Here is a 72,089-nt window from a genome sequence, read left to right as displayed (position 1 = left end):
ACAATACCCACGCATTGAATCTCAGATCCTGAAGAGGTAGGTCTTAGTTTAAAGTACAACTTGCAGCCCTCCTTGAAGTTCCGGAATATCCTACGGTCTCCTGAGAAGCGGTCTGGCAAGTTGAGGCGTGGTTCTACAGGAATGTCCCTGAGGATTCGGGGGTTTTCGGGTGATGTCCTCCCTGGTAGTGACCCGAATGGAAAGCTCCTGTAGGGATTGAGTCAAATTTTGGATCTGGGTATTAAAATACTGGGCCGTAGCCTGATGTCATGGATCCATTATATTTTCCTAGGTACGGTCTGGGTATGAGGTTTTTGGCCGGTAATAATGTTAGGAACCCCTCCAGCCAGTACAGCAAAACCCGGAGTCTGCTCCGAACGCCTAGTGTTCTCTGTTGCCCCTAGTGGTGGGAAACAGAGGGTCGTGTGATGTGCACTGGCTAGGGAGAACCCAGGAATAGAGTTACAGAGGCCGTAGAGTAGGAAGTGCAGGTGGGAGTCAAGAGCACCACCGAGTGGATGGTGTCAAGACTGATATATCACTCGTGACCACTGGAATAAATAAAGGAACAGTTGATGGAGAAGTCAGCTTCTGTACCGGTGCTTGTCCGGAACTTGCAGTGATAGGTAAAGATGATGAAACCGAACGTAGGCAGTTGCCAGGGGTAACTACAACCCACAGTACCGGTGAGAGTCCAGAGATTTAAGGGAAACAGTTCTTAGGCGGTTGCCAGGGATAACTACAACCCACAGTACCAGTTAGAGTCCAGAGATTTGAGGGAAACAGTTCCTAGGCGGTTGCCAGGGGTAACTACAACTACAGGCACACAGTGATATATGTAAACAGTCAAAAGCACCTGTGGAAAGGTTGAGTCCAGAGCCAGAGGGAGATTTTAGAAATCTGAGCGCAGTGATGCTGCAGGGGCTGCGTCTCCGTATACAAGTTAGGATGAGCAGAGGAGCTGATGATGACGCCGAAGCCATGCCTGGGAGCACGGCATTTACCGGGGTCCAGAAGATAGCTGACTGGAACTGGTGAATAGATAGTAGAATAGTCAAGGGAAAAGCAAGGTCCATGCACGGGGAATCCAATGGAGAATAGTCAGGAACCGAATTAGGTCTGACACACGGGATATCGACACAGGAGAAGAGTCATAGCAGAGCTGAGTCGGTACACAGGTAAATCCAATGAAGAGTAGACAGGAACGGAACCAGTCTGGTACACGGGGATACAACTAGCCAGCAGGAGACAACAGGAACAGGTAACAGAGAAAACACAAGGGAGCGGAACACTATGGTAAACGTATTACCGGCAAGGATTAGCCGGCTATTTAAGGAGAGCAGAACTAATAGGCTAATTGACTATTTGCCAAGATGGAGCCAGTTCAGAGTGAGCTTCATGGGACACATCATTTCAGCACAGGGCATAGAAATGGAACCAGAGAACCATTACGCTGAGCTTGATTGGCCGGTGCACAGAGGTATCAAGGCAATCCAGAGGTTAGTATCTATGATAGATATTTTTTCTGCAATTTCTTAAGAGTTGCTAGCCCTATTACTGCCTTAACCAAACAGAGGGCTCACGGGACAAAAGAATCACAATGAGCCTTCACGAATAGCATAGCGGGCCGTAACACCTTGTACCTCTGTGTCTACCTAAGGCTGAAGACTATACTTATTGAACTACTGCTGTGCTTTGTTCCTGCATTGGCTATAGCTGGTTCCATATGCACTATTGATGTGCTCCAGTCCTGTATTGTTCGTGTCCGGTTATCTAAAACTGCTGAACTTTGAGGATAGATAGTATTAAAGAGTCATAAGTGCCGGACCTGTCTTCACTCAATGGTGGTCACTGTGCATCATAGTACATTATCGATGTTCTACTGCATTACGGCTCACCAGCTTCTCCCTTTGTGTTTGCTGTTCTTGAGTCCAGCTCACGATAGATGTTTAGTTAAATTGGAAGGAAGAGACATCGAAAGATGAAATAGTCATTCTAGAAATCTTAAGATAATCAAATGCTGGCAACCATGACTGTACTTCACCATTTATATTAACTAAACCTCCTTCCGGTTCTGGAGATGGCTTTCACTCTTGTGCTGCACAGGCCCCTCTGTGGCCATCCACCAGCTTGGTGTAGCTGCGTTTCCTGTATATTTATTTAGCATCATGCTCACTGCCGGCCACAGCCAGGAAAATTGATCCCCATGTAAACAGAAGTTGTGGAAGCAGCTGCAGCCAGCAAGTAGGCCTCACAGATCACTAGAGGACGAGCAATAATAGCAACAGCAATGTTCTTGAATTTTCTGGATCCAACGGTTGAGCTGAGATACTATTGCACTAAACCTTTCAAACAACCCTGTCTTTGGGGTGATCACACTTCTCGGCACCACCTTGTAATTCCCACTGTCATCATTTACAGGTGAGTGATCGTTATACAGGAACGTCAAGATTGGTCAAAATACTTTCTACATTGATGTTCCAGCAAATTCAGCGGAGGGCATTGAAGCTGTTTTATTCTAAGATCCCTGCAACGCCCCATTGCAGTGTAATAGTGTGTGATGTCCAGAGTGGTAGGAGTTGAGAGATTCCCAAATGAGGGAGTGTAATCAGTGATGTGCGAGTTCGGGAGAGAGTTTGGTACAAAAGTGCCAAGAGATAGCTAGAGGAACATGTGAGGTTTCTGAGTTTCAGTTAGATGCAGAAAGAGTCTTAGGGGTATATTTACTAAACTTCGGGTTTGAAAAAGTTGAGATGTTGCCTATAGCAACCAATCAGATACTAGTTATCATTTGTTTAGTACATTCTACAAAATGAGTTAGAATATTATTGGTTGCTATAGGCATCATCTCCACTTTTGAAACCCGCAGTTTAGTAAATATACTCCTTAAAGTGTTATGGCAGAGCATGTGTCAACCATGAGATACGGACAACTAAGAGTGCAGATGAACTAAGTGAGTATAAGATGCTGTGAGTGTGGGTGCCAGCTAGGAAGAATTCATGTGAGATCTTAAGACTGTAACTACTTATCCTTTAGTTGTAGTTGACTTTGATCTATAAAGAAGTAGGATATCGACAGCATGGATGCACGTTATGAGAGGTAAGTGTTAGAAGTATAAACCCAAGCATCATTACCCATATCATTGTCCATACTTGCCAACTCTCCTGGAATGTCTGGGAGACGAATTCCGGGTGGGTCTCCCGGGAGAGTATGGCACTCTGCCGCATCTGCCCACTTCCTAGTGAAGTGGGCAAAATTCTGTCCAAAATGCAGAGATTCTCAAGGATTTGCAGTAGTTGGCCTCGCCCCCGCTGTAAAATGATGCATTTGCGTCATTACGTCACAGGGGGCGCGTGCAAAATTACTAAATTTTTGGAGAGCTGACCCCCCCCCCTCGCACACCCACCTCCCCCATCAGTTCCAGGGCTCCAACTAGAAGTTGGCAAGTATAACGTTGTCTGGTCATTACATGAGACATTCGTACAGATGCCGTTCCAGTAGGGTTAGAGGAAACGTTCAGGAGAGAAACAAAGTTAGAACACTATGCTGCAGGTAAATGTTATTTCTTGAAAAAAGTGAATATGTTATCGCCCAACAAGTCTGAAAAGGATTCTGATCATAAATTAAGACAAATTCCAGATTACATATTCTCATCAGAAAATGGACTTGGTTGGGCAGATTAACTCATTCTCTTAATGGCATGGGGGGAGGGGTCTTGCACAGATCAAAGCAGGGCTTATTTATTTGGGTAAATGTTGGGAAGTATGGATAAAGATCTATTTTGCAAATACACTACATGTTCTGGTCTCTTTGGAACAGGATATGTACATGGAAGCAGGGGAGTGTAGATTAAAAGCTGATGACAGTCACATTACTCGAGGAAAATGCACTTCGAAAAACTGAACCCTTAGCTACACATTGCACTTCAATGTTGTAGAACTATAAATCCCAGCATGACCAGCTAGAGATATAACATGGCTAAGCCTGCACAAGGCAATGTTTCAAACCACGGGCACTGGATGCTATGAGAAACTAACGTATCCAACTTGCTGTGGTCCCCCTGCACCATTCTCTCCTCACAATCTAGAGCACAGTAACCTAGTGACGTCACTGATTGGCAACTATTCCCGCTCGACTGAGAATTCCACTTTAGATTCCAATAGTAAATGACGTGCCAACCACGATATGGCGACCGAACGTGGCAGCTTGTCATACCTACGTGCCAACGTCTCTGGTGCGCCTGTCTAAACCATTCCTCCTCACCGTGTGGACGTCACTTCCTAGTGGAGACCGTCCTAACCTCTCACAGCCTGTCGTGTGTGAGCTATCAGGTGCGTTTTGTGTTTACAAGCAGATGAGGACGGTGATTTTCCCGTCTCTCCGTCACGCCCGTGTACTGGTGCTGGGAGGATGGTGCGTCCCCATGAGGGCGGGAAGCAGCTCCGGGGCTCGTGCAGCCGCCTCCTCTCCTCGTGGCTTATGGCGGGAAAGACTCCCCGTATAGTCCTATATACATCCATATATATATATATATATATCACACAGGCACCCTGACCACATAACGTACTGGGAGGGAATTAGCGAGATAAAATGGCGACAGTCAGGAGGACGGATGAGGAGTATTGTGTGACGCACAGATCCCGGCTCATCCATCCTGCTGTTATTACAGGAGATGTCACCACAGCACATATTTTACACCCTGGTGCTTCTGGTACATGCACAGCACATGTATAACACGAGTGTATTGTCTAACGTTTTATATGCAGCAGATATAATGGATGAGGTCTTTTCAGATATTTAATGTGAGGGGGGGGGGTCTTTTTGGATATTTACCATATAATGTGAGGGGGGGTTCTTTTCAGATATTTACCATATAATGTGAGGGGGGTTCTTTTCAGATATTTACCATATAACGTGAGGGGGGGGGGGGTCTTTTCAGATATTTACCATATAACGTGAGGGGGGGGGGTCTTTTCAGATATTTACCATATAACGTGAGGGGGGGGGTCTTTTCAGATATTTACCATATAACGTGAGGGGGGGGGGTCTTTTCAGATATTTACCATATAACGTGAGGGGGGGGGGTCTTTTCAGATATTTACCATATAACGTGAGGGGGGGGGGTCTTTTCAGATATTTACCATATAACGTGAGGGGGGGTCTTTTCAGATATTTACCATATAATGTGAGGGGGGGGGGTCTTTTCAGATATTTACCATATAACGTGAGGGGGGGGGGTCTTTTCAGATATTTACCATATAATGTGAGGGGGGGGTCTTTTCAGATATTTACCATATAATGTGAGGGGGGTTCTTTTCAGATATTTACCATATAACGTGAGGGGGGGGGGGTCTTTTCAGATATTTACCATATAACGTGAGGGGGGGGGGTCTTTTCAGATATTTACCATATAACGTGAGGGGGGGGGGGGTCTTTTCAGATATTTACCATATAACGTGAGGGGGGGGGGTCTTTTCAGATATTTACCATATAACGTGAGGGGGGGGGGGTCTTTTCAGATATTTACCATATAACGTGAGGGGGGGGTCTTTTCAGATATTTACCATATAACGTGAGGGGGGGGGGTCTTTTCAGATATTTACCATATAACGTGAGGGGGGGGGGTCTTTTCAGATATTTACCATATAACGTGAGGGGGGGTCTTTTCAGATATTTACCATATAACGTGAGGGGGGGTCTTTTCAGATATTTACCATATAACGTGAGGGGGGGGTCTTTTCAGATATTTACCATATAACGTGAGGGGGGGTCTTTTCAGATATTTACCATATAACGTGAGGGGGGGTCTTTTCAGATATTTACCATATAACGTGAGGGGGGGTCTTTTCAGATATTTACCATATAACGTGAGGGGGGGGGGTCTTTTCAGATATTTACCATATAACGTGAGGGGGGGGGTCTTTTCAGATATTTACCATATAACGTGAGGGGGGGGTCTTTTCAGATATTTACCATATAATGTGAGGGGGGGGTCTTTTCAGATATTTACCATATAACGTGAGGGGGGGGGGTCTTTTCAGATATTTACCATATAACGTGAGGGGGGGGGGTCTTTTCAGATATTTACAATATAACGTTAGGTTTTTTTTTTCCCAGATATTTACCATATAACGTGAGGGGGAGGTGTCTTCTCAGATATTTACCATATAACGCGAGGGCTTTTTTCCCCACATATTTACCATATATAACGTGAGGGTTTTTCTTTTCAGATATTTACCATATAACATGAGGGGTTCTCAGATATTTACCATATAACGTGAGGTTTTTTTTTTTTCACATATTTACCATATAACGTGAGGGGGGGGGGTGTCTTCTCAGATATTTACCATGTAACGTGAGGGGGTTCTCAGATATTTACCATATATCGTGACGGGGGTGGCTTTTCGGACCTTTACCATATATAACGTGGTGGGGGGGTTATTTTCAGATATTTTAATGTTCCATGTAACGTCCTATGGGTCATCCAAGTACATAAACCACAGTGTTGAACCAAATGTGTAAATATATAATGGTCAGGTGATTAGTTAGTTAAGCATATGCAGCACTTTTATCATGTGAAGTGATCTAATAAAATATATGCATTTTATATATGATGTCCAAAAATGCTACAAAGCCAATGTCCTTAACTTCCAAGGTGCAGGAGAATTTTCCTACCGGAGTCGAAGTGCTGTACTCACTATACCACTTACAGCAACAAGTAAACCAACTCCTCCCAGTTTGACAGTGTAATGCTGTGCTTTACACATTTTGTGTAGTATGTGTATATAATATCCTGTGTCTGAAAAATACATGACCTGGCCTTTGTTCATCTTTGAAGATGGGATGCAAGGGAATATCAGCAGAGCTTTCAGTAAAAACTCTCACCTGTTGCAGAGACAAAAAACTGTATCGTGCCAAATTGATTCCCCCTATGTGTTTATTGGAGATGGTGTCTGTTCACAAATGTGGCCTTGAGCAGCTGGTTCTGTTCACCTCTAGTTTAAGTTTTCAAAAATATATTTTGTCATGTTAAGGCAGCTTAAAACTCACAGTTCCTGTAGAATTCAATTTCATTCAACCCAAGTTGTTAATCAAACATGATCATTTGCTTGATAAAAGGATGTATATCCTACTTTTAAGTTTCATTCTTCAAGCACCTTTTCCTGTGAGAGCCATGATTGAATAAAGACCTTTAAATTAATTCAACATGTCTGCTGCCAGAGTTTATCTACACAGGGTAACTGAATATCATCCTCCTCCGACATGGCAGAGAGATACTCCTTACATTAGTTCCACAGGTGAGGATAGTCTCTCAGGAATATGGCAGCCTCCAATTAAATGGTCTCCTAAGCACCCTGCCACATAGTGTAAAACACTTCAATTGCCTTTAATTGCAAAATACATTCAAGGTTTGTTTTTGTTATGTTTTGTTTTTTTTTTTTAGTTTAGGTGTCGAATATGTGGTTTTTTTTTTAAAAATAAAAAATTCTCTCGTGCTGCCTTGGGCGATTTTGGTCTGAACAAGTTTGTGAAACCTGTTAGGATTATTACAAAGTAAAACTAATCTCTGTAAATGAAGAGTAGAGTAAATGCATGTTCATTTAGTCTTTAGTTCATTTAGTTTAGTCTTTAGTTCATTTAGACTTTATCTTCTCTTTTGCAGAATGCCTAAATCAAAGGAGATCCTTTCTTCAAGCACATCTGGAAGTGATTCAGATGACGAGGTTGACGAAAAGGTGAGCTTTTTGAGTTGTAATCTTTTTTTTATTTATTTAGTGACGTCCACTCAATTAAGAACTGGTTGAAACATGAATAAAGTTGACCATATCCATGGTTTGTATCTGGCGTAGAGATTTGTATTTGAAAATATTACAATTTTATCTGTGGTGACTGAATAAAAAAAAAAATATTTGCATGTGCTGTAAGAAACTCTATCCTGAGTTGTGCAGCTGTATCCTGTTTCAGACACTGAAATAAAAGTTCACGCATGTTCAATTTAGGCATGTTCTATTAATGTGAGTGTACAGGGCAGCAGCACTGCCGTTTTGTTTACTTTTCCCACTGATACTGCATGAATTTTCTTTTCTTCTTAACATTATCTTAAGGCTGCACATTTTTTGTGTTCTTGTATGACTGATCTAAAAATTTCCGGACTTCTTAGGTGTGAGATTGTTGACCTGCTAGATGTGGTGCAATAAAACAAATGTTAGTTTTCCGCTTTTCTAAGTATACTTTAGCGATCACAGTTGTATGGCAATAAGTACTGCTTCTGGATCAATTCTATGGATCTTTAATGTCTACTCTAATAGGATTGACTGCATCTGTTTGTGTAACAATATTTTTTCCACTTGTCAGTGATGGCTGCTTGTTTGTTTTCAAAGAGCACATTCATGCTTTTCTATTGGCCTTTGACTTGTATGGTCGTTTTGATGGCCTTTCATGTGGATATTTTTTTTTTTAATGGATCTGGATTATGTGTGCCTTTTTAAATGATTCCAATTTTAGGGTGGAAAGATTATGCCACCACCTCTTGTTACAAACTACCTTAATTGTGGATGTCCTTCTGTGACCCTCATCTACTTTGAACTGTAGGAGTCTGTAAAAAAAATCGGGCTCTCACAATGGTGAGCCTGTATAGGAGTAGGCTGCAAATAGAGCCATGTGTTGTTCTGTCTACACCAATGTTCAACACCATTTGTAATCTTGCTGGGAAAATTAAAACGGCAAGAGGGACTTTGATGGGTACAGGAGGTAGTTTGCAGCATTTTCTTAATTCGGCTCTCCTTAATGGTGTGTATTCTTCATGCACCTGCACGGCACAGAGAATATGGGTACCAGAAAAGATACCCCCCCATAGCTAATGTAAGGGACAGCATGAAGTTTTGCTTTGCACTTTCTTACTGCTTATCTTAGGAGACTTTTCAAATGCTCTCTTTCTCCCCTCTCTGTTTTAAGCCAAAGAGAAAAAAGCAACCTCCACCAGAGAAAGAGAAACCAACAAAGAAACAGAAAACAGGGGGGGAGAGTTCTAAAGGATCCGCAGCCTCCAAACAAAGCGGTAACAATTCAGATGATAACATGTTCCAGGTATGTTGTTTGTCAATCCCCCATGAAATGACTGACAGTAAATATTTGGTTTGAGGTTTGTTGCTACAGAGCAACTTGACTTTTCAAGAACTTTGCTATGTCTCTTAACAGATTGGAAAAATGAGGTACGTTAGTGTTCGGGACTTCAAAGGAAAAGTGCTCATTGACGTTAGGGAATATTTTATGGACAATTCTGGAGACATGAAACCTGGAAGGAAAGGTAATAATGACATTAAGTAACTTGTCATATATTTTAACAAATATTGGATAATGTATATACATTTAATGAAATGCTCTATTTCCTGTTTTGTTTTGTAACATAGAAATGTCAAGTATTAAAGCAATATAAACTTGGCATTTTAAAAGCACCCATATTTCACGGTGCACAGTAGTATTTGATGAACACATTCACTTTGAACTGTAGGAGTCTAAAAAAAAAATAAAAAAAAAAATATCGGGCTCTCAAAATGGTGAGCCTGTATAGGAGTAGGCTGCAAATCGAGCTCTGTGTTGGATGTGTCGTTCTGTCTGCACCAACGTTGATGGTCCCAACACCATTTGTTATGTTTTGGATTGTGGGAGGAAACTGGAGCGCCCAGAGGAAACCCACGCAAACATTGGGAGAACATACAAACTCCACACAGATAAAGCCATGGTCGGGAATTGAACTCATGACCCCAGTGCTGTGAGGCAGAAGTGCTAACCACTAAGGCACCGTGCTGCCCCAGCTATCGATCTAATTTAGAGTAGAAGCAAAGTTTTTTTATATTTTAAAAACAAAAAAAACAAAACAAATTTGCACGTTGGTGAAACCATGTTGCACTGTGAGGGTGTGGGCTAAGGAATGCGTGGAAAGATTTAGTGTTGGGAGGGTAGGTGAGAGGTGGCCAGAAGTTAATTTCCTATTATGGACTTTTTACCTCTACTGCTTACTGACTGCTCACTGTTGCAAAACTGTGTGCACGTTTCCAACAGCAGTTTCACCACTAATCCCTGCTGTCTTTGATACCTGTGGGTACAAAGAGGGTGTCTCCCTCTGTTCCTGGCATCCCAAACGCAGCACATAATGTACAAAATGAATGCTTCTTTATTTGACACAAGGACGTGCAGCAGATGGCAATGCAGGAGAGCCCTATGTAAGGTCTCCTGCCAGAAGTACTGTTGGATTCATTTAAACTGCACCTAAAAGAATTTGCTCTATTAGTTCAGTATCATGAGAAAGGGACGATCCAGGAAGCAAACCATGGTCTCCCGAAGTTAAAAATGGTATACTAAAGTGGTAAAAATAAGTGCAGCAAATATTATCAAATACAGGCGCGATGGCTTAATATCCAGCACTTTAGAGGCCAATTGTATTTCCAGTTCGAGTCAATTAGAATATATTGCGGATTAATTATCTTGCTTCGCCCCAGTCCATATCTAGTGCCTTCACCAGCTCTTTCCCCTTTTTATTTTTTCTCTCTTTACTTGTATTTGGTATTGCTATGGGAATATAGCCATCTACAAATAGTCATGTTATAACTATATTATAATCTTGCATATGTCTTGATACTTTGAATTCTTGTGTTGTACTTAATCAGGTATTGTACCATAAACAATGCATCTATTACATTATAAATAGCTGATGATTCTAAAAATAAAATTAGCGCTATGGACAGACATAAGTGAACTTTAATTTATATTTGTTTTATTAGTTTATATCTTTCCTTCCTGTAGTTGTATCTGTTAATTTTGTTTTGAACGTGTGTGTTCTGTTCTAGGTATTTCATTAAATCCTGAGCAGTGGAATCAACTGAAGGAACAGATGTCTGACATTGATGATGCAATAAGAAAACTGTAATATCCATCCATTGGGAAAGAAACCTCATGTTTTACTGTTAAGCACTCTTTTTACATTAGCTATTTTGTTTTCTACTTTTTTTGTTTGTTTTACAAGCTGTTGTATTTTTGGATTGCAAAACAATTTGTAAGATGAAGCATTTTTTTATGTGCATTAAAACTGGGCAGATTTGAAATTCAGTTTGAGCCTCCATTTTCCATTGGATACAAAAATATCCTTTGCTGGCCCCGAATTGGCTGATTTTTAAGGCCAGTCTGTTTCTGAATGTTATAGACTTATGAATGTGTTCACATTTCATTAGGAAATTGCACAAAACATGCAAGTGCTTTGGTGGAAATGGTTGTCCTATAGTAGTCACATATGGGTCTTTCTAAAGTATTTCTTTATCCGGAAGCAATACTTCTATTTTTAAGATTAAAGTTTGCTGCCTTTTTGTGGTGCATCCATAGAAAGTTATACCACCAGAGAGCTGCCTCTTAGCTGCATTCAATTTCCAGCAATATATGAACGGTCTCTTGTCTGTTCTGTGGTTGTGTGCGCTGCGCCCACACCGTCCACTGTGACTAAGGAATAAATATACATAGCATATAGTTTGCTTTTTTTTCAAAGCCATTGTTCCTTTATCTGATATACAATGCACATATTAAAGTATCTCTCTACATGTTTGTACCTTTTTTTTTGTTTAAAGGCTGTGTTTATTGTTAGCTGCCCTGTGCTTAGGTCAATAACACTTTATTTTAGTTTTATTATCATTATTTTTATTTTTTGCTTTTGTATGAACTCCCTTTACCACCCACCCCCAATCTAACATTAGTTTAGAAACTTACCTTGGTGTACAATGAGTCAGTTTAGATTCCCAAGCAATACTGATATAGCAAACTTTGTCTGAATTCTCATTTTATACATAATACAATAATGTGTTAATTATAATAACTGTTCAGAAAAGTGTGATAGAAGCTGTTGTTGTGAATAGTCTCTTTAGGATTCCCCTTCATTTAGTGTGAAATGAGTGTGGGGGGGATTTGTCCAGATTAAAGGTGTATTCTCTCCAGGAACAAGGTGTGCTTATCTTTACTAAGACCTATGATGTAAGGTTCTGTTGCTTCTATTGCTGCTCACTGTCAGCAAGTCTCAGACAAAACCGTGTATGTATGCGTGAGGGAAGTGGTCACCCTCATTACTACTGTCATTAAGTAGATTACATAGTAAAAGGAGTTTTGGTGTAAAGTATGCCATATCATTTCTAAGAACTCTTCCTCTACTATGCCCCTCCTATGGGAGCCATCTCCAGTTTTCCTTAAGTGCCCTTTTTTAGTAGGAAGTTTTGCAATAGAGCTCTTGCCCTGTGTTTTTTCTTTCTTTTTTTTTTTTATTTGATTGTTTTTCATTGTTTTAATGTTTGTTTTTTTATCTGTGTTCACTGATCTCGAACACATTCCCAGGGAGTGAAGTTTCTATCGGCCACCTTCAATCTGGGTGGCTGATCAAGGGAGGAGAGCCATCATCAGGCTTCCCTCTCTCCCAGCAGGTTGCTAGCTCCTTACAGGCTATATTAGCAGTGCGTGCTATTAACTAGCCACTGCACGGCTCACACAGAGCTCTGTGTCGTCCCCTAATAAAATATTGCAGTGAGTAGCCGCTGGGCTTCCTTCACTCCAGTCTGTTTGGTGCGGCTTGAACAATAGCTCAGTTCTTCTTAGAAGAGTACCGCTCAACCAGTGAACACGCCGCCGGAGAAGGTCTCCTGAATGGCAAGAGCAGTCTGGGCGGCCAAGTCGACAGACCACAATGAGTAACATCGGCAGTGGCGGGGAAACAGATGGAAGAGGCTATCCAGGAGCGTGATTGTGAGAGGGGGATGTTTCATCCCTCTGCTTGGGCTTTGTATGGTTTTTTTTCGCAGAGGAGCCACCATTTGCTATATGTCTTTGCTGCAGTTTTAGACTTCTACAGTTTGTGCTCCTTTCATCCTGTGCCGTTTTTCTGTACACTTAAAATTACTGCTGATAGCTCACTCTTTATATTTGTGTAGTGACTAGTGTTCGGTATACAAACTGACTATTTTATATACCAGAATGGTTCACTGTTACACTCTCGGTGTAGTAGAATCCTTTATAGACCAAAAATAACTTGGGCTCCCGTGGTGGTGTTATAATAAGTGCGGTATTATATTACTTTTTATTTTCTGGTGTGTCTGTGTATTCATATTTCACCACTGTTTGACAATTTACCTGGTGAGTGAAGAGCCTTTTGGCTTCCTTCACTCAGAGTCTCTGTGCAAAAAGGGACTTCCATGACTAAAGGATCCGCTGGAAAGTCTGTGCTATACTAGTGTGCTGTTCTCTGTTGGAAACAAATTCTCTGTATACAGTGTCATGAATTGCAACACTTACGTTGTCAACGCAAGATCAGGTTAGTGGTAATAGGCCGTACTTCCTATGCATCAGCAAGACAATATTATGCCAGTTCAGTGCCTTGGTTCAAGTAGCCGAAGCTAGCTTTATTTAGCAGCTCCAAAAGTAAACAAACAGATCCTAGCCTGCCTGCTGCAAATGATGCAATAAAGAATAGTCACACTCTAAAGTGGATGGTCCTAGTATCCCACATGCAGAAAATAATAGAACTCACAGGTAAAAATGGCAGAAAGAGCCTCCCTGCTTGTTTTTTTTTTTTTTTTTTTTTAAACAGCACCTTACAGGTGCAATTTCTGATTAGCCAACAACTGGTTAGCAGGTTGGAAGACTTGAAATGAGCCATATCAATGGAGCCTGCCTTTTTATATTCATAACCACAGGGACCCTTACACCAGGTTACTGGAGCCAGACTGGTGTCTGGAAATGTATATATGTGACAGTTGCTGGACTAGTGATTGATGACAATTATGTTTCACCTAGGTTCCTAAACTACTTGTCTTAAAACCCCAGGAATATGTTATTGTCTGTGAGCTACTGAAGAATTATAGGCCTGTTGAAAAGCAGAAAAGGGTCCTGGGGTTTATGGATGAAGAGAGACAGGTTCCTGCCAGTAGACTCATGAAGCGGTTCTTCCAAGTTAACACTGATACTGCTGGTAATCAGGAGTTATACCTGAGTGGCGCTAGTAAGAGGCTGCAAGGCAGTCACTGTGAGGAAAATAAAGCCTGATATCTGCCTGTAAGTTAGTGTGCTAAAACTTTGTGTTTTTTTAGTTTTGGGTTAGTTTGTCACTCAGGATTGAACCGTTGGAGCCAGAGGGCAAGGTGTTTGTTTTGGAGTTTTGTTACTGAATAAAACTGGCTGAGGCCAGTTGCAGGAAACCTGTGGAATCTCTCGGCTGCTGTAAAAACCATCTACCCCCAGTAGATTGTACTGGGCCGCCCTACTTGTTCACAACTTGGTGGAGAAAAAGCATGATAGAAAAGATCTGCACATGATTAAAACAGCAACAGACCTGTGTCAGCTTAAAAAATAAGATTACAGGAGTGATACTCTGCAGAGACTGTACAGTGTGATCCATGTCCTGGGTAACAGTGGCTACAAAGTTGCAGAAAAACCCAGGGAACATGGAGGACATGGTTAAAGCCTTGCTACAGCAGCTCAGCAGGGAGCTACCAGGATGCGGCAAGAGGCCATCAAGGAGAAGTGCAGCCAACAGCGTCAAGACCACATAACCTTGACTGAGGTTGTGCAACAGCTAACGAGTGGTTAAAAATGTGTCCTCCAGCTCAGCGTCTAGCTCCAGTACCACAAGAGCTATTCACTTTCTGCAAAAAATCACTGATGAGATGGAGTTATCTTACTACCTTTGAAAGAACCACGGAGCATGAGGACTGGGCTAAAGATTAGTGGGCTGGTCTGCCTCAAAAAGCCTATTTTGATCTGAATGCTGCAGACGCCCAGGACTATTAAAAATGAAAAATATTGACTTGCTTGGGAGTTACACTGTCTGTTCGATCGCAATGAGTGCACCGCTGGACAAGCCGCCTCACTCACAGATGCATGACCTTATTCACCTGACCAAGAAGTGGTTACAGCCGAGACATTAACAGATGGAGGAAAGAGTCATCATGGACTGCTATTCAATGTCTCTTAACTGTGGTTTTGCGCAAGTGGGTGAGCCACGGAGACCCTCATATTGCTGAGAAGTTGGTGGAGGTGGTGTTATTTTGCGGTAGAGGAACTGTCGATTGCATCACATCGCCCCCATGACCCACAACAATGCACTTCAGCATTAACTTGTAAGCCTGTTCCAGGAGAAGAGGGTGCCAGGCGGTTAAAAGACTATAAAAGGAAAGAGATTGTTGGCACTGGGGCTAGAGACTGGTCAGTGAGGCCAGGAAGGTCTCCGTCACACTAAAGACTTAACAGTTATGTGCTTAAATGTTTTAGGTTTGGTATGCCAGGACATGTTGTGGCTAGTTGTCCGATCATACAAGAACCCATTGGATGCTGCTTTTGAATGTGGTAGAATGTCTTTCTTTGAACGGTTTGCCTGTACTGTTTTACCTCTGGTGCAGCCAGAAAAGCAAATATGTGTAATTCAAATGGAGGGCAACCAGATAGAGGCTGTGTTAGGCTCAGGAAGTGTAATTACCCTTGTGAAAGCAGGATTAATAAACTTTTTAAAACGGCAGTGAACAACTGTTGGGGTAACTTGTATACATGTGACACCCGGCACTATGTCACTGCTGAGGTGAATATTGAGACCTCTTGTGGTTTGTCTCATTGCTCCTTTCCTTGATGCATAATGCTATAATAGGGATAGATTTTCACCCTTTTTGGAAGTTATGGGAATCTCATATGGTCTCAGGTGTGAAGGTTATAGAGCCGATTTGACTGCACTGATGGTCCGCTGAAAGTGGGTTTGTCCTGTGAACTAACGGAGTCCTTTCTGTTTGCTGGTATGGCTGAGGAAATAATGAATGAGGACCAAAATGAGGCCCCTTCTATTGTGGCAGGAGAAGCTATAGACAGCTGAAAGTATGCCTAACCTTGAGGTGAGGAAAGGACTGATTGCATTCTAGTGAAAGCCAGAAAAAATATGAAAGCCATTAATTTGAAGCCAGTAAGCCCTGATGAAAGGCTTGCATACCCACAGATGGCCATTCATAATGAGCTTCTGTACCAAATGACAAAAAGGGTTGAGTGTATGATAGAACTGGTAGTTTCCTGCTCATATAGGAGAACTGTGTTAGATCTAGCACTTAGGGGCAGAAAAAAAACACTGAAAAGATCGTACAGTGGCCAGGGGTGCATAAAGAGGTATAAGATTATTGTTTTTGTCCCCAGGGCCAGGATCATGCTCCCAGACTCCATTTCAGAAGTCCACTTGTGCTCATGCCTATTATAGAGTATAACCGGATAACCATTAACCTTGTTGGTCTCTTGTTAAAGTCTGCTTGGGGGCATCAGTATATCCTGGTAATAATGGATTATGCGACCCGTTATCCCGAAACAAAATATCCCTTGCAAAATATTTCAACCTAGAGGACTGCTGCATGTTTTCAGCCGGTTAGGAATGCCTAAAGAAATTCTGACTGAGTAAGGCATCCCCTTTATGTCTAGACTCCTGAAAGAAATGTGTAAATTTTTTTTTTTTTTTAAATCGGGTAAAATTTTATTGCATTTTTTATTTTTTTTTATACACTTTAACAACAAAAAAGCCCATAACATTAGGCTAAACCCCCAACTATAACCCACACAGTGATACAGGTATTGTCAGGTGTTCATACACAGTAGGATCAAAACAGAAAAAACATTTACATTCAGATTTTCAAGCCAAGGTAAGTACATATTACACCATTTCAAGATAATGTGTAAATTATTTAAAGTCGCTCACCTCAGGGCATCAGTTTATCATCCCCAGCCTGATGGTTTCATGGAAAGATTCAACAAAACCTTAAAACCCATGCTTAAGAAAGTTGTAGACAGTTGGAAAAAAACTGGGACTATTGGTTGTCATATTTGTTACTGGCCATTAGTGAAGTTCCTCTACAGCGTCCCCTCTCTTTGATCTATTATATGGGAGACGCCCTAGAGGATTGCTGGATCTGGCAGAAGAAACGGGGGAAGGGCAACCCCCTCCGTATAATAGTGTTATTGAACATGTGTCTCAGATGCAGGACTGGATTGCTGCAGTTGTACCCATTGTCAGGGAGCACATGGAACGTGCTCAACAGAGGGTGTATAATAGGAACGTCTGTGTACGTACCTTTAGCCTGGGGACATAGTTCTGGTGCTCCCATTAGAAAGCAAGTTTTTGGCCAAATGGCAGGGCCCGTTTGAGATCAGGGAAAAAGTGAGGTTAACTATAAAGTGCATCAATCAGGGATAAGGTAGCCCAACCAAATTTAAAATGTTAACCTAATAAAACCCTGGAAGGATATGTTAGCCCTGGTAGCTGAACCTGGGCCACAACTAACACAATGTCATTTAATTCCTGAAGTAAATGTATCAAAGACACTGTCAACAGCCCAGAAGAACGAGGCTAAGGAGTTCATCATTAAAAACAGGGATGTATTTTCAGAGCTACCCTGCTGAACCACCGTAATAAAACATGACATTGTTACAGGGCCAGTGGTCAAGGTCAACATAAAACCTTTTTAAGATACCCGAAGCCCAGTGAGAGGCTATTTCCATGTAATAGAAGAGTCTAACAGTGAGTGGTCCAGCTCCGTAATGCTAATCCTGAAACCAGATGGCAGTCTATGCTTCTGTAACAGTTTTCATAAGCTGAATGCCTTGTTCTAGTTAGATGCCTACCCCATGACCCGTGTGAATGAGCTAATAGAAGGGTTAGGAACAGTCAGATATCTCACCACACTTAATTTGAGGAAAGGTTATTGGCAGGTTCAATTGACAGACAATGCAAAAGATAAAACAGCCTTCTCTGCTCCAGAAGGGCTCTATCAATATAAGGTGTTGACGTTTGGATTACATGGGACCCCAGCAGCCTTCCAGCGTGTCATGTATAAGTTGTTGAAGCCCCACAGACATATGTAGTGACCTATCTGGATGTTGTTGTGATTCACAGCCCATACTGGGAATCTCACTTAGATAGAGTTCAAGCAGTGTTAGGCTTTACCATAGGTAAAGGTTTGGTTAAGCCCCCAGTTGAATAAAATTGAGGCTATCCAAACTGGCCCATCCTCTGAATAAAAAACAAGTGAGAGCCTTTTTGAGGATCTCAGGTTATTACCAGCGGTTCATCCCTAATTTTGCCACCACAACGTTTCCATTATCAAACATTACAGAGGGAAAGCAATCTAATATGGTGAAGTGGAACTCTGAGGGAGAGGTAGCCTTTCTGGCGTTAAAAGTGGAGTTATGTACGAAGCCTGTATTAATAACTCCATATTTTTGAAGAGTTTGTTGTACACTCAGATGTAGGGGTAAGTGCCATGTTGTCCAAAATCCGAGATGGCCTATAATATAATTATCTGAGTAGAAAGCTCAATGAGCATGAGTGGAGGTATGCTATTGTAGAAAATGAAGTATTGACTGTTAAGTGGGCACTAGACACTTTGAGGTATTACCTCTTGGGTATACAGTTTAAGCTTGTGACAGCCCATTAAAGAGAATGTCTGCAAATAAAAGCCAAAATTCCAGGGATACAAGATGGTTTCTAGTCTTACAGGATTTAAGGCTCGCAGCAGAACATAGACCCGGTAAACAGCCAACGCCCCTAGGTCAAAACGGGACGGGGATGTGTGACAAAGTCACTGGATTAGTGTATGATGGCAGGTTTATTTCACCTAGGTTCCTAGGAAAATTTTATTGTTTGTGAGCTGCTGAGGGAATATAGGCCTGTTGAAAAGCCGGGAAAGGGCTCCATCTATTAGACCCATGAACCAGGTTTTCCAAGTTACCAATGACTCTGCTGGTAATCAGGAGTTGCACCTGCGTGGTGCTGGTAAAAGGCTGCAAAGCAGCTCAGTTAGTCTCTCACTGCCTGGAGACCGGGGCTGAAGAGTCTCTGTGAGCGAGAGAGCCTGATATCTGCCTCTAAGTTACTGTGCTGAAACTTCTTTTTATGTTTTTTTGGCAAGGTGTTTCGTCTGATGTATGTTATTCTTTCTCTTTGTTTTACATTTCACCAATATGTTTGAGAAGGGGACTTCCAAGAGTAAAGGGTTCACTGGAAATTCTGTGCATCACTATACATGTGCCAAAGGCAAATTATACATCTCCTGGGCAGACAACCAAATGCCGCTGCAGCAGATCCCCTTTATTGGAGAGAACAGCTTGTGCGGCCACAGCGACAGAACTGTCAGTAATGTTTCATACACAGAGTAACATACTGTGGATGAAAAGGGATGTTGTCTCCCACTATTTGTCAGGCTTCCTCAGCCGTTTTCCCTGCACTTGTTTCTCTCCTGCTGGCCTCCCTCATGTGGTATCATTTGCTCACTGGATGGGCTGTAACACTATACTTGCTGCTTCACACTAACCGCCTTGCTTTGCTTGAGTGGTCTATGTTAATCTGTTCCTATAGTGATCAGATTGTCTCCTTAGCTCCCCCCAGAGGAAGACAGCCAAGAACCTTTTCCTGAAACATTACAACACTTGTTTGTCACTGATTTCTCTTCTGAGGGGGATTGGGAATTAGTTCACTAGTCTAAAGGGAAGGACATGTGGTGGATGCTTCCATTGTGTACAGTGTGGCTGCTTTAGTCCTGAGAGTTAAGCCTAAAGTCTACTTGACGGCATCAGAGGTTTCAGATTCTTCTGAACTTCCTCTTTTTAAAAGACGAAAGAAACTGATATACTGTTTTATGCCATCTCCTCAACCCAGCAACAAGTTAACAATTGCTGGGAATGTTTATTTTACCCCCCCCTGTAGCATCAGAGGAGCCTAATAAATAGGGGACTTCTGTCATGGTAGATTCTCCCATTGCCCATCTATCTACAACCACTATTATACCAGAGCTGGAAACAGCCTTGCTCCCAATCAGTATGGACAAATAAAGAAGCTGTGGCCACAGCAATACATAATACCCCTCTACACCCAGGATTACCAATTTGGATTTCAAGAACATTAGACTTATCCGGGGATTAAGAGGAACATCCCGTTCTATTATATTCGGTGCACAATCCGGCCAATACATCCGATCATGGTCAGAATCTACATATACGCTAACTTCACTTAACATATACAAGGTATGAGCAGGTATTATCCTAAAACATTGTCACCATTTATGTCTAAATATTTTGGATGAACCACACACTTATCTCTGATATATATTTTCCTAGTACCGGCAGCTTACGGTTAGGTGATACTGCGCAACCATTAGCTCCCATCTATGCACTAGACCTGTGATGTGCAGGTATTTCTTTATATTTTAAATCACTGTGAGAGTATCAATAAGGTGGTTGGTGCACGTTGCACATAGTGTTTGACTAAATCATATTTGTATATTTTAGATCAGTTGGTCAAGAACTAAACAGTCGGCTTATATCAAGACCAAGCTCCGTTTTTGTTCAGGGTATTTAGTCCATTTTAATTTAAATGATTTGTTTATTAAATTACATCGTAACTAATATGTTTTGAATGCTTAGTTTATTTGAGAGACATTCAAGTTAACTGCATTAATCAGTCACACAGCTGTGCGCTGGGAATTACTTTATTGTTTGGATAGGAGAATACTCTGGCTTAGGTCCTGGGACCTGGATGTGGAACCAAAAAAGGCCCTGGAAGCCTTGATTTATTCCAGTTCGGTTCTTTTTGGACCTGAGTTGGATACCATGATCAGTCAGGCCACGGGAGGAAGAAGTACTTCCCTACCAGTGAATGTGTCTAGAGGACGAGCTCCTAGGTCTAGTTCGTTTCGGCATTCCTTTTGGGAAATCCCGGTTCACTGGGGTCAGTCTACCAGTAGAAGCAGAACCCAGGGTTCTTGGGGACAGGCTGTCAGAGACAGGGGGTCTTCTACTAAGAGGCGCCCAGTTCAGACAAATCCTCAGCATGATGGGCTTCCCCCTCTCCTCGCGGTGGGGGTTGCCAACATTTGTTTCAGGATCAGTGGGTGGCGACCTCTCGAGACAATTGGGTCTTAGGAATTATGTCCATAGGCTACATCTTGATTCTTTTTAGGACCCACTCCCCACTCCTCATTGGTTTTTTTCACATGCCTCTTCAGCGAAATTGGGAAAGAAGGCAGACGATTATCAGTTCGGTCACCTCTCTTCTTTCCACGGGAGTTATATGTCATGTTCCGGAGTCTCAAAAGGAACAATGTTTTTATTCCAAACTGTTTTTTGTTCCAAACCCAGATGGCTCATTTCGCCCAATTCTCCAACTAAAAGGCCTGAATCAGTACCTCCGTGGGAGCAAGTTCCGGATGTAATCTGTTCGTTCAGTCATCCAGGGGTTTGAACCTTGGGAGTTTTTAGCATCTATAGATATCAAAGACGCTTATCTCCATGTTCCAATTTGGGAGGGATATCAGACTCTTCTGTGCTTCGCTATGGGAAACTCCCACTTCTAACACCAGACTCTGCCCTTCGGGCTTTCAACAGCACCCAGAGTATTCACAAAGATTATGGCGGTGTCAGGATCTGCCTGCAAGCCCCTTGCAGTACATACTGCTTTGCATGGCAGCTCCTGCCCTTTTGTCCTATTATTGTATTGTATTGGCAGTTCCTCCACTCACCAGAGGAGCTGCTATTGTGCTTTATTGTGTGCATTAGGGGTTAACCTTCCTGTTCACTAATCATTCCATGCACCTGGGTGTGGTCCATTTAAACCTGTTTCCCCCCAGCACACATGGCTGGTTATTGTTGTCCCATCCTGTGATGTCATATCCTTGTGCAATCTGAGGATTCTTCCTCCTGCCTTGCTCCTCTGGTTCATGCCTGTTTGGAACCTGTTCATACTTCCCTGCATTAGCTGCTTACCTGCTGGTTTCTGAACATTGGTATAATTTCCTGCATCTGCTTACACCTGGTATTTACTACTGCTCTCAATTACCTGCTATTTATACCTTTCTGCAAATAAACAGAGTGTTTTCACCATATTCGTGACTCCTAGCTGTACTCCTGTTTGTGACCGTGACAGGCGGTAATGGCTGCTCACTTGAGAAATCTGGGTGTGAATATCATTCCCTATTTAGATAACCTGCTTCTCAAGGCCCCGTCTCGGCTAGCCTTGGAACAGCAATTGAGTCTTACCATTCGAACCTTGGAACAACATGGTTGGATTATAAACTATCCAAAGTCTCAGTTCCTTCTCAGAGAATGATATTTCTGGGACTTCACATGGAAACCAGGGGGTAAATGTATCAAGCTGAGTTTTCCAGCGGGTTTGAAAAACCAATTAGATTCTAGCTATCATTTATTTAGTACATTCTACAAAATAACAGCTAGAATCTGATTGGTTGCTATAGGCAACATCTCCACTTTTCAAACCCGCCGGAAAATTCTCAGCTTGATACATTTGCCCCAGGTGTCAGAGTTTTCCTTCCGGAATCCAAGGCTTGCACACTAAAGGAGTCGGTCAGGAGTCTCCTGCATCATTCTCAACCATCCTTTCTTTTAGGCATGAAGCTCCTGGGAGATATGGTGTCCACGTTCGAGACCCTTCCGTACGGTCAATTCCACTCTCGCAGATTCAGATTCCAATGGGACCTCCTGAGGCAGTGGTCAGGGTCTCCTCTTTATCACGATACTCAACGAATTACCCTTTCAGCGGAAGCTCGTCTCTCCCTCTTTTGGTGAATGAATGTGAGCCATTTAACAGCAGGCTGATCCTTTTTCCTTGGTCCTGGACTCTGGTGACTACAGATGCCAGTCTTCAGGGTTGGGGAGCCGTGGTTCTCAATCTCCACCTGCAGGGTCTGTGGAGTAGGGACCTCCTCCGGCAGATCAACATTCTTGAATGAAAGGCGATGCTTCTGGCCCTTCGGGGACCGCAGTCTCTGTAACAGGGCAGGCCGGTACGTCTGCAATCAGACAACGCGACTCTCTAGCGTATATAAACCGAAAGGGAGGAACAAAGAGTGCAGGTACATGAAGGTGACAAACCAAATCTTCACCTGGGCCGAAGCCTTTGTGCCAGCCATCTTGGTGGTGTTCATTCTGAAGGTCGAAAATTGGAGGCTTCTGGGGTACCTCCTGGTAAGTTGGCTCTCAATTTAAAAACATGTATGGCCTAAATATATAGGACTCTCACTGTTTAGAGTTAGGACCACCCTATTAGCAAAAGCGCTGTGGAGTGGCGGGTGGCTTAACATACATTAGCAAATGTGTGCAACTGAGACTTTTGCATTTTTATTTACAGTAGAAATGGAATCTCCTTTGCTGGTTATAGCAGTATGCTGGGGGATTTTTCTCTGTCAGTATTGTTTGCATGGACCCATATTGTTTGCATGGACCCATATTGTTTGCATGTCCTATAGAGGTGCGCAGAAAAATGAACGGAGATTTCTTACCGTACTAGCCGGGAATACACGCATCTGAACATCAAGGTGATAATGTGGAGCACCTTGCACTGAACTGAATCTGCCCCTTGGTCTACTTTCACTAAATGATAAGTGATTTATCCCTTAGGCCAGTGTTTCCCAAACCCTCAGGTATCCCTCACAGTGCTTGTTTTTCATATCTCTTTGCTGGAGCGCAGGTACAGTCATTACTGACTGACACATTTTGAAAGATCCACAGGTGGTATTATTATTTCACTTGTGACCTGGAAAACCTGCACTGTTAGGGGTACTTGAGGACTCGGATTGGAAAACACTGCCTTAGGGGAATATCTGAGGTACAGTGGTATGAAAGTTTTTTCCCCCTTCCAGATTTCTTCTATTTTTGCATATTTGTCACACCTAATAGTTTCAGATTTCCAAACAAAACTGAATATAAGACAAAGACAGCCTGAGTAAACACAAAATAAAGTTTTTCAATGGTCATTTCATTTATTTAAGTTATCCATCACCTATATCACCCATGAGAAAAATGAATTGCCCCCTGAACTTAATAACTGATTGTGCCATCTTTTATTAGCAACTGCAACCAAACACTTCCGATAACTGGAGATCAATATTTTACATCGCTGTGGAGGAATTTTGGTCCACTCTTCTTTGCAGAACTGCTTTAATTCAGCCACATTGGAGGATTTTCAATCAAGAACTGACTGTCACAGCATCTCAATTGCATTCAAGTCAGGACTCAGGGCAGCACGGTGGCGTAGTGGTTAGCACTTCTGCCTTACAGCACTGGGGTCATGAGTTCAATTCCCGACCATGGCCTTATCTGTGTGGAGTTTGTATGTTCTCCCCGTGTTTGCGTGGGTTTCCTCCGGGAGCTCCGGTTTCCTCCCACATTCCAAAAACATACTAGTAGGTTAATTGGCTGCTAGCAAATTGACCCTAGTCCTTCTGTGTGTGTGTGTGTGTGTATGTATGTGTGTGTTAGAGAATTTAGACTGTAAGCCCCAATGGGGCAGGGACTGATATGAATGAATTCTCTGTAGAGCGCTGCGGAATTAGTGGCGCTATATAAATAAATGGTGATGATGACTCCATTTCAAAACATTCATTTTGTTTCTTTTGAGCCTTTCAGAGGTGGATTTGCTCTTGTGCTGTGGATCATTATCGCTGTAGATTCGTAAGTTCAGTGGCATATAGAAAATCCCCACTCATATAAAAAAAAAAATAATTTTTTTTTTTACAAGTATAAGACACAAATCAGTGATATGTAATGATAATTATATCCAATACATAGTACTTACCAGTAATCTATGCAAATAATAATCAAGTCAAGAACTGTATTGGTAGGTCTGAACAACAAATAAACCATATTGAGTTTATAACATTGATTGATTGTTGCGATGTTGTCACACACCAGGCTCTCAGGTCCTGTGACTTACATCTCCGCTGTCTTTCCAAGTGGTCCTCAGGCTCTGCTGGTTTCAGATCTCTCAGAAAGATGCTGCCCAGTCTGTCTCCACTCCAGAGATCCCTCCAGAATCAGGGTATGGAGGCTGCCATCTTGGATTCGGTCACGTGATTCCTCCCAGCCAATCGGGATTGCAGCCTCCACTCCAGGTTTCCCTCCAAAACCAGTTCCTGCGAGCTGCCATTTTGGATATGGTCACCAGATCCATCTCAACAACTCAGAGTGCTGCTTCTGCCCAGCTGACCGCAGTCTCAAATAAGAAATCATCAACTACTATAAAAGGACTTTCTGTTACCAGTCAATCGCCAACCTGTTTTCCAGCAGTCTGCAATCCTTTTTGTTCTAGTTCAGACAGTCTGCATTCTGGCTCTAGTCCGGTTCCAGCAATCCGGTTCCTCCATTCCGGTTTCGTTCCGGTTCCAGCATTACCAGTTCCATTCCGGTTTCTCTGCTCTGGTTCCAGTATTCCGGTTCCAGCAATCCGGCTCCTCCATTCCGGTTCCAGCATTCTGGTTCCTCCATTCCAGTTCCAGCAATCCAGTTCCTGCCTGGTTTCACCTGCTAGTTTATCACCAGCCTACCTCCAGAGACACAACCCAGTCTGGGTACGGACAGATCTTGAGACGTGACAGGTGTGCTGTACACTAATACTCATAAATAACTTTTTAACAAAGTTGCAGTAACAGTAAAAAAAATAAAGGCCATCTTATAAAGGAGTGCTCCCTAATATTTCCAAGTTATGCTGTCAAAGTCAAATAAGTGGATGAAGTCGGCTAAATTGATTGGTTTACCATGTGATTGTGATTAGTACGCTACGTCTAATAACACAATTCCACGGGTCAGCAACACACACACTTACATTTGTAAATAGTACACATTTACTAAAGTTCCAACTCACATTATTTTATTATTAAGACATAGGGGTAGATTTACTAAACTGCGGGTTTGAAAAAGTGGAGATGTTGCCTATAGCAACCAATCAGATTCTAGCTTTCATTTATTTAGTACATTCTACAAAATAACAGATATAATCTGATTGGTTGCTATAGGCAACATCTCCACTTTTTCAAACCCGCAGTTTAGTAAATATATCTCCTAAAGTTTATTTATACAAAGATAAATTTACATTAAAGGTATTTATGGTTCAGGTCCTAGAAATGTATGGTGTTTGATATATTAATCCACCTTTTATCAGCTGGAATCTGGTACCATCGGAGAAGCGATCGCACATAGCAATCGCTAGTTATGATTAGTATTATACTCAATAATACTTTGTAAAAAGAGTTAACCAGCTTGAGTCGGTTGCCTCAGGCAAGACGTGTGCTCAGCATTTGGAATCACTTGCCCCCACCTTTGGAGAGGAATCCTTTGAACTGACCTATGATCTGCATTGTACTGGACTATCTTATACCCTGAACCAATGAAGAAAGACTAGTTTATCTTTGTGTACATTGTGACATTATCACTGTTTTTTTTTAACTCAAACTGAATAAAAAGTCACTGGACAGTATCATTCACTCTCTTTGCTAACACAGACTTCAGGGCTGATTACTGGATCCAGTGCGCTGCGTAATGTATTTGGTTATGCTTTCTTATATTTTGTTATACCTTTTTATACTTCATCATAGATTGCTGTAATTCTGCTATATTTTGCTATTAAATCTTTGTGCATTGGAACAACATTAATCGCATCAGACAATATTTATTGATGAGATAGTACTGGACAGAACAATACCATGAGGTGAGTTGAAAATATTTATTTATATATCTGCTAATTTTTCTATATCTGGTGTATCTGATAGAATCCATTGTCCCCTCCCCCCCCCCACCCCCCTTAAATGGCTGCTATCATCAGTAGCGATCTTTTGAACCCTGCTGGTAGTTGTTGGTTCATCAATTTTGTTTCAATGTTCCAGATACCCAGTCACATGTTATGGTGAATTAAATTTGAAGAGATGATGTAATATAGTCTTGCATTGCTTTCCAATATTCATGTATCTTAGGGCATGACCATAGACAGTGTTGTAGGTCTGCTTCAGGCACTCAACATTTATAACAGATGGTATCTGTTGCGTTGCCAATAGTGAATCTTAGCTTTGGTGTGAGGTAAGCTGTGCATAGTATTTTTAAGTTACTTTCTTTGTATGAACTTGACATCAATTGCTTTTCTAAGGGTTTTAGATACTGTAGGACTTTTTTCACATAGCTTATTACCTGAAGATATGAGAATAGCCGTATAATTTCCATTATTATTCTTAAGTGTAAAGTAATTTTGGTAGTAGCAATTACACATGAATGTTACTTAAAGATTTAAAAGTAACCCTGATATGGAATAATTTGGTTTATCCATCAGGAACAGGGGTAGGTGTCATGGTGTCAGATGGGTCCTTGACACTACTTGGAATTCTGAGGCGCAGTTGTCTGTCTACCGTAAGGGACTTTCTGCGACCATTAAAGATAAATTAGCAGGAGCAGAGGCACCAACCGAACTTGAACTTTTCATCAAACATTGCATTCGCACTGATGCATGATTGATTGATAGATGACAAGAAAGGAGGGCTTTAGCCTGGACGTACTCCAGTTATCGTGAACCCACAACTTCAAACTATTATGGGAATTCTGAGGTCAAATCCACCAAGGAATGTGAGTCTGAACCCATGCAAGTAGACACACTTCACAAATGTAGTTTCAATGAGAGAAGAGAACGACTTCAAGAAAATGTTTGTCTTTATTGTGGCAAACCAGGAAATTATGTCTCAAATTGTCCTAGAAGACCTCAGAAGACAGTGGCCACCATAGCAGAGGCAGACTCTTCAGATCAGGAGTCTGTGATTTCCGATATTCCTCAGCATTTAAGTGCAATAATTCCTTGTCTCTCCTCCTCAGCATCAACTTAGAAGAATAAGGGGAATAATAATTTGCATTACTCAATTCCTATTCAATTTCAGATCGATGCACACTGGATTTCGAGTACAGCAATGGTGGACTCTGGTGCGAATGGCAATTTTATGGACATTATGTTTGCTAAGAGAAACAAGATTGAATTCAGAGACAAACCCCTGGACCTCGTAATTGAGCCAAATCACCATGAGACTCTGACTTTCTTATTGATCTCTTTTTCCCAGTTCCCTATTGTGACTGGATCACATATAAATAACTTATGGTATCAATTTATTTAAGGAAAATAGCGCAGGGCGCTTATTTATATGATTTGCCAATGCACTTATTTTTAATATTGTATATATTTTGAGATAGGAAATCATTATTTCTGAGGCCAGGGTAGAAACTCGTTTTTCCTGTTTTAACCTTACTAAAGGATATGCCTTATTTCTTATGTATATATCTGATACAAAAGGCCTTTGTGGATAGAGGTCTTTTGTGTATTGTAATGTGGGAAACTGGCTTGTTTTTGTTGTTCTGTGTGAATATGTATTCCGAACGGTCTGAAGAAAGGCCCCATGCTAATTAGATCTTTTGATGTGTGAAGGTCCCACATTGAAGGCAGGAACCTTTGATTAAGACTGGCTCCTGGATTCTCTGCATCTGAAAACCAGATGCAGGACATCACAGCGTTTCTAGAATTTCACATATAAGTGTAAAGATTGTTAGCTTTCCAATGCATGTAAATCCATGTTTGTGTAAATAGAGTACATCCTGAAGCGAAAAATAGCCTGTGTCTGAACTGTATAAAATGCATTAGCTTGTACTTGAAACTTGTTCTTCTTATTTCAACATCTGACCTGATCACTGGTACCTCTAACCAGTGTGAGCAAATAAACATCTTGCTTCAAAGACCTGCTTGGAAACATCTTCAGTGTCGCTGTATTCCTGTGACCTGCAGATTAGACCCTAAAACTAATTTTAGGTTTGAGGTTTGGACCCAAGCTTTACAGTACCACCGCACTGCCTGCTACCCATGCAGCCCTGGTCAGTGTGATAGGCCAGGGGGGGATCCATCCACAGCAACCCTGATCTATAGTGAGAGGTCAGGAGTGCCAGCCCAGGTACACTAGCAATGAGGTACACTAGCAGCGTCAGTTACCCAGAAGAAACTAGGTATAGGAGTCCAGTGATCGCATGGTCCCGAGATTAAGCCTAAACCTTGTGTTGAAGAGGTGAGCGAGTTATATAATTCCCTTCCACATGTTTTGGACCAGCTACCTCCACAATATAAAGACTTTTCTGATGTCTGTAATAAGAAGAATGCTGACAAATTACCACCTCACAGACAGTATGATTCCCCGGTTGACTTGTGACCTGGGGCTGCCATACCCTTTGGGCCCTTTTAGCCATTAGCCAAACCTGAGGATTATAAAGATGAAAGTTTAGAAAGGGTTTTAATATTCCCTTCACATCTGCAGCAGGTGCACCTTTATTTTTTGTGAAAAAGGAGGATAGTTCATTACAACCATGTATGGATTATAGAGCACTGAATAAAGTGACAATCAAGAACCATTACCTGCTCCCACTTATTAACCAGCACTCATAGACGGCATCTCTGAGCATCCCAGCACAAGTAACAGTGTCACATTATCGGCATTAATCCACCCACACACTGAGTCTGATGCAGGATCCCTGTCCCGGACAACTCCTTGCCCAACAAAACCACCCTCTTCCTGGTCCATCCTGGTATTAGTTGACTGCCCTGCTGGTTAAAATACTTACTTATGCCTGGCCTTACTGGAGACAACCATAACAACGGAGGTCCCCGACTCCCCCTTATCCTATAGCTGGTTTAATTCCAGGGGAGAACCTATGAACAGATCTCAGCTGCTGCAACTCAATACACAGTGAGTAACCTCTAACTGCACAAAGTGCAACCGTCTCCTCTCAATCATATTCTTAGGAACTGATATAAGTTTACATATTTTCAACTCAGGAGCTCTATTACAAAACTAATCATCCTCTATCTGATACTACTAACAATTACAGTAAATTCATGTTGCTCCATATACATATTTTCTTAACTACTTGTACAACACTGCCACCTGCTGGGGGAAAGTTATAATCTTCACAATTAATACAGTAACAAGAAAGCAACTATCTAATCTTTGTAAGATACCTTTGCTGCAAGGAGGGAATACAGTAAATTCCTATACGATTTCTGATTACTAGGACTGAGAGCTGTTGCTAACATTGTCTCTGTCAGGCGCCGTCCGCACGGCCGCCTGACTGCCTGACCGCGCGTCTGGTTGCTAGGCAACCAGACGCATCACTTCCGGATTCCCCCTGCCTGACCCCTTACTGTATGACGCGCCCCGTTGCTAGGCAACGGGACGCTATGTAGGATTCCCGGCGGCAGGTATGACAGCGCTGCAGCGCTGATGCTGATTGGACCTCCACACTATTTAAACCTCTTCCTGCCCTATAATCAGTGCCAGAGTATCAGGTCTTCCTGTCTCCAGCGTTTGTGTGTTCCAGTTGCTGTATTTGTCCCTGACATTCCTCGTGCTGCTTGTGACCCTTTTGACCCGGACCGTTTGACCACCCCTATCTGGATTCTGCCTTTGTACTGCACTCCCTGAACGTTACCGACCCGGCTTGCCTCACCATTCTTCTGGATTTCCCTTTGTACCTCCTCTACCTGAACGTTGCTGAACCGGCCTGTCTGACTACCCCTTGTATCTCGCTGTGGACTCTAGGAAGGACCGCGACCTGCGTGTCCCTGCAGCGGAGTCCATACTTCCTTGCGGGGGTTCCTGGTGAATACCAGGGGCACGTTAGACTCCGCGCCTTCCTCTGAGTTGCGCCAACAACAGCAGGTACTTTCTACCAGTCATACACCCACTATCAGTCGTGACAGTATACTCTGGCCATGACAACGGAGGGGTCTGGTGAACCGTCTGCTCGTGACCTACTCCTGCATTTGGCTCAACGAGTGGAGCAACAAGAAGCAGCCCAAGCGCATCTTCTACAATGTGTCCAAGGGATTGCTTCCCGCTTCGATACATTTCAGAATGCTGCACCCGCTACACCAGCCATAACCTCTGCGGCATCCACAGCATCCAGTGTGGTTACGGTCTCTACAGCGGCCTCCGGTGTACGCATCCCGACACCCGAAAAGTTTGACGGTAATCCCAAGAAGTGCAGGGGCTTTTTGAACCAATGTGCCATTCAATTTGAGTGCAACCCAGGGGCCTTTTCTTCAGAACGCACCAAAGTAGCCTTTCTCATCTCCCTCCTCAGTGGTCAAGCCCTTGCCTGGGCCTCACCTTTATGGGAACAAGGGGGTCCACTTCTTAATAACTCCAACTCTTTCACTGAAGCTTTAAGGAAAGTCTTCGATGATCCCGGAAGAGTTGCTTCTGCAGCTACCAGCTTGTTAAACCTCCGCCAAGGTGACCTGTCCGTGGGGCAATACGCAGTTCAATTTCGAACCCTGGCTTCCGAGTTAAAATGGAATAACGAAGCACTGGTGGCAACCTTTTGGCAAGGTCTGGTGGACCGGATTAAGGATGAGCTAATTTCCAGAGAACTCCCGGCTGAGTTAGATTCTCTCATCTCCATGTGCATCAAGGTGGATTTGCGCTACCAAGAGCGCACGCAAGAACGCTCTCCCGGCAAACGGTTCATACCACGGCTAGCACCCCAGTTCCAAAATCCCATCCTGCCAGTGGACGAGCCAATGCAAGTAGGCCGCTCTAAATTATCCCTTGAAGAGAGGGAGAGACGCTTCAAACAACGCCTGTGTCTGTATTGCGGAGATCCGGGACACCTGCTAAGAGTTTGTCCCAAGAAACCGGGAAACTCTTCCTCCTAAACGGTGGCGGGGAGGCCGTTTTAGGAGAATCCACAGTTGCTCCCTATCCTAAAGAAAATTCCCCAGAATTTCAGATGGCTGTCATCCTGAGCACCCCCAAGGGTACCTTTTCCACCACGGCCTTTGTGGACTCCGGCTCCTCCGGGAACTTCATTTCGGCAGATCTAGCTTCGCAGCTCCAAATACCTCTAAACCCATTGCCCCAACCGTTATCTCTGACGGCAGTCGACGGTAGTCGTGTCACTCACGGCTCCATCTCCTCCGTGACGTCTCCTGTTCGGTTGAGGGTAGGAGTACTTCATAGCGAAATGATCCAACTTTTGGTGTTGCCGAGGTCCATTAATCCCCTCATCTTGGGGCTACCGTGGCTGAGAAAACATTCTCCTCAGATGGATTGGAACCACGCTCAAGTCATGTCGTGGGGTTCAGGATGTCGCTTTGAATGTCTGTCTAGAGTCTTGCCTCCAAAATGTCAAGTAATGGCTCATTCCGAGCTAACCCACCTTCCTGAGGCCTATATAGAATTCCAAGATGTATTCAGTAAAGTGGAAGCGGAGATCTTGCCTCCTCATCGTCCCTGGGATTGTGCTATTGTTTTATCTCCTGACCAACCCATCCCCAAAGGAAGGACCTACCCTTTATCTCGTCCTGAGACGTCAGCCATGTCTCAATATATTTCAGAAAACCTGAGACGGGGATTTATCCGCAAATCCACTTCCCCAGCGGGTGCAGAGGTTTTTTTTGTTAAGAAGAAGGATGGGTCTCTTCGGCCTTGTATTGATTATCGTCCTCTCAACCGCATCACTGTCAAGAATCGATATCCACTACCCCTCATCTCCGACCTCTTTGACAAACTCAGTGGATCTCAAATCTTTTCCAAACTAGATCTCCGTGGGGCCTATAATTTGATTCGCATCAAAGAAGGAGACGAATGGAAAACGGCCTTTAACACCAGAGATGGACATTTCGAGTACCTGGTGATGCCCTTCGGCCTCTGCAACGCCCCAGCCATCTTCCAAACCTTTGTTAACGATATCTTCCATGACCTGTTGTACACTTCTGTGGTAGTGTATTTAGACGATATATTAATATTTTCTAAAGATCTGAAGACTCATCGGGAACAAGTAAAGGAGGTCTTACGTAGACTCCGGAAACATCACCTCTACTGCAAGCTGGAGAAATGTGTGTTTGAGATTAGCCAGGTACCTTTTCTTGGTTTCATTGTGTCGGGTCAAGGTCTTTGTATGGATCCCACCAAGGTGTCAGCTATTCTGGACTGGCCTCAGCCACAAGGCCTTAAAGCTATTCAAAGGTTCATCGGCTTTGCAAACTATTATCGCCAATTTATTCAGGGATTCTCCACCATTATAGCCCCCATTACAGCTTTAACCAGGAAGACTGCCAACCCCAGGGTTTGGTCCTCGGAAGCCATGTCTGCCTTCATAATGTTAAAGAAAGCATTTTCTTCAGCCCCAGTTCTGTCCCAGCCAGATCAAGAACGACCTTTCTTCTTAGAGGTAGATGCATCCTCGGTAGGCATTGGGGCGGTGCTTTTTCAAGAGTCTCCGGCTGGCTCACACAACCCGTGTGGGTTTTTCTCCAGACGATTTCTTCCTAGTGAATGTAATTATGGAATAGGGGACAAGGAGTTACTGGCCATCAAGGCGGCTCTGGAGGAATGGCGACATCTGTTGGAGGGGGCTATATTTCCTGTTACTGTGTTTACCGACCATCGGAACCTAGTGTTCATTCAAGAAGCTCGTTGCCTTAATCCTCGGCAAGCCCGCTGGGCATCCTTCTTCGCTCGATTTAACATGAAGCTCACATTCTGCCCGGGAGCCAAGAACGGACGTGCCGATGCATTATCTCGCTCATTTGACGATTCCGATCGTTTAAGACCGTTGGTTCCTCAGCATATTATTGATCCTGCTAATATCGTAGCCCTTACTAGGACCAAAACGTCCTCTCCTCCTCCAGGCCGGTCATTCGTGGAACCCCATCTCCGGCTCAAGACCCTGCAGTGGGCTCATTCATCCCGCATTGCCGGCCATGCTGGAATAAAGAAGACAACATCGCTGCTTTGCCGACGCTTCTGGTGGCCTAATGTACGTGCCGATTTTGGTAAATTTATTGCTTCCTGCACTACTTGTGCTCAACACAAAACTTGTAGAAGAGTTCCGGCAGGCCTTCTTCGTCCACTCCCTATCCCCGATGCTCCTTGGGAAAGTGTGGCCATGGATTTTATCACGGACCTACCCCTCAGTGCAGGGTTTACCACTATCTGGGTGGTTATTGATCGATTTTCGAAGATGGCACACTTTATTCCTCTAACGGGACTGCCCACGGCCAGTCGTTTGGCAGATATCTTCATCAAAGAGATATTCAGATTACATGGTTGCCCGAAGGAGATCATTTCGGACCGTGGAGTCCAATTCACATCCCATTTCTGGAGAACCTTTTGTAAGAGATTGAACATAGAATTGAAATTCTCTTCGGGATATCATCCGCAGACCAACGGACAGACGGAGCGAATCAATCAAGATCTCGAGACATTCCTCCGCTGTTTTACCTCCGACAACCAGAATAAATGGTCTCAATTCCTTCCTTGGGCGGAGTTCTCCCATAATCAACACATTCATGAGTCTACCGGATTCTCCCCTTTCTTTATTGTATATGGAAGTCATCCTGTGTTTCCGGATCCTTTTCCAGTGTCCTCTTCACCGGTTCCAGCCGTAGATACTCTTTATCGGGAGTTTTCTCTCATTTGGGCTAAGACTAAGATGGCTTTACTCAAGGCTACTCAGCATCACAAAATCTTTGCAGATCGTCATCGGAGGGCCACTCCTCTCTTAAAGGTGGGAGACCAAGTATGGCTATCCACCCGGGACCTAAGACTCAAGGTTCCTTCTATGAAGATGGCTCCTCGATTTATTGGTCCGTACACCATCATGCAAGTCATTAATCCTGTATGCTTTAAATTGAAACTTCCCCCTTCTCTGAGATGTCATAATACTTTTCATGTCTCATTACTACGACCAGTGGTACTCAATAAATTCTATCGACCTCCCTGTCGTCCCCCACCCATACAAACCTCTTCTGGAACTGAATTCGAAGTCAATCGGATCTTGGCCTCTCGCATTCTTCGTGGCAAACAGCAATTTCTTGTCCATTGGAAAGGATTTGGCCCAGAGGAGAGATCATGGGTGGACAAGCAGGACCTTCACGCTCCTAGAATTCTCAAAAAGTTCCTTCAAACAGGAGGAAGAAGAGGAGGGTATACTGTCAGGCGCCGTCCGCACGGCCGCCTGACTGCCTGACCGCGCGTCTGGTTGCTAGGCAACCAGACGCATCACTTCCGGATTCCCCCTGCCTGACCCCTTACTGTATGACGCGCCCCGTTGCTAGGCAACGGGACGCTATGTAGGATTCCCGGCGGCAGGTATGACAGCGCTGCAGCGCTGATGCTGATTGGACCTCCACACTATTTAAACCTCTTCCTGCCCTATAATCAGTGCCAGAGTATCAGGTCTTCCTGTCTCCAGCGTTTGTGTGTTCCAGTTGCTGTATTTGTCCCTGACATTCCTCGTGCTGCTTGTGACCCTTTTGACCCGGACCGTTTGACCACCCCTATCTGGATTCTGCCTTTGTACTGCACTCTCTGAACGTTACCGACCCGGCTTGCCTCACCATTCTTCTGGATTTCCCTTTGTACCTCCTCTACCTGAACGTTGCTGAACCGGCCTGTCTGACTACCCCTTGTATCTCGCTGTGGACTCTAGGAAGGACCGCGACCTGCGTGTCCCTGCAGCGGAGTCCATACTTCCTTGCGGGGGTTCCTGGTGAATACCAGGGGCACGTTAGACTCCGCGCCTTCCTCTGAGTTGCGCCAACAACAGCAGGTACTTTCTACCAGTCATACACCCACTATCAGTCGTGACAGTCTCTCTCCAACTGTCTACCCTTTCTAATCTTAACTGAAAAAGAAAAACTATTTCACACAGCCATGCCCCTCCTACACGCTGACTTGTTGGCCCAGCCCCCTCCTTCCCGATGATCGGACCTCTCAGCCATAATTTAATGGTATGAAGGTTGCTGCTAGTGGGAGTGGGGGTGATTGCCCTGGTCGCCCCTCCACTGGATCCACCAGTGCTCTACCGTCTCCAGGTTCAAGGATTTATCTGACCTATTGTATCTTAGAATACACTACTAAGAACGGCGTCTATTGTTCCTATTCCAAGTTCAAGAATGAAAAGCCTAAAATGAAAAAGGCTACAGGGGCTGACCCATATTGGCGCCTTAGAAAGTTTGGTTACTCTGAATCTAGGTCAGATAGAAATAACTTTACTCAGACTCAGGATGATTCTGAATCGGAGGAGTCGGACCACTCCCCTCTGACCTCCAATCCCTGTTCAGGGACATCAAAGAGACACAGGTATCTGTCCAGGCCCTTCAAGCAGAAGTCCATACAACGATCAATTCTCTCAAATCTGAGATTAATGACCTAGGAGATCTTTTCAATTCAAGGAAACTAAGAAATGTTGATTTACTTGCCAATTTTGTGGGACCAGATAAAAATATAGGGAGAAACAATGTGACAGAGGACAGTTTTTATTCAAAGTTCGCTAGATTAGAAAAGCTTCTGATTGAGGAAATAAAACTATGGTGGGATAAAGCGACTTTAGAGAAATATATAAGTTTCAAAATCATTCCAAGGGGCCTGTCTAAACTATGTCAATGTATTTATGAATTTATGAACAAATGGAATGCAGTCTTAGAAAATTGCTGTGTCTCTCTCATTAATTTGTTAATTATTCAGAGGGAGGATGCCTTACAGAGAATAATTAAAGAACTCGACACAATTCCAGAAGAGCTAAAACCACTAGAGAATATGGAAAACTTTATTAACCTATATAAAATGAGACAAGCCAAAATTTATAGAATTGAAGAAGGGATTATAGAAAGGAAACAAAGGAAATTAAAAAGGGATCAAGATGATTTGGCATATTGTTCGAATAGAAGTAATATACACAAAAAAGATATGTCCCTAGAATAGACTATAGAAAAAGGTATGATACAGGAAAGAGATATAATCATCGATCCATACAGTTGAATTCAATTAGTGGGAAAAAAGAACATGGCTAATTATGCAGATTATAATGCTGGGTCCAAGTCCATACATAAGAAAGAACACTATTACTTTAGAAGAAACACAACTAATGAAACAAAAGATGTGAGCAGATTGAATGATAATAATCCTCGAGGCAACCTATATGATAGGGTTACCAATGAGAATTATTTTAGATATAAAAATAGAAGAAACAGTTATAGAATGGAGAAAGAACAAAAACCAAAATGTAACTATGAGAGGAGCCATCAAGGAAACGGAAAAAATGAGTCATCATTTAGAGAAGGGGTTAGAGAAATGGAGAGAAGCAATAAAGAGATGACAACAGCACTCATACATAGAATAGAACATAATCAAGAACTGGCCCATTGTGAAGAGGATAGCAACAGACAACTGTCAAGTGACAATTTAATTGATAAATATCTTTTGTTTTTCTTAGAAGGTCAGCCCCCAGTTACAGAGATCACCTACAGAGGAGCATCTAGATTGGAGGATAGGGGGAAATTTAGGAAGGAAAAGAATGCTAGAACTAGGAGCGGGAGAAGAAGGAAGAAGAACAAAAACGTTGAAAATATAACTGCCCAAGGCATTTTTAATCTTGGCAATTTTCAATGAGAATCTCAACATATACGTATTTTGAATAAGGGTTTGAAGTTTGCCCCACATAGCAAATTGAATAAATTTGAAACCTTTATTGACTTAAACAGATTTGTTAGAAAATTAACTTTAAAGAAATACTTCCAAAAAAGTAAATGTGATACAATGGCCATTGAAAATAGTGGGATGCCTTGTTCAAAGCTTGTATATACGGTTTATAGGAAATCCTCAAACTTCTTTCCAAGTTTTATGAAAAGTTTCTACATAAGTACATTTGAGAAGTTAGTAGAAGATGAAATTAATAATCTTAAAGACAATAGATATATTAAATATAACTTATCTCCTGAAGGAAGGATGGCAATGAAAGATCTGCAAAATAATAAGATCATTAAACCCACTGATAAAGGGGGGGGTATTATTTTCTTGAATAAAACCGACTATATAAAAGTGGCCGAACGATTATTGTTAGATGATAAAACTTATGTAGTTTTAAACAATGATCCAACTATGCTGTGTAAAATTAATTGTTTGATTTATTAAATGAAGGAAAAACAACAGGAATTTTAAAAAGACAGGAATATGAATTTTGTAGAGAAGAACATCCTAAGATACCTGTCTTCTATTATCTCCCTAAAATTCATAAACCTCTATCTCAACCACCAGGGAGATTCACTCCCTGACGTCTAATTTATCAGCGTATATAGACTTTTTTTTGCAGCCATTGGTGAGAAAACAGAGGAGTTTCTTAAAAGATACCACTCAAGTCCTGAGCATTTAAGACTCAATGGAATGGAAATCAGACTACCTATTAGCAACATGTGATGTATAGTCTCTTTATACCTGTATTCCACACAAAAAAGGATGTGATCATGTTGAACATTTTCTACTAAATATTGGCCAATTAGAAATGGCACAGATATACTTCATTATAAGAAGTATATACTTCATTCTGACACATAATAATTTTTCATTTGGCGGCTCCCATTTTAAACAGGTAAATGGCACAGCTATGGGGACAACATGCGCCCCAAGTTTTGCGAACTTATATATGGCCAAATGGGAGATTGACAATATTTGGAATAATAATCCCCATATAGAACATCTGATCAAATGGTATAGATACATTGATGATATTTTCATTGTTTGGCAAGGGGATCGAGAAAGTCTAGATGTCATTGTCTACATTAACAACAATACCGTAAATCTAGAATTCACAGTTGAGATTAGTGCAGAGAAGGATGGCTTCTTGGACTTGGAGATCTCTATTGAAGGAGGGTCAATATATACTAATACATATAGTAAACCAGTAGATTGCAATGGGTATATTCCAGTGTCAAGCAATCACTATAAAAGCTGGCTAGATAATATACCAAAAGGACAGTTCAAAAGAATTCGAAGGAACTGCTCAATAGTGGAACATTATGAAAAACAAGGGTCTGAGTTAGTAAAGAAGTTTGAAGAAAAGGGTTACGATATCAGTTTAATGAATAAGGATTTTGAAGAGGTGAAGACGATGAATAGATTCTACCTTCTTAAGTACAAGGTAGATAAAGGAATACATTCAGGAGGAGGTATTAAAGATGAAGTGGAGAATAAAAACAAATATGATTCAGAAATTAGGTTTATAACACAGTGTAGCGGTTCAGCTGAAAAACTCAAACATATTTTAATGAAACATTGTCATATACTCCTAAAAGATGAAGCATTGAGGGAATTGTTACCTGAAAAGCTTATCATTACATTCAAAAGGGCTGCCAATTAAAACAGATACTAGTATCTAGTTATATTAAGCAACAAAGAGTGGGTGAAAATACTTGTTTAAATGAAAAATATGGGACTTCTTCTATTGCAAAAACTGTTTTGGGTGCAAACATATAAAGAGCCATATGGTAAAAAAGAAAGCGAAAAAATGACATCCTTTTCAAATGGACCGGAATATATTATTAAGCAGAAAATCACTTGTGAGACCAAGAATGTAATTTACCTACTTACCTGTCTGTGTGGATAGCAATATATAGGGCATACAAAGAGGAAATTGAAAGTTAGGATATATAAACATATGCGGAACATACGGATAGGACTCAAAACTCATAGTGTGTCAGCCCATTTGGACGAGGTAGATTTTGAGGATCTTAGCTTTTTGGGCATTTGTATTGTAATGCCAGATTGGAGAGGTAGAGACTTCGAGAGACTCGTATCGCAGGAGGAAACAAAATGGATTTTCAGTGTAGGCACTCTAACCCCTAAGGGGCTAGACCAGTGGTTCCCAAACTTTTGCAGTTCGCGGCACCCTTAGAGTCTCCAAATTTTTTCAAGGCACCCCTCCAAAATAATTATTGAGCAGTCCTGTTTTAGGAGTAGTTGGGTCAAAAAATTGTAATAAGTATTTAGGTCAGGACAGAAATACTTATTTAGTTGTATGCAAAAATGCCCCCTCTGCATTCAGACACTCTGCCCTCAGGCACTCTGTCCCCTCTGCATCCAGACACACTGCCTCCTCTGCATCCAGACACACTGCCCTCTCTCACACTGCCCCCTCTGCCCTCTGTCATGCTGTTCCCCCTCCTCTGCCCTCTCTCACGATGTCCCCCTTCCTCTGCCCTCTCTCACGATGTCCCCCCTCCTCTGCCCTCTCTCACGCTGTCCCCCTCCTCTGCCACGCTGTCACACTCCTCTGCCCCTGTTACACTCCTCTGCCCCCTGTTACACTCCTCTGCCCCGTTGTGCCCCAGCTGTCACCCTCTCTGCCCCAGCTGTCACCCTCTCTGCCCCAGCTGTCACCCTCTCTGCCCCAGCTGTCACCCTCTCTTCCCCGCTGTCACGCTCCCTCTCACTCCTCTGCCGCGCGCCAGCCATAGAAAAATAAGAAAGAGCACAGAAACTTAACAATCCGCCGGGCGCCGGGACCCAGCAGCCTCCTCTCTCCCGCAGCAGCTTGTTACTGACGTCGATATTCATTGACAGCTGCGGGAGAGAGGAGTCTTCTGGGTCCCGGTGCCCGGCGGATTGGTAAGTTTCTGTGCTTTTTTTTTTTTTCAATGCTTGGCCCGCGGCACCCCAGTGACAGCGCCGCGGCACCCCTGGGAGCCGCGGCGCACAGTTTGGGAACCGCCGGGCTAGACATTGATTTTGAGATGAAGTCCTTTCTCTAATACTGGTAGCCATCCATATCGGAGTGTATATGTGAGTGTATATATGGTTGACTATATACACGACATGTATAGAAGAATATGTATTAAGTGTATCCTTACCATTGTCTAATCAAGATTTTTCAGCACCTTACCAAGTTTTCTGAAGATCTGCTGTATGTTATGTATGGAATGATCATCTATATTATGCTTAATGTGTTATATATAGAATTTAAACATAATAGTTTCCTATGATGATGTAATTATTATTATCAGTAATATGAGAGCTTATGCCATTTTCCATATATAGATTCAGCTCATATATATAAAGTACTATTTCCGAATCATTTATAACTATTAAGAATTGTTTTTTTCTTAGAGACCCCCTATGAAAGGATGGGAGTTCCTTGATGTTTAATAGGACGAGCAAAGAAGGTTGGAAAATCCTATTTAAAGACTACATACAGTGATGGTGTCAATCCCTTGAGAAAGTCTGAGAGACAAAATGTATTGAGAGACATCGATTGGACTTTGGACATACTGTTGCTGACTGTGACATCAGCAGGGTGTGCGCATACCAGGAAGCAGGAAGTGAGCATATGCGTTCCAACTAGTTTAGAGTTGAGCGCATGTAGAGTAGCACGCTGGCACTTTTAAGGGAACTGTTCATACTTACAATACCAGTATTTTTTACAATTATTTTTTTTGCTTTTTATTTATGGTGTTCAGTTGTCTGGCACATAATTGTTTTATCAAAGGAGCATTTTTGATACATAGATTTTTTTTCAATTTTTACACAATTTATATTAGTATGGTCATAATTTGTTGGAACATGGATTTTATTACTTTGATGCCTATATGAATAAATCTATAGTGTTTTTAGAAGTTGTGGCGCCTGGTTCACCTTTTGTTGCAATACCATTATAGGATTTAGGTACCTATTTCAGGTAGCACCCTCTATATTTTATAATATAGTAGAAATTTTATATATTCTATAATTGTATTATTAGAAGATATCTGGATTCTGTGTGGGAAGTTGCAATTCTTTTTGGTGGAGTGCTGGTTTTATGTCTATCACTAGGCGATCATCACTGCCATCAACAGCAAATTCCGTAGCGCTTTACAATTTGGAACAAACACAGTAATAAAACAATACTGGGTAATACAGACAGACAGAGAGATAAGAGGGCCCTGCTCACAAGCTTACAATCTATAGGACAATGGGAGTTTGATACATGAGGTTAAGTGCTACATACTGCGTATTGACACAGCAACGTTGGTCAGGGGATCAGAGAGCTGTTCTCTTCAGTGCACTGTGTAAAGGGTGAAAATAGGGTACCATAGTGAGCTTAAGAGGGTGGTTGAGGAATTTAATTAGCTTGTGTAAAGAAGTGGGTTTTCAGAGAACGCTTGAAGTTTTAAAGACTAAAGCAGTCTTATTGCGCAAGGTAAGGAATGCAGCCCGAAAAAAGTCCAGTAAACAGGAATGGGAGCAGGTAATGAGTGTGGATGGGAGATGCAGTTCTTTTGCAGAATGGAGGTGTCAGTTGAGACAAGTGAGGAGATGTATATTGGTGTAGTTTGTTGATGGCCTTGAATTAGTAAGTAACATGTAACTGCACAAAGTATAACAGTCTCCTCTCAATCATATTCTTTGGAACCGACATAAGTTTACATATTTCCAACTCCTTTCCAATGATCGTTAGTAAAAGTATTTTATATTGAATGCGGTGAAACAGGCAACCAATGTAGAGACTGACAGAGCTGCTCAGCAGAGGAAGAACAATTTGCAAGGGAAATTGCAATAGTCAATGCGGCAAATGGTGAGTGCATAAATTTAGGTTTTTGCAATGACTTGTGTGAGATATGTGCATATTCTGGAAATGTAACATGATTTAGATATAGAGACAATGTGGTATAACAAAGGATAGTTCAGAGTCAAGGATCACACCTAGCTTGTGGGGTGGGATTTATGATCATGTTGACAACATAAATAGAAATGTCAGGTAGGTAACTTCTGTTGGCGGGTGTGAATATTATTAACTTGGTTTTGAAAGATTGAGTTTGAGTTGGCGAGATGCAGCGGACCATCTTGAATCCAAAACGGATAAGGTAATCACCTCTCAGCAGTCTATAGATCCAGTGGCGCAACAACTTCAACAAGACATGCACCGTCTTCAGGAAGACCGGGAAAATAGAGCTTGGTGGAATAAGCTTTGCATAAAGGGTATCTCTCAGATGAGATATAATCATCAGCCTTGGATCAATTCCTAAAACAATTATTTCCCTTTCTTCAGAGACACCTGAAGACCAACTCCTGTTAGATAGAGTGCACCAAACTCCTCGTTCACAATCTCAAGTTAGCTCACAACCCCGGGAGGTAATTCTGCAATGCCATTATTATTCCACCAATGAGACTTACCATCATATTCAGTTTGAAGATGCATCCCTACAATTTTTCCAGGAACTTTCTTAAATGAAATGAACTTGAACTGTTTACCACTCTCCTAATGGATAACAATGTTCGATATAGATATAGAAGATATCCCCTTCCATATTCTAGTCTGGCACCAAAACAGGATTCATTGCCACCAAATCTGTAGAGAAGGCCCGACTACTGCTTCCTATACTGGGTCTGGCACTACCAGACCTCCATGCCAACCCCACACCATCAGTCGCTAAAGAATTATCTACAGGTCCAGTTACTAAACCCCAAAAACATCCTACAAGGGAATGGTCTACCATGTCTAGGAATGCAAAAAGTACCCCAGTTACGCTTGCAACTTTAAATAAGTGTTGACTCCAACTTTTCCAACAGAAGAATTTATTTTCATCTAATGATCTGGAATAACATAATTAACTTTCTTCCCTATAAGGGAAAGGACCCTTACTTTGTAAAGATAAACCTGTTTTATATTCATTCCTAAGTAAAATTGTTTGCATACTAGCTAAAGCACAGTTTACACTATTGTTGCTTAGTTACCTCTTTGGTTACATCTAGAACCTTTGTACTATAGTAGGTCAAGAGGATAATTTGTCCTCACTACACAAATATATCCAATGATAGCTGTTCACCAAGACTCCTTACTTTAAATCTGATTATGGCTACAACAGAAGGAAATTACCCCCCCTTCCCAATTATTAGTCCCACTTTTTTCCCAATTTTCTCTTACGTTATCTTTACTTGAATCCACGGAGGAGGAGAAAGGACTCCTTAGTTCATATTTAACGTCCCTTTTTTCTTGTTCTCTAGACCACTCCTCCCCAATGTTACACCCATGAGTGGCTCATGGGTGCTGAGTGCACCAATCCAGCGTCCTTATGGCCAGTACATTAGACCAGAAACACCCTCAAGCTCTGGTCCAATCCTACCCCTCACTCTTCCATCTTTCCTGATCTCCTGTCTCTCCCCATCATCCAGGTACTTGTGGTATATGTACACTGTTTTACTTTACTGACTACACTCTTGTCTGTTTCATTCACTTACAAGAATGTGGAAGACTTCAGATCAGCTAACCTAAAACCCAAGTATGACTTTTAGAATACAATCACAGAATGGTAAAGGACCGAACAGCCCCCAAAAAAGGACTATAATTTTTGCACCCCTAAAACATCATAAAGGGGATTTAGTCTTCTTACAGGAAACACATTTCACACAACGTCTACATCCTGAACTGAAATCTAGATCATCCCAAACACATTTCATGCATGTGATGCCAGGTAAAAGAAAAGTGGGGCGGCAATCTTTGGACTTTTAGAATCCCACAAATATAAGAATTCCTGGTACTTATAGGCAAATTAAACAATCTTCCATGCAAACCTACAGTAGTGGTCAACATTATTGGCATCCCTGAATTTTAAGCACATCATGTACAATATCTCCTGAAATAAAGGAATGTAGTGAAACTGTTTTGGTCTACAGACACTGTGACCAGGTAGGGGGGCCCTGTACCATCTCCTGGGGTAAATGGTGTTTATAGCAGCCGAGATATTTCACACAAGTCCAAAGATTTCATGCAACTGGCCTTGGCCAGTTTTATTCAGTATGGAAACAAAAATTAAACTCCAAAATAAACACCTTGCTGTCCGGCTCTAAGTAAACACTTGTCACTCCCGACTAAAAAACTAAGACAAAACAAAAAGAAGTTTCAGCACAGTTTACTTACAGGCAGATATCAGTCTCTCACAGAGACTCTTCAGCACCTGTCCCTAGGCAGTGAGAGACTGACTGAGCTGCCTCACACCATTTTACCAGCACCCCTCAAGTGTAACTCCCGATTACCAGCAGAGTCACTGGTAACTTGAAAGACCCAGTTAATGGGCCTAATAGATGGAGCTCGCCCTCAATCTCCATTCATTACCCCAGGACCCATTTAAGGCTTTTTAACAGGCCTTTAGCCCTTCAGCTTACATACAATACACATTTCCCTGGGGTTTTAAAACAAGTAGGTTAGGAACCTAGGTGAAATATACCTGCTATCAAACACTAATCCCGTGACTTTGTCACAACACTCAAGTTTGCCACAGAATAGATAAAAATAAAATAATAACAATATTAAAAAGCAATAGTAAGAAAAACTATAAAGATTGAAAGATTGCCATGACACAATTATTGACACTCTTTTGAGCAATTCAAATCAATTTGAAAAAGGTAGAGTTGACTCAAGTGTGATAAATTAGAAGTTAGTCATCTGTGATAAATATTTAGTGCTCACTACTTGAATTAACCAGTGAATGATAGCTTTAGTGTTTTATTCCCTGTTATTTTGCCACAATGGTGAAGACAAGAGAGTTGTCTGAGAGCCTCACAAGTGCTTTTATCACCAAACACAATAAATTTAGAGGGTACAAGGACATCTCCAATGACCTAGGCATCCCTGTTTCAAATTGCAATGGAAGAGAGGGAGAAATTACCAGCAGACAGGTGCAAGAGGTTTATACATGGGTAAAGAAACATTTGGAGGCAGTAATTGTTGCCAAAATGTGTGTAACTAAATATTAAGGAAGAGAGCCTAGGTCATATTTTATTTTTCTTCTTTGACATTATTACATGGAATTTGAAAAGGAAAGTTTTTTTGGGTTCATAACTTTGGACATCCTATTAAAATATTCTGATGATACGAAGTTAGCACATTTCCATTTATTTCTGAAGATAATGTACAGGCTATTCAAAAAATCCAAGCGTACCAATACTGTTGACCAGAACTGTATATGCTCCAAATAAAAATCAGCATCCATTTATTAATTATGTTCTATTCTTTCAAAGGAACGTAAAGGAGTGGTCATTATATCTGGGGACATTAACTACCCATAATAAATTAAACAGATTTTCATCTGTGGCCCCTTCTGCCAGCAAATCACACTACTAGAGTAAAAGGGCTTTGCTGAACCAATTTATATTTCCTCTTCTGTACAATAACCGGAGATCAAGGAACGTTGGAAATATACCTTTTACTGAAATGTCCATAACTCTTATTCCAGGATATATATAATTCTCCTCAACCATGACTTAACCATGCAGCTCCACACAGCTGAAATACACCCCATTGTATTGTCGACCCATCCATTGATCAATGCGGATCTCTCAGCCCAATCCTCTTCCGTAGTCCTACGATTACATCTCAAATTCAAACTGTCCTCAATTAATATTTTCAACTCAATAGTATACCAGATGCCTCCCCATTGGTTGTATGGGAGGCACATAAAGGGACATCTTATTGGTATGGCCTCTAGATATAAGAAAGATAAGCTATCCAGACAGACTTCCCTTTCCCTGCAACTACACAATCTTGAAATGCGGTATAAACAAACTTTGGATCTAGCAGATCTTGAAAACCTTAGTAAAGTAAAGAAAGAGCTGAACCTCCTCTCCAAACAGCTAAAGGAAAAGAGTTCCCAAAATAATATCTTTGCAATCAGAAATTATAATGAAGAACTCTTATATAATCCAAAAACAATCAGACAGGTATACTAGAGCTACTATACAAAACTCTATGGGCTAGATTTACTAAGCTGCGGGTTTGAAAAAGTGGGAATGTTGCCTATAGCAACCAATCAGATTCTAGCTTTCATTTATTTAGTACCTTCTACAAAATGATAGCTAGAATCTGATTGGTTGCTATAGGCAACATCCCCACTTTTTCAAACCCGCAGCTTAGTAAATCTAGCCCTATATCTTAGATCGAAACTCCCAAAACAACACAGGGCCTGCAGAGGACATTATTGTCAACTTCTGTCATAAAGTAGGACACCCCAAATTATCTCACTCAAACAGATAGCATCTTAACAAAGAAATCTCCCTAGATGATATTACTCCAAGTATTAAAGACCAGAAAACAGCTAAATCTTCTGGTCCAGATGACTTCTCTGCAGCCTACAAGAAATTTACTGATGCTTTGGTTCCCTATCTATGTTCAGTGCTGTACACCAGGAAACCCACTTCCCTAAATCTGTGCTGGAGCCAGAATTGTGGTTACACAACTAGAAGGAAAAGATCCTTAGGATTGTGGGGAGTTATAGACCCATATATTTTCTTAACAAAGATATGAAACTACATACTAAGATTCTAGCTAATCGTCTAAATAAAATCCTTCCACAATTGACCTAATATGACCAAGTGGGCTTTGTTCCAGAGCTTCAGGCCGGAGATAAAAGTAAAGTACCGCTGATCATTTTTTCCCTAGATGCAGATATCCTGGAGATTCATGTTCCAAACACTAAAAACATTTGGATGCCTTGGCGAATTCCTCACTGGAATCGTTGCTCTATATACTTCTCCTCGAGGCTAGATTAATGACTTGCCATTTTACACTATCCTAATCTCTAATCGGACTAGGCAAGGATTCCCCTTGTTGCCTCTGGTCTTCGCCTTTGCAATAGAGCCCTTTGCAGCGCTGATTACAAGTTCAAATTCCATTCATGTAGTGGAGGTGGACAACCAACTAGACTTCCAGCCCCGCTTTAGTTAAACTAATAGATACATTTGGCAGTCTCTCTTCATATAAAATCAACTTTTCTAAATCAAAGGCCATGTTATTGCACACCCCACAGCATATTAAAGAAAGGATCCAAGCCAATATCAAACTTAAGTGGCAAACACGAAAAATAACATGTACATATCACCTCGACATGCAATCACCTACACCAGGAAAATTCCCCCAACTTACTGCCACAATAAAATCAGATTTGGTTACAAGGCGGAAACATGTTATTTCATGGTTGGGGAGGATAATCGCCATAAAAATGAACCTGATCCAAAAGCTGCTGTATCTTTTCCAAACCCAAAGTCACTAGCACAATCATTACAGAACTACAATCAAACCTTTTTTAAATAGGAAAGATAAACCCCCTAGATCCTCTATGTCTATACTTAAGAAACCCAGGACCGGGGAAGGCAGAGGCTTCCCAGATATTAAGCTCTACTACTTGACCTTGTCAGACCACTGTTCTTGAAGTAAGACAATTCCTTACCTCCTGTGAGGACCGCACATCCTAGTGGGTTCTTGAAAATCACCTAGGCAGCTTATTGCAAACAAAACGTAGTTTATTCTGTAGATGGCAATACAGACAGGTGAATATACAACTACCAGACAGATACGATTCTTCACAGGTACAGCATACTCACGCAACGGAAGCGTGGTTCCTAGCCACCAATTCACAAACCCTCATTAGTCAAAACACAGGTTATATCCCATTCAAAAATTCAATATTCCCATGGTGGTGGAGCTAATGGTGGGCTGAGTAGAGGCAGTAGCCAGGTTATGATAGATAGGCCAGTGATAAGGCATAACCCTGCGGGTTCCCTTCCATGGTGATTGGGGACTGTTGGCTGCCTGGGGAGAAGGTGCATAGGGGTTTAACCCAGGTGTAGTAGGTGTAGGTGTAGTCCTATTCTCATCAGAAAGTGGCAGTGGTTGGAGAGATCTACGTGTGTTCTGTGTGACATTGACAGGGTCGGATTAACCCGAGGGCTTTCTGGGCTAAAGCCCATGGGCCTCAGGCAAATAGGGACCTGGGGTGGCAGTGGTTTCGCCCCCGGCTGTCAGGTAAGGAATGCTGGCAGGCAGCTAACAGCAAATCCGATGCTGTTAGCTGCCTGCTGTGCCTCATAGTCTCATTGTCATCATCATCAACATTTATTTATATAGTGCCAGCAAATTCCGTAGCGCTTTGCAATTGAGAACAAACATTAATAAGACAATACTGGGTAATATATACAAACAGAGAGGTAAGAGAACCCTGCTCGCAAGCTTACAATCTATGGGACAGTGGGAGTTTTAAACACAAGGACATGTGCTACATCAAATTGTACACTGGACCAGCTAGAATGCAAAGGTAGAAGTATTGAGTGGGCTGTGTGTGTAGCAATGTTGGTCAGAGGGTTGTTGTCTTGTGTTAGCTGTGTAGAGGGTGGTAATAATGTAACCTAGGGAGATTAAAATGGTGGTTGAGGAATATCATAAGCTTGTCTGAAGAGGTGGGTTTTCAGAGAACGCTTGAAGGTTTGAAGACTAGAGGTAATTCTTACTGTGCGAGGGAGGGAATTCCACAAAGTGGGTGCAGCCCGAAAAAAATCCTGTAACCGGGAATGGGAGGACGTGATGAGAGTGGAAGAGAGACGCAGATCTTGTGCAGAACGGAGGTGTTGAGTAGGGAGATATTTTGAGACAAGTGAGGAAATGTATGCCGGTGCAATTTTGTTGATGGCCTTCTATGTTAGTAGAAGAATTTTATATTGGATTCGTTGAAATACAGGCAACAAATGTAGAAACTGTGAGTGAGTGGCTCAGCAGAGGAAGAACGGTTTGCAAGGAAAATCAATTTAGCTGCTGCGTGCAAAATAGATTGTAGGGCTTCAAGTCTGACTTTAGGAAGACCAGTAAAGAGGGAATTGCAATAGTCGATGCGGGAGATGATGAGTGCATGAATTAAGTTTTTTGCAGTGTCTTGTGTGAGATATGTGCATATTCTGGAAATGTTCTTTAGATGTATGTAACATGATTTAGATATAGAGTTGATGTGGGGAATAAATGATAGTTGTGAGTCAAGGATTACACCTAGACAGCGAGCTTGCGGGCTAGGATTTATGGTCATGTTATTAACAGAAATAGAAATGTCAGGCAGGAAGATTCTGTTTTTGGGTGGGAATATTATTAATTCAGTTTTTGAAAGATTGAGTGTCATGGGCACTAGGAGTCTTTGCCCAGGGAATCACCAGATGTTGGCTTACCAGAGTAATATAGATGGTAATAGGTACTCTGGTAGCAGGGTGACAACGGAACTGGAGGAACAGCAGATGGTGAGAGAATGCTCGAGGAAAGTCTATGACTAGCAGCACTGGTAGTGAGTATATAATTGAACACGAGGAACTGGATGGACAAGGAAACGTGAGGGTAGTCAGTGGTCTGCGTATAGCAAGTTGTACCACTGCTATAGTGAGGAGGAATGTCCAGAGGTAGCGAGGAGGTAGTGAGAGTCAGCGGTCTGCGTATAGCAAGTTGTACCACTGTCTAGGTAAAGGAATGGAATCCAGATGAAGGTAGATAACAGGGAAGTCAGTGGTCTGCGTATAGCAAGTTGTACCACTGCTATGTGAGAGGATACTTGAAACTGGTGTCACAGGGAACTGGAAGCAGTGGTCTGCATATAGCAAGTTGTACCACTGCAATATATATGTGAGAAGGACACGAGGAGATGAATGCTATGCAGAGTATACACGGGTACACAGAACTTGATCCCACGATGATATCACAATACAATGATAACAGAGCAGCACTGCTAAAGTATACAAAGTCACAATAACAATCCAGGCAAATAGGAGACAAAGTCAATGGTAGCAATAGTCTCAGTGGATAGAGGACTCCGGAGGAGAACACAACACAGTCCAGCTAGATATGCAATACACAAGCAAAGTCAATGAGAAGTATGCATACCGCGGTTCAGGAGAGCAGGCTGTCAGAGAGGCGTGCAGGGATACCTGAACGGCTGAAGGCCGGCAGGAGGAGAGATCACTGGAAGGTGGAAGCGGTAATCAAGTTGGTGCAGCGCACGGCAGGTAAACCATCATGAACGAGGCAATACTCTGGAAGCAGTAGTAAATGGAACTGGAACTTGAAGAACACGGGAGAGTTGAGGCGGTCTGAACTCCAGTAGCAGAGATGGAAGCAGCGGAGCGCTGACCCGATGAACACAGGAGAGTTGAGATGAGCTGGAACTCTGTAGAAGCAACGGAGGCAGCGGATAGGACTCGGCTGGCTGCAGACACGATGAACACCGGGGAGTTGAGGTGAGCAGGAACTCTGTAGAAGCAACGGAGGCAGCGGATAGGAATCAGCTGATGCAGACACAATGAACACAGGAGAGTTGAAGTGAGTAGGAACTCTGTAGAAACAACGGAGGCAGCGGATAGGAATCAGCTGGTGCAGACACGATGAACACAGGAGAGTTTGAAGTGAGTAGGAACTCTAGAAACAACGGAGGCAGCGGATAGGAATCAGCTGGTGTAGACACGATGAACACAGGAGAGTTGAAGTGAGTAGGAACTCTGTAGAAACAACGGAGGCAGCGGATAGGAATCAGCTGGTGTAGACACGATGAACACAGGAGAGTTGAAGTGGTCTGGAAACCACAATAGAAATAACAGGAATCAGCAGGAGCTGAATACACGAGGAAACACAGGAACACCTTCAGAGGCTCATGGGAATGAGACTCCAAGATCAGGCAACGAGGTATTGACCACAGGTGCTATAAATAGGGAGTGTTGCCTGATCAGCCAATTAATGAAAAGCAACAGATACTGAAGGCTTGAAAGGGCTGCACATGCGCAGACCCTCAGGATGGCGGACGGCCACGGTTCCTAAACACACGAGAAGTAGCACTCACAGTCCGGTGAGAGACAGTACCCCCCCTTTTAAAGGTGGGCACAGAACACCTGGAACCGGGTTTGTCCGGAAACTTAGAATAGAACTTCTTAAGAAGAGTTGGAGAGTTGAGATCTTCTGCTTTGATCCATGAACGTCCTCAGGACCAAAGCCCTTCCAATGAACGAGGAAACGAAGAACTCCTCGCGAAATTTTTGCATCTAATATGTGAGTAATCTCAAAGTTCTCCTCTTGATGAATTTGAACTGGCCGAGGTGCTGAAGGAGGGACCGAGAAACGGTTGATGATAAGAGGTTTGAGCAAAGACACATGGAAGGCATTGGAAATACGAAGGTTCTTAGGAAGTAGAAGTTTGAAACAAACTGGATTTATCACTTTAATGATCCTATACGGACCAATAAAACGAGGAGCGAACTTCATGGATGGGACCTTCAATTGAATATTTTTGGTTGATAACCAAACACGATCTCCGATTTTCAGTGGTGGAATAGCCCGTCTCTTTTTATCTGCAAAAGACTTATATCTGGCAGAAGTCTTCTTTAAACAGGTTTTGACCTGCGACCAAATATTTTTGAAGGTTTGGCAAATAGTCTCTACAACAGGAACTTGGGTGGGAGGGAGGGCAGGAAATTCCGGAAAAAACGGATGGTGACCGTAACCCACAACGAATGGAGTTTTAGAAGATGACTCATGATAACCATCTTCAACGTCCGAGGACGTCACGAACGCCCGATGAGGAGGAAGGCGTTCTGACAGAACCTTATCGCACAGATCCGTAGATGAAGGATCCTGTGGAGGAAGACCTGGTGGAATAGACGACTGTTGTATTTTAAGTGGAATAACTTGAGAGAGACAACGATGATGACATTCAGACCCCCAGGATGTGACTTGAGGAGTGTTCCAGTTGATCTGAGGGGAATGAAGTTGAAGCCATGGAAGGCCTAGTATGATAGGACTGGTAGTAACAGGAAGAATTAAAAATGAAATTTCTTCTTGGTGTAATACACCAATTTGAAGGGTTACTGGAGACGTACTCTGAGTGATGAGACCATTAATAATGCGTGATCCATCGATAGCAGTCACAGTAATAGGTGTCTTCAAAGTAATTATTGGTAGGGACCATAGATTCACGAGGGATTTAGAAATAAAGTTTCCCGCAGCTCCAGAGTCAATAAGTGCTTGGGACTTAAAGGATTTGGTAGGAAAGGAAACTGTAACATCAAAAGCACAGACTTTTAATTTCGAGGAACAAGAAGAGGACTCCAGAAACCCTAACCTTATCTCTCCAGTATTGGTTAGAGCCCGGCATTTCCTGGGACATGAGTTCAGCATGTGAGTAGAGTCAGCGCAATAGATACAGAGTCTATTTATCACTCTTCGTTCTCTCTCCTCTGCAGTTAATTTGGAGCGACCTATCTCCATAGGTACTACTGGAAATGGAGCTTGATGAACTTAAGGTACCGAGCGAAGAGGCGCTTTGAAAGAAGTTACTCTTTCGGAATCATTCTCACGAAACCTCATGTCTACACGAAGGCAAAGGGATATCAAATCATCCAAAGAGGAGGGTACTTCTTGTGAGGTCAGTGCGTTTTTAATTTTATCGGAAAGCCCCTGCCAGAAGGCGGCGATCAGTGCCTCAGCGTTCCACTGAAGTTCAGAGGCTAGTATCCGAAATTGAATGACGTACTGAGCTACGGTGCGAGATCCTTGGCGTAGACGGAGGATGCTGGATGCAGCGGAAATAACCCGACCTGGTTCATCAAATACACTTCGGAACGTGGAAATAAATTTGGCACTATCCTGTATTAATGGATCATTTCTTTCCCACAGAGGGGAAGCCCATGCGAGAGCTTGTCCGGAAAACAAGGAAATGAGATAGGCCACTCTGGAACGATGAGTAGAGAAATTTTGAGGTTGGAGCTCAAAATGGACGGAGCATTGGGTAAGAAAGCCCCTACAGGTTTTGGGGTCTCCATCATATTTTGACGGAGTAGGCAGGTGAAGCATGGAAGCCGTAGACACCTGGAATGGCACTGGGGAAACGGAGGAAAGCACAGGAGCATCAATAGTAGCTGTGATATTTTGCACAGTTGTTCCTTGGGAGGCTAACGCCTGGTAACATTGCAGCAACAGTTGTTGGCGAGCATCCTGTTGTTCCATACGGGTAACCAGATGCTGCAGCATCTCTTTAGCTGTAGGTTCCGCATCTGGGTCTGTCATGGCCTGATCTTACTGTCACGGGCACTAGGAGTCTTTGCCCAGGAAATCACCAGATGTTGGCTTACCAGAGTAATATAGATGGTAATAGGTACTCTGGTAGCAGGGTGACAACGGAACTGGAGGAACAGCAGATGGTGAGAGAATGCTCGAGGAAAGTCTATGACTAGCAGCACTGGTAGTGAGTATATAATTGAACACGAGGAACTGGATGGACAAGGAAATGTGAGGGTAGTCAGTGGTCTGCGTATAGCAAGTTGTACCACTGCTATAGTGAGGAGGAATGTCCAGAGGTAGCGAGGAGGTAGTGAGAGTCAGCGGTCTGCGTATAGCAAGTTGTACTGCTGTCTAGGTAAAGGAATGGAATCCAGGTGAAGGTAGGTAACAGGGAAGTCAGTGGTCTGCGTATAGCAAGTTGTACCACTGCTATGTGAGAGGATACTTGAAACTGGTGTCACAGGGAACTGGAAGCAGTGGTCTGCATATAGCAAGTTGTACCACTGCAATATATATGTGAGGAGGACACGAGGAGATGAAAGCTATGCAGAGTATACACGGGTACACAGAACTTGATCCCACGATGATATCACAATACAATGATAACAGAGCAGCACTGCTAAAGTATACAAAGTCACAATAACAATCCAGGCAAATAGGAGACAAAGTCAATGGTAGCAATAGTCTCAGTGGATAGAGGACTCCGGAGGAGAACACAACACAGTCCAGCTAGATATGCAATACACAAGCAAAGTCAATGAGAAGTATGCATACCGCGGTTCAGGAGAGCAGGCTGTCAGAGAGGCGTGCAGGGATACCTGAACGGCTGAAGGCCGGCAGGAGGAGAGATCACTGGAAGGTGGAAGCAGTAATCAAGTTGGTGCAGCGCACGGCAGGTAAACCATCATGAACGAGGCAATACTCTGGAAGCAGTAGTAAATGGAACTGGAACTTGAAGAACACGGGAGAGTTGAGGCGGTCTGAACTCCAGTAGCAGAGATGGAAGCAGCGGAGCGCTGACCCGATGAACACAGGAGAGTTGAGATGAGCTGGAACTCTGTAGAAGCAACGGAGGCAGCAGATAGGACTCGGCTGGCTGCAGACACGATGAACACCGGGGAGTTGAGGTGAGCAGGAACTCTGTAGAAGCAACGGAGGCAGCGGATAGGAATCAGCTGATGCAGACACAATGAACACAGGAGAGTTGAAGTGAGTAGGAACTCTGTAGAAACAACGGAGGCAGCGGATAGGAATCAGCTGGTGCAGACACGATGAACACAGGAGAGTTTGAAGTGAGTAGGAACTCTGTAGAAACAATGGAGGCAGCGGATAGGAATCAGCTGGTGTAGACACGATTAACACAGGAGAGTTGAAGTGGTCTGGAAACCACAATAGAAATAACAGGAATCAGCAGGAGCTGAATACACGAGGAAACACAGGTACACCTTCAGAGGAATGAGACTCCAAGATCAGGCAACGAGGTATTGACCACAGGTGCTTTAAATAGGGAGTGTCGCCTGATCAGCCAATTAATGAAAAGCAACAGATACTGAAGGCTTGAAAGGGCTGCACATGCGCAGACCCTCAGGATGGCGGACGGCCACGGTTCCTAAACACACGAGAAGTAGCACTCACAGTCCGGTGAGTGACATTGAGTTTGAGTTGGCGAGAAGAAATCCAAGATGAAATGGCAGAAAGACAGTCAGTAACGCGAGACAACACAGATGGTGAAAGATCAGAAGAGGATAGATTTGTGTATCATCCGCATAGAGATGATACTGAAATCCAAAGGAGCTTATTAGTTTTCCAAGAGAAGTGGTGTAGATAGAGAATAGCAGAGGACATAGGACTGAGCCTTGTGGTACTCCAACTGATAAAGGAAGCGGAGCAGAGGTGTATCCAGAGAAATTAACACTGAGTGATTAGATAGGTAGAATGAGAACCAGGATAGGACAATGCCTTCAAGACCTCGGGATTGTAGCGTTTGTTTGAGGAAAGAGTGGTCAACAGTGTCACATGCAGCAGAGAGATCCAGGAGAATTAGAAGAGAGTTATGGCTTTTTGCTGTGATCAAATCATTGACAACCTTGGTCAGTGCAGTCTCTGTGGAGTGTTGAGAGCGAAAGCCTGACTGAAGAGGATCCAATAGATTGTTTGCTGTAAGAAAGTGTGTGAAGCGAGTGTAGGCAATTCTCTCGAGAAGCTTGGAGGGGCATGGGAGCTGAGAGATGGGCCGGTAATTTGCGAGAGAGTTTGGGTCAGAGTGGTTGAAAGTCTGCATCATTTCTTCCTACTTGTGATGGCAGACAAAGCCTTATGTAGAATTGAAAGTACAATGATGAGATAGGGAACTGAAATAGCTATAGCATGAGGAGGGAGTGGCTGAGCAAGTAGTACAACAGGCTGATTAAACAGAAGGGATTTTGCAGGGGAAATAAACTGACAGATAAAACAAATGTTCATGAGCTGAGTAGAAAATAAGAGCAGAGTCCAAAACAGTCCTCATCTTGCGTGAAGCTTGAAGCCAGGGAGAGATGGAAACATCAGGAGTAGAGTATGGTTTTTCAAGTGAATACTGACTGTTGTCCTTGTGTAGCTGTGATAATAGGCAGAATGTTCTTCTCCTGTTTAACTCCAGTATAACTCGGAATTATGCTAGTTAATTTTTTTACACATGTAACTATACACTTAGTGCTATACACACTAACTATGCAGCCATTCTACAATAAATATATATAGTTAACAAACACATGTGATTAGTGTTCTTCAATCAGGCCCTCAATAAACTCCCCCAAACACTCACTCATAGGGCTAGATTTACTAAGCTGCGGGTTTCAAAAAGTGGGGATGTTGCCTATAGCAACCAATCAGATTCTAGCTATCATTTTGTAGAAGGTACTAAATTAATGAAAGCTAGAATCTGATTGGTTGCTATAGGCAACATCCCCACTTTTTTAAACCCGCAGCTTAGTAAATCTAGCCCATAGTCTCACTCTCATGAGATCTCCTCACTAAGGAGATTACTGAGCACCGTGGCCGCACTTACAGGGAGAGCAGAACACCTGTTGCCTGCTGCAGCAATGAGAGGAACCAGAGGACAGTGAGGAGGACCACAAGTAATTAGGTAAGTGCTCGGGGGTGGGGGTAGAGGAGGAGTGGAGCAATGACTATCAAATCATATCAATATCAAGCAAGAAAGTAGAAAATAAAGGTGCTGCACTGAGCAAGCAAGATCATATCTTGCTGGACTATGTGGCCTGTGAATAAATAGAGTTAATCAAACTGTTCTATTACCGTATTTAATTAACTGTATTTAAGTTAGCTATTAATTGGGATAACGAGGTTGAATAACTCACAATGCCTCATTTGTATGCACAATTGAAGCAACCATTTCAGATTGCATACCTCTGTGGTAGATGGCAAGCTTGCACCTGGATCTGCAGGAAGTTCTGATCATGACTGGGCCTGGGGCAGAAAACATAGCAAAAAGGAAAAAATGAAAAAAGATAACAGAAAAGATATATAATTAAGAATGTTCCAATTGATTATGACATCACTACGTATATAGTGATTCCCTTGCATGCACACGCAATATCATCATCAGCTATTCATATAGCGTCACTAATTCCGCAGCGCTGTACAGAGAACTCACTCACATCAGTCCCTGCCCCATTGGAGCTTACAGTCTAAATTTCCTAACATACACGCAGAATGTCCCAAAATAGACCAAAACAGGTAAAGAAGACCCCCATTATTATAATTATTAGCACCATCTTTTCTACCTATCTCGTGTTTTTTTCTTGTACCTTGAGCTATTGGAATTTGAAGTGGTACGTTTATTTGGTCTATTGGTGTGCATGCAAGGGAATCACTTTATACATGGTGATGCCATAATCCATTGAAACATACTACACTATAATTTTTTTCTGTTATCCTTTTTATTTTTACTTTTTTGTATGAGCTCTGCTTCCAACTTCTTTTTTGCATTTTGAAAACACTGTGTAGGAATATTAAAATGAACATTTGTCAAGCAACTTATGCCCAATCCGATATTACTGGAGGGTTCCCAAAAATATCAGATTGGGCATAAATCACTTGACAAATGGGGGCCTCAAAGTGCCCGTAGCCCAGGGTCCTACAATGTCTTAACCCGGCCCTGGACATGGGTGTATACCTTGCGCAGATCAAAGCAGGGCTTATTTATTTACCTGGGTAAATGTTTGGAAGTATTATTATTATTACCATTTATTTATATGCATAAAACTGCTGTTCCTATGAAGTGGAAAACATGCTTACCACTATGCGGACAACGGGGCTCCTCTTCTTACTCCAGTGCGCATGCGCCGAGTGAACCCCTCGGGCATACGCACAGATATCTCTGGTCTCGCTCTACAACTATAGTTGTAGAGAGTGAGCGGTGAGTGACAGGGAGGGATCATGTGATCCCTCCACATATGCGCTGTCCAGCTCTGCTCTTTGGAGCAGAGCTGACAGCACTGAAACGCGAAGAGCAGAGCTGACAGCACTGAAACTTTTCATTAATGATAATGTACTGTATTTTGAATATACACCATATCTTCTGGTCTCTCTGGAGCAGGAGCAGTAAATAAAAGCAGGGGAGTGTAGAAGAAAGCTGACAACAGGTGCACTACTCGAGGAAAAATACACTTTGGAAAACTGACCCCATTGTTATTAAGTTTGAGATAGTAAACACATTGCACTCCAATGTTGTAGAACTAGAAGTCCCAGCAGATACATAACATGGCTAAACCTGCGCTAGAGAGTTTCAAACCACGGGCTAAGATCCCTGGATGGTACCAGAGACCATCTCCTCAACACCTGGTGACGTCACTGATTGGCAACTACCAACGCGCTACTAAGCGTCCCACTTTAGATTTCATTAATAAATTACGTGCCAACCACAAGATGGCGATAGAACGTGGCTTCTCGTCATACCCATGTACCAACGTTATACCACCGCCAGGACGTCACTTCCTAGCGGAGACCTTCACAGCCTGTCGTGTGTGAGCTATCAGGTGCGTTTTGTGTTTACAAGCAGATGTGGACGGTGATTTTCCCGTCTCTCCGTCACGCCCGTATACTGGTGCTGGGAGGATGGTGCGTCCCCATGAGGGCGGGAAGCAGCTCCGGGGCTCGTGCAACCGCCTCCTCTCCTCGTGGCTTATGGCGTGAAAGACTCCCCGTATAGTCCTATATACATCCATATATATATATATATATATATATCACACAGGCACCCTGACCACATAACGTACTGGGAGGGAATTAGCGGGATAAAATGGCGACAGTCAGGAGGACGGATGAGGAGTATTGTGTGACGCACAGATCCCGGCTCATCCATCCTGCAGTTATTACAGGAGATGTCACCACGGCACATATGTTACACCCTGGTGCTTCTGGTACATGCACATCACATGTGCTACACCCTGGTGCTGGTACATACACAGCATGTATACAATAAGACCAGGTCTTGCCAGATATTTAGTGTATGTGTCAGGTATTTGCATCTTATATGTAATGTCCATACAGCACAGCGATGAACCCAAATGTATGTGTGTGTGCATATATCTATAGGGCATATGTTTACGAAAGTATATGCAGCACTTTTATAGCACGAAGGGATCAAATACACTGTGGGACGTATTCAATTGTTGAGAATTCCCGCCGTGTAAAAACTATTACTGTTATTACCTTAGTAGTTAGCTGGATTTCAGCTCGCGGCTCAGGGAGCTGCGAGCTGAAATCCAGCGAGAAAAGTACCGTAGTAACGGTAATAGTGCGCGGACTGCGGGATTTTTGGGGTTTCCGCCGTCAATTGAATACCCCCCCCCCTACACCTGTATGCATTTTATACATACTCGCCAAGACTCACAAATTCTGGTCAATTCTCCTGCATTCTGTCCACCTCCTAGTGAAGTAGGAGAGATGGAGGCCAAAATGAGGAGATTGTGATACGGGGTGGACCAAAATTATGCAATTTGTAGTTGTGCTTCACATCCTCTCAGGGATTTCCCAGAAGAGATGATAAAAAGGTTGTCGGGTATGATTTTACTAAATCCTCCCAGTGTGAGCTATGCAGGCTTTTCATGTCTTGGACCTAAACATGTATATTTTCTGTGTAAGTGCGAAATACATTACTTATCTGTCTTTAAAAGTGTTACAATAGAGGTATTGGTTCTGTTATATGTAATAATGAAATACTTGGGGATCATGGTGTGTGTGTGAGACAAAATTACCAAAGAGCAGCTGTGGTAGTATTCACGTTAATTGGCACAAAGTTTTTGGGTATTTCTTTCAGTACATACAGAATAGTGCATGTGTGGATATTGCACACAAAGAAAAATTAAAATTGTAGCTCTTAAAAAGGGCACCTCAATGATTTTATGCTATGGCTGACTCTGCAAGTCAGTGAATCTACGGACTCAATGCTGCTTAAAACTTCGCTCCTGCAAAATTCAGTTTTTATTCAGCCGAAGTTATCAACCCAACATGTGCGTTTGCTTGATAAAGAGGTATATCAAAGTTGAATTCTTCAAGCACTGCACTGCTTCTATTGAGCCCTGTTTGAATAATGACTTTTAAATCAATTTAACATGTCTGTTGTCGGTGTTTATCTAATGCCATCCTCCTACAACATGGCACAGATATGTTTTTAGCTTCTACTCTGTTGGGGATGCAACTTCATTATGTTCATTACATTGACCCAACATGTGGGATGATCTTTTTAAAAATATATGGTAGCATCCAGATAAATGGTCTCGTAAACGACCACCAAGAAAGTATAAAACACTCCAATATTCTTTCCTACGAGGGCTTTAATCTACTGTACCACCATTATTTGTTTTTATATATGTTCTTGGTCTAGGTGTCAGATGTGTACGTTTTTAAAATGTTTTCTCAGCTGCCTTGTACGGTTTTGGGCTGAACAAATTTGTGTGTTTGATATCTGTTAGGATTATTACATAGTAGAAACAATCTCTTATTAATCAGGAGTATAGGTGGAGAATGATGGCATGTGCATTTAGTCAGATAACTTTGTTTTTTCTTTTACAGAATGCCTAAATCAAAGGAGATCCTTTCTTCAAGCACATCTGGAAGTGATTCCGATGATGAAGTTGACCAAAAGGTGAGTTTTTTTTTAAGATGTAAAATCCTTTTTTTTTTTTTTTTGTGACGTCCACTGAATTAATAAGTGGTTGAAACATGTATAAAGATGACCATGTCCAGGATTCTGATCTGGTGAAGAGATTTGCATTTATAAATGTTATAGTTTTCTGTGGTCTCTCTTAGTAAAAAATAAATAAATCATATTTTCACGCGCTGTAAGAAACTGCCATCCTGAGTTGTACAGCTGTATCCTGTTTCAGATACTGAAATAAATGCTCACTTGTGCTTCATTTAGGCATGTTCTACTAATATGAGTGTACAGGACAGCAGTACTGCAATTTTGTTTAATTTTCCCTCTGGTAATGGACAGTTATCAGACATAAAAGGTGCCAAACGTTCAGTCGGTATCTCATGTGTACGGTGTTGTTGGTTGACACGCAGCATGTCTGAAAAAGCACTGTAAAGCCATAAATGAGTGGAGTAGGTATTGCTGCACTCTCCTTGCTCTTTGTCTGTTTTTAGACATATAAAGCATTTTGGTCATTACAGTGAAGAGTACCAGCGCTGCCATTATGGGCAGAGAGCGCGGGTACTGGGTAAATGGCACCCACCATTTGGATGGATTGTACCAAGTCCCCCGCTCTTCTCAGCATGGGGAGGGACTTGCGTGTACACTTTTAGTGCCATCTTTGTTGGCAAAGAGACATGTGTAATGGCTGTTGGGTGCTTAAACATATAGAAGCCAAGCTACAGCCAGCAGGTACCACTACAGAGGCTGCATGAAGGAGGGGGAGAACCAGCTTCCCCATCCTGGCAGGCTACATGGACTCTTCCTGAAGCAGTAAGACACACAGGAGATGGAGAGGCTGCAGATACAGACTTGCTGACAGGCTCCTTTCTCTGAGACATGGGGTACTAGACCTCTGGAGGGCTCAGTACCTACTAAGCCCCCCCCCAGAGTTATCTAGTTACTGTTGGCCCTGGTTTTTGGCTGCAGTGTTGCGTCCCTCCCTTCAAGGGGCTGCTTTAGAACGTCCCCATGGTAGCAGTGTCCCCAGATAGGATGAAAGAGAAAAGAGGATTTTTATACATACAATAAATCTGATTCCATCTGGGAGACACTTCATTCCCTCCCTTCTGCTAATTGTTCTTCAGTGGAGGTTTCACCTTCCTTGGGGCTTTTTGTATTACACTGAGGCTACAGGGGGTTGTAGAGGGGAGGAGTTCTGTCAGCAAGTAGTAAACAAATGAATCAACTTATTAAGTGCCAACTCCAAGATCCCCACATACAACCCATGGTAGCAGTGTCCCCCCCGATGGAATCAAAGAAACAGATTTATCGCAAATATAAAAATCCTCTTTTTTTTTCTTTTTTTTTTTTTTTTAATGCTATCTGGACCATGAGATTGAATTTGAATGGTAATTCCACATTTTGGGTAAGAAATGTTATCCTCTCCTCTTAATTGTGGGTGTCGTCCTTCTGTGACCCTCATCTTTTGAAGCTGAAGGAGTCCATGAAAAAATTTGGGCTCCCTCATTGGGAGGGTCTGTATTGGAGTAGGCTGCAAATAGAGCCCTGCGTTGGATGTGTCTGCCTCCTGTCCATAATCATGTTGCTATGGCTGCCGACGTTCGTAGTCCCAACACCATTTGTTATCTTGCTGGAACTATTGCATAGATAACATGAAGAGGCACTGACGGGTGCAGGAGGTAGTTTGCTGCATATTCTTTAATTCAGCTCGCCTTCATGGTTTTCTTCATGCACTTGTACAGCAGAGAGAATAGGCTCCCCATAGTTAATATGAGAGAGCATGGTGGGGAGGCATTAACATTTAAAGGCTATTAAACCAAAGACAACATTTGATCCAATATGGAAAAGCATTGTATTACATTCATAAATGTTGACAATTTTATATTTTAAAATTAATTTCTTATTGCTTATTTTACGTTGAGTATAAGTCTCTTTTCTCCCCTCTGTTTTAAGCCAAAGAGAAAAAAGCAGCCTCCACCAGAGAAAGAGAAACCAACAAAGAAACAGAAAACTGGTGGGGAGAGTTCTAAAGGATCCGCAGCCTCCAAACAAAGCGGTAACAATCCAGATGATAACATGTTCCAGGTATGTTGTTTGTAAAACTCTGTATTAGAATTAATGTGCTCATGGATAATTTTGCAGTTTCAAACATATGCACTTGTAAAGAGTGTGTACCACTCCGAAATGACTGACTAGAAACATTTGGTTTGAGGTTTGCTGCTACGGAGCCACCTGACTTCTCAAGAACTTTGCTATGTCTCTTAACAGATTGGGAAAATGAGGTACGTTAGTGTTCGGGACTTCAAAGGAAAACTGCTTATCGATATTAGGGAATATTTTATGGACCATTCTGGAGACATGAAACCAGGAAAGAAAGGTAATATTGACATTAAATAACCTGATTGTTGCGTCTTTTAACAAATATTAAAATAATCCATAGAAATGTACTTAAATGTTGTTTTTCCTGTTTTGCTTTGGAACATAGAAATATCAAATATTAAAACAATATAATTTAGTGTTTAAAAAGGTCCCATAGTTCATGTAGCACAGTAGTATTTGAAACAGTGAGCATGTAGATATGCTTAGGGACCTGGCATTCTAGTATTAATAATAAATGCTGACAAACCAGCACGCTATTCTCCTCTGTATGCTGCAACCACGATAATTGGCAAAACGATGATAAAATCGGACCAAATTATTCCTCTGATACACAGCAAATGAAAATTAGACTAGAGGTATAATGTGATATGAGTGTAGCTGATAGAACCTCAGTCTTATAACTTGTAACAGTAATTACATTAACAAGGGCCTCTATCCTTATGTTCTCTTCTTCTTGTTTTCCTTTGTCCCCCCCCCTCCCTTTCTCCTTCTCGTCACAATACTCCTGCCTCTGTCTCTCTCCTTCTCGTCACAATACTCCTGCCTCTGTCTCTCTCCTTCTCGTCACAATACTCCTGCCTCTGTCTCTCTCCTTTTCCCATGCTTTTACATCTCCATCTTTGCCCTGATCCTATTAGTGGACACTGGTCCAGCCTTTGTTCTTCATTCCCCATCTCCCTCTCCACTCTATCTGTGCATTGGTAGTCCTTTTTACCTCTTTGGCAGTGAATCTGCGCTCTCTGCCAAGTTTGTAATTTTTGTACTACTTGCACCTTATTTGTACTGTTTGCACTCATTGCACTTTGTCTTTATACTGCCTGTATGCTGTGTATTGTTGTCCCATGCTTTATGTATGGTGCTGTGGACCCTTTGTGGCGGTTCATAAATATACAATAATAATAACAAGGACACTTGCAACAAATGTATCAAATTCAATTAGCAATCTGGCGCAATGAGGTCATAAACATAAGAGGAATATAACACTCACTAGAGAAGGAATGGAAAATCCATATGTGATATCACTTAACACTATAATAGACCCAAATCACAGCATATAGACTCAGCCCATTAATTGATCGGTAGAGATTGTAAATTGACAATCTTGTTAATTCACTTTTTTCGTGTTTTTCACTTTCTCCATCTATTTAAAAACAAACAAAAAAGATATTTACACAATTGTGAACAACTCATTATGCATGGATAAGGTACAGAGGCCCACATAAGTTTATATTTTCAGGTGCAGATAGTCACTGTCTATAAAGATGGTAGTATTTGATGAAAGCGTTCACTCTGTATCCAAGCTAAACTCTGCAACCGAACTTTAACACCTGCCACATGAATATTTTATATTCACATCTTGTTAGTTACATTCTATAAATAGATACAATGCAGATAGAATACAAGGCTGTGTGGTTAATCTAATTGTAATTTATTTACACTGCTTGATATCGGTCTGTGGACAATTCCAGCTTCACATCGGTAATAAGATCTTTGTACTACAAAGACCCTATGGGCCTCAATAGCAAAAAAAAAAAAAGGCGCAAAATTGCACCTCGGCAAAACAACTTTGCAATGTGCACGAGGTGGGGATTTAAAATGTATGGACAGATTTAGATTTGGGGACTGGGTGTGCACCTCTTGTATTACAACATGGTTCTGTAGTCTTTCCATGTAACTTTATCCACATGTGTAGTATTAGGTGACAGGTGACATATTTGTGTTGCCGACTGCTCATTGCTGCGCAGGCACAGTGACCTGTGCATTGTCTGCGCTCCTCCTACAGCACTAATCCCTGCTGTCATTAACTTCTGTGTGGTCCAAAGAGGGGGTCTGGGTCTTTTCCTAGCATCCCAAATACAGGATACATGCTTCCTCATTTGACACAGGGACGTCCAGCAGAGGGCAGTGCAGGAGAGCCCCATGTAAGGTCTCTCCTGTCTGAAGTACTGTTGGGGCCATCGAAACGAAAAGAATCCACCCTATTGGATTCAGTTTCACTGAATTCTTTTATGCCGACAAAAGGGAGCATCCGTGAAGCAAACCATGGTCTCCTCAAGTTAAAAAGATGATAAAGTGTGTGTGTGTGGGGTGGGGTGAGGGGATAAGTACAAGCTTTAATTTAAAGTCTTATTCATTGATTCACATTTAAAATACACATTTTCTGGTATAATTAATATTAATATATATAAAATATATATATTTACCATTATAAATATAATATTCGGGAGAGCTTGCTGCTTAAATTGTTAGGGAAATTAGTGGGCTGCACCTACTTTGTTAACCTGACAGATACAGAACTTGGAATATTGTGTGGTTTTTTTCATAATGCTTTCCCTCCGCTCCAGAATGGATTAACACAAAAGGAAATGTATTTTAATAAGCTAAAGACTATATAGATAGATATTGTAGCCTTTACCTTCAGTTTGGAACCACAAAGCAGAGTGTGACTGTTTTCAGCTTCTCACGGTTTCCTCTCTGAACCAGGCTCATCAATATTGGCGAGTGTAGGCATGTTGGCTTAACACCCAGCATTGAAGGGGCCAATTGCATTTCTAGTTGAAGTCAATTTGAAACCATAGTATATTCTTTCTCTTGATCCCACCTCCGCCCCTTCAAATTTAGTGCCTCCACCAGCGTTTTCCTTCCTCGTTTCTTTATTTTTTCTTCTCATTATGTTCATTTGCTATGAGAATATTCCATTTACATATCATGTTGTCATTGTATTATGATTGTATATGTTTTAATACTCATCTGTGAATTCTTGCCTTGTACATGATCTTCATTTACTGTATCATTAAATGCATTTATTTCTTGTTTTTGTAAAAATCTATCAAATGGCACTATGGAGAGACAGAACAATAACTATAATAAATTGGTCTTGAACATAAGTGAACTTTAATTTATATTAGTTTTATTAGTTTATATCTCTCCTTCCTGTAGTTGTATCTGTTAATTTTGTCTTGAACAATGTGTGTTTTGTTCTAGGTATTTCATTAAATCCTGAGCAGTGGAATCAACTGAAGGAACAGATGTCCGACATTGATGATGCAATAAGAAAACTGTAATATCCATCCATTGGGAAAGAAACCTCATGTTTTACTGTTAAGCACTCTTTTTACATTAGCTATTTTGTTTTTTACTTTTTATGTTTGTTTTACAAGTAGTTGTATTTTTGGATTGCAAAACAATTTGTAAGATGAAGCGTTTTTTATGTGCATTAAAACTGGGCAGATTTGATATTCAGTTTGAGCCTCCATTTAAAAAAAATCCCCGAATTGGATGATTTTTCTTTTTTTAGGCCAAGCTGTTTGTTTCTGAACACTATAGACTTAAGAATCATCACATATAAGTTCTACGGTGGAAAAGGTTCTCCTGATGGGATATAATGGTCAGCTTATGGGTCTTTCTGAATGGTTTCTCTGTCTAAGATTAAAGCTTGCTGCCTTTTTATGTGGACATCCATAGAAAGTTATACCACCAGAGAGCTGCTGCTTAGCATCCATTTACCAGCAATACATGGACTGTCTCTTGTCTGTTCTGTCGTTGTGTGTGTGCTCCGTCCACTGTGACCAGTGAATATACCTAGTGTACGGTTTGCTTTTTTTTAAAGCCAGTGTTCCTTTTACTAATTTTCAATGCACATATGAAAGCATCTCTTAACATGTTTGTTTGTAAGCCGCCCTGTGTTTAGGTCAGTGGCACTTATTTTTATTTTGCTTTTTTATAAGAAGTCTCTTTATCACCCACCTTTACTGTAACATTTGTTTAGATTGCGAAGCTTGCTGTACAATGAGTGAATTTACATTCCCAGGCAATACTGATCCAGCAAACTGTCTGAATACTCATTTTTGTAACCTAATACAATAACGTGTTAATTACAATAACTGTTCAGATAAGTGTGATAGAAGCTGTTGTTGTGAATAGTCTCTTTAGGATTCCCCTTTATTTAGTGTGAAATGAGTGTGGGGGGGGATTTGTCCAGATTAAAGGTGTATTCTCTCCAGGAACAAGGTGTGCTTATCTTTACTAAGACCTATGATGTAAGGTTCTGGTGCTTCTATTGCTGCTTACTGCCAGCAAGTCTCAGGCAAAACCTTGTATGTATGCGTGAGGGAAGTGGTCACCCTCATTACTACCGTCGTGAAGTAGATTACATAGTAAACAGAATTTTGGTATAAACTATGCCTAAGTAAATATACAATAACAGTATAAAATCTTATATTGAGGCTGACATTTAAGATATTTCAATGTAACTTGTTTTTTTGTACTAGATGGGTTTGAATTTTTTTTTAGTAGATGATTGGTATCATGTCTTTAAAACTAGTGTACTGGAGAGTTTCCAGTGTATAATAGAGACTAGAGGGGTCGCTTCTGCCTATGTCCATATTTAGTGTTACAATGAACGAGAAAAAATAAAAAAATAAAATAAAAACATCTTTATGCCTCTTGTTAATTTTGACTTTGTAATAAGCAATGATAATTTGTATGGTTCTGGTTTATATTTGTGACTTGTGGTAACCACATCCTGACTGCTCACTTCTTTTCTATGTTGCATTGATATTGCCTGGACGGAGTAAAAAAAATAAAGGTGGAAAGTGTGCAGCTGCCATGAATGGACCCTGGCTCTCAATGACAACCAGGGAGTCCAGAGAGAAGGCAGGAAGGCATCATTTTTTTTTATTTTTTATTTTTTAACCCAGATACCTAAACCATCTTGATTGTACACATGTGCAGGGTTTGGTAGAAAAATAAAACTCAGGCCAGCTTTCGGAGTGTAAAATCAATTTTTCCACACTGCGCATGATGACAAAAAAAAGCGCTTTTATGTTTGTATTTTGTACATAACGTTAAGATTCGAGCAGCTCAAAATGCAGCCTAAGGCTGCGGACACATACTAGATAATGATTGGTGATTAAACGTATAGTTAAGAAAAAAAAACAGAAACTGGCACAAGGAGTTCCTGGGACTTTCCAATATTGCTTGAACCACCAGGAGCTTTGGGTGGAGCCCCAGTTCTCTCTGCATGGGGCTGGTTTCCTCTGGTGAAGGGGGGTGCGTTTATTTTTGCAGATCAGGGCATTCAGTCCAATGCTGACCATTGACAGGAGTTCCAGCCTGGCATAGCTTGGGGCGAGTGGGGCCCTGATCGGCCTATCCAGAAATAGGGGTCCACAAGTGCAACTTTAGGGAAACACTAAATTACATTTTTTATTTTTTTTTATTGCGCTGTGCAGTATTCTCATCATGACCATTTATATAGCGCCACTAATTCTGCAGTGTTGTATAGAGAATGTCATACACCTCACTTCCTGCTCCATTGGCGCTGGGTTCCCTAGCACGTGCAGTCACGCATGCACGTGCTAATTTTGTCAGCAGCCAATTACCTACTACTGCCCCAGAAAAACAGAGTTCAATTTCGCGCCAGAGTTGAACCTGCATTCAGCTCTGACTCGTGTTCTGAGAAGAGAGGAAAAAAAGAGCAATATTGTATAACATATAAAAATTATTTTGTGAATTAAACCCATTTGGCCATACCCTATTGACGTTGTGAATCCATCAGCACTCCCTTTGAATGAGTTTGTATTCTATGGTAGATATGCTGTCTAACCTTGTATTAGGTTGATTTCCTCTAATATGGACCGCTAACTTTACTGCAAACTTCGTTGATTTGATAATTGACAAATGTTCCCCTATTTAATCCTTCTCTGGTTATTTTCCTGACACCGGTCAATCTGTAACTATTATCCTACATAGGATCTTCTATAGTTGATAAACTGTTTAATAATTCCATTATTGAAAAATGAATTATCCTGAAATGACTTGTGTACGTATAATGCTATAATTGTAGCATCGCATCTAGTCGGATCCACCACATTTTTAATACATCTAAAAATATTTCTTCAAGTGCTAAATTTAGGGTCGTTATGTAAAATCCATCTAAAGTACTGTACAGCGTTTCTTATTAATGGGAACAAGGATGAAAGATAAAACATTAAATGTATTCTTGCCTCACATTTTGGTTTTTCTCAATAATAGAATAATAACCAATCTGACACTCATGATATCCTTGCTGAATCAAGCTGGCATATTGCTTTGCTTTCCAATGTGTCAAAATATTTCAGATATTAGTTTCTTCACCCAAACTAACAGGTTGTCCATATGCAACTTTTTAGTTAGATCTGAATGATGGTTAGAATTGTGGAGGAGAGACTTTAGCACTGTAGACTTTCTATAGTTATTAGCTTTTATTGTTCTGTGTCAAATTCCTTTAAAGGCCTACAATGAAAGAACAATAACCAGTGCCCTTACCTACTACTGTCTGTTTGCTGGATCTGCCATCTTTGAGTGTAAATATTTCACTTTGCCCTCTTTTTTCTTTTTTTTTTACGCTGTCATTTTGAAACATTGCATGTGGTTTTCAGTCACCTGAACCTAAAGACTTCAATGAAAAGACTTGCCGAATAATCATAAACGCTGAAAACGGTGATAAAAATGTATCTATATCAGCGTTTCCCTCCTGAGATGGTTTTGCTGTGGCCACTGTCCTGTGCGGAGGTTTCATGTAATTGTACTCTAGAGCTGCGGCAGGGCATCCTGACTTGACTGCAATGTTGTCTGCTTCACCTCTCCAGAACTTAATCAAGCAAATGACTTTCGGAGATCAGTGTGGTGGCCTGCATGCCTACCAATCATAGTGTTGGCTATTTAGAAAGCCTTAATATTTGTCTGTTTGTATTGCCTTTCAACTGATATGTATTGATTGTGTTATCGGCTGACATGTTTTACAAATATGAACATCATTAAGACCTTGTAAAATGAAACCAATTGAATGAGACACAACGACAGACACTGTAAGAAGTGTTACTCTCTGTTTAAAGCTGGTTGCACACTAGCGGTCAGAAAACGGTAGTGACAGCGTTTCAAATGCTATCGAGTAGTGGAGGGTTAAGTCCATATGATTTATTTCGGTGAAGATGAATAAATGAAGCAGCCAATACGTGCTGCCGCTGCTCCTGACCGCAGGCGCAAGTGAGTATAGGGTCATTGGAATGAATAGTTTTCATCTCCATCCTTGTGTCCATTTACATACGTTTGCTGACATTAACGGCATTTTTAATGGCAGTGGCAGCACAACCTTTGTTTCTATACTTTATAATCTATAATAAGATGTAAATCTTACCTTCTGAAGGACTACTCAAAGTCCAAATTGCCCTATACGATGATCAGCCACAGCATTAAAACCACTGACACGTGAAGTGTATAACATTGATTATCTTTTTCAGTGACACCTGTCAATGGGTGGGATATATTAGGCAGAAAATGAACAGTTAGTGCTTAAGGTTGATGTGTTAGGCGCAGGAATATGGGCAAGTGTAAGGATCTGAGTGACTTTGACAAGGAACAAATTGTGATGGCTAGATGACTGGGTCAGAGCATCTCCAAAACGGCAGATCTGGTGGGGTGTTCCCAGTTTACTGTGGTAAGTACCTACCACAAGCTGTCCAAAGAAGAACAACTGGCGACAGGGTCTCGGGAACCCAAGGCTTATTGATGAGTGTGGGGAGCGAAGGCTAGCCAGTCTGGTCCAATCCCACAGAAGAGCTAATGTGGACCAAATTGCTGAAACAGTTAATGCTGGCTATGTTAGGTGCTCAAACACAGTGTAACAGCAGACCAGTCAGAGTGCCCATGCTGTCCCCTGTCCACTGCCGAAAGCACTTAAGATGAGCACCAGAACTGGACCATGGAACAATGGAAGAAGGTGGCCTGGTCTGATGAATCACGTTTTCTTTTACATCATGTGGACTGCCAGGTGCGTGTGCGTCATTTACCTCGGGAAGAGATGGCACCAGAATAAACTACGGAAAGAAGGCAAGCTGGCAGAGGTAGTGTGATGCTCTGGGTCATGTTCTGCTCGGAAACCTTGGGTCCTAGCATTCATGTGAATGTTACTTTGACACGTACCACCTACATGACCATTGTTGCAGTCTTAAGTACAACCCTCCATGGCAACGGTATTCACTGATGACACTGGCCTCTTTCAGCAGGATGGTTTGAGGAACGAAGAGTTCAAGGTGTTGAATTGGCCTCCAAATTCCCCAGTTCTCAATTCAATTGAGCATCTCTGGCAAATGCTGGAAAAACAAGTTTGAGCCATGGAGGCCCCACCTTGCAACTTACAGGACTTAAAGGATCTGTTGCTCACGTCTTGGTGCCAGATGCCACAGGACACCTTCAGAGGTCTTGTGGAGTCCATGCCTCCATGGTCAGAGCTGTTTTGGAGGCATGAGGGGACCTCACAATATTAGGTAGATGGTATTAATGTGGCTAATGTATATATTCATGTGTTAAATGCAGCAGGTTTTTTGTCTTTAAAGTGCTTAAATAATACAACTTAGTGCATAATATGGTTGATAACGGAATATATTGGAAAAAAAATTGAATCATAATATTATTCACAATTGTTTACAGATCCCTTGCTAAGTACACTATGTCCTCATATCTGAAGGGAAACAACAGTATTACTACTGTTGCTTTTCTATTTCAGTGTGTACAATATTGTTTTACAGAAAAGGAAAGTGAATACAGCACCCTTATTTATTTACATTAATAAATGCAGATCAGCATAAACATAAGGTTGCCTTTCCAGACTCCTATACCTATATTTTATTGAGCATTTGGAGAGAGGAAAAAAAATATATAATTACTTGTTGGGCAGAATCTATAGTCTGTCCATGCTATTTTCTGGAATGGAGAATGATGCTCTCGAAATTGCATAGAATTGATAAATTATTATTTTCTTCTGTGGGAATTACTTCTCTTGTTTCGTTTCTTTACACGGTTGTAGATAGAAGAGCTGCTGCTTATATGCTAAAATACAATAGATAAAATAGGTATAGAAATACATTGGGAGTACAATAATGTAGTTCAGATAGTTCCACCAGTCAGTAAGGGATCAGCCTACAAATATAAAAAGGAGGAGCAGGGGGAGAGTGCAAATTGAACATACGATGGTTTGTACAATGACGCTCAGTAATTTGTCATATAAGGT

The 72,089-nt window shown here is 42.0% G+C and overlaps 2 protein-coding genes across 2 annotated transcripts; both read left to right on the top strand.

The window, feature by feature from the left end:
- Window positions 1-4,222: 4,222 nt before the first annotated feature.
- SUB1 (SUB1 regulator of transcription) lies at window positions 4,223-11,588 on the top strand. Its single transcript, XM_075184655.1, has 5 exons — window positions 4,223-4,331; window positions 7,664-7,736; window positions 8,956-9,087; window positions 9,199-9,307; window positions 10,848-11,588. The coding sequence occupies exons 2-5, from the start codon at window positions 7,665-7,667 to the stop codon at window positions 10,925-10,927; spliced, it is 393 nt and encodes a 130-aa protein (XP_075040756.1). The 5' UTR covers window positions 4,223-4,331; window position 7,664; the 3' UTR covers window positions 10,928-11,588.
- A 46,830-nt stretch (window positions 11,589-58,418) lies between these two features.
- LOC142100813 (activated RNA polymerase II transcriptional coactivator p15-like) lies at window positions 58,419-67,477 on the top strand. Its single transcript, XM_075184641.1, has 5 exons — window positions 58,419-58,535; window positions 60,574-60,646; window positions 62,612-62,743; window positions 62,927-63,035; window positions 66,023-67,477. The coding sequence occupies exons 2-5, from the start codon at window positions 60,575-60,577 to the stop codon at window positions 66,100-66,102; spliced, it is 393 nt and encodes a 130-aa protein (XP_075040742.1). The 5' UTR covers window positions 58,419-58,535; window position 60,574; the 3' UTR covers window positions 66,103-67,477.
- The last annotated feature ends 4,612 nt before the right edge of the window (window positions 67,478-72,089 follow it).

The sequence above is a fragment of the Mixophyes fleayi genome, chromosome 1 (genome assembly GCF_038048845.1).
Source record: "Mixophyes fleayi isolate aMixFle1 chromosome 1, aMixFle1.hap1, whole genome shotgun sequence".
Taxonomy (NCBI): domain Eukaryota; kingdom Metazoa; phylum Chordata; class Amphibia; order Anura; family Limnodynastidae; genus Mixophyes; species Mixophyes fleayi.
This window is presented reverse-complemented; position numbering and strand designations above follow the sequence as displayed.

What these genes read in the sequence shown, in the direction of transcription:
- SUB1 (XM_075184655.1), top strand. Translation starts at nt 7,665, where the DNA reads ATGCCTAAATCAAAGGAGATCCTTTCTTCAAGCACATCTGGAAGTGAT. An exon ending in ATGACGAGGTTGACGAAAAG is followed by an intron (nt 7,737 to 8,955) that starts GTGAGCTTTTTG and finishes CTCTGTTTTAAG; the next exon opens with CCAAAGAGAAAAAAGCAACC. An exon ending in CATGAAACCTGGAAGGAAAG is followed by an intron (nt 9,308 to 10,847) that starts GTAATAATGACA and finishes GTTCTGTTCTAG; the next exon opens with GTATTTCATTAAATCCTGAG.
- LOC142100813 (XM_075184641.1), top strand. Translation starts at nt 60,575, where the DNA reads ATGCCTAAATCAAAGGAGATCCTTTCTTCAAGCACATCTGGAAGTGAT. An exon ending in ATGATGAAGTTGACCAAAAG is followed by an intron (nt 60,647 to 62,611) that starts GTGAGTTTTTTT and finishes CTCTGTTTTAAG; the next exon opens with CCAAAGAGAAAAAAGCAGCC. An exon ending in CATGAAACCAGGAAAGAAAG is followed by an intron (nt 63,036 to 66,022) that starts GTAATATTGACA and finishes GTTTTGTTCTAG; the next exon opens with GTATTTCATTAAATCCTGAG.